General features: G+C 36.6%; 1 protein-coding gene across 1 annotated transcript; it reads left to right on the top strand.

The window, feature by feature from the left end:
• Nucleotides 1–47625: 47625 nt before the first annotated feature.
• On the top strand, nucleotides 47626–47994 carry LOC138348062 (uncharacterized). Its single transcript, XM_069296669.1, has one exon. It carries the CDS (start codon nucleotides 47626–47628, stop codon nucleotides 47992–47994), a length of 369 nt encoding a protein of 122 aa, XP_069152770.1.
• The last annotated feature ends 24095 nt before the right edge of the window (nucleotides 47995–72089 follow it).

Below are 72089 nucleotides of genomic sequence, written 5' to 3'. Positions count from 1 at the left end.
CACTTTTCTATAGGCTCAGATGACTCGATGATAATAATAATTAAAAATTAAAACTAATCCTAAGAAACCAAAAAAAACTACAAGTCAATATAAATACTAAAGACAATTTTTAAGCCATATACTCCGGCAACAGCTCCTTTATTTTATAACGTTCAAATATACTTCTTGAAAAGAAATATAAACGATCGCATGTAATATATTAACCCAACTATGAGTCGGGGTCGATCCCATAGAAAACTATGAAAGAATATTATATATAACAAATATTTAACTTGATAGTCGTTATATTAAAATGGGGAGTTTTAAATTGAAATAAAAATAAAAGAAATAAATATAGTTTTGATCTAAGTATTTATTTATATCCAAATTAATAAAAATAACTAGGAATGTGTTCTCCATAAGCTCATAACGCGGTAATCCTAGTAATAGCAATTCTTCTCTAGTGATATGCATGCAAAGGGATAAGTTATGTACCTCCACAGCGGCTCTTACAAAGATCCAAAGCTAGAAAAAATTTACATTATGTCTTGTATCTTCTTTCTTGGCTTCTTCCAAATAATAATTTTCCATGCCCTATTTATAAATGTAGAAAACCCGAAACAAAATAATTGAGTGAAAAAAATTTAGAATCCAAAACCAAAAAGATTTGGAGTGCGGCCAGGTTCTCACTCAGCTGCTGCACCTCTGGACGGGCCCCATGTAGGAGCGAATTCATTGTTCTCATCCCGAATGAGGCCAATATTCACTGTGCCGGGCGGGGTCTTGATCACATCGAATGTTCCACACGGGCACTCTTGCAGACCTGCATAACTAAAAGACCATGCACTGGAAGGGGTGAGTAGTAGTAGCCTTAAAGGTCCTCTCATGCATCACCGCCTACAAAGCCTACATGAAGTCCACCTCAAACCACGCAACTATGGCAACCATCAGCATTGCACGATCCCAAGTTACAATGTTATCAGCAGTAGTGGGGGAAAGGCATTGTAGGACCAGTAGCCATAAGCATTTGGCTGTGAAGGTGAGGTTAGCCTACTTGATGCTCCCCTTGGGATCCAACACCCAATTAGCAGCCTCACTATCCATGGAGAGGTGTTGTGCTATCCACCGCTTGGTGGTCTCTATTACATCCGGTTCACGCTGGAATTGACCGTCCTTGATCAACTTCCATCGATATTTAAACTCGGCAGTGAGGGGGTCCCTGGTGGAATCAACTTTTGCGCCATAGAGAAACCTGCGAATGAGCGACAAAGAATATCAACCTACTTTTTGCGAACTCAGACGTACTCTAAAGGTGTAGGTTTGGCTAGATTGGACCGCTTGTCCAATGAGACCGGAGAGTCGCCATATAGGAGGCTTACAACTCTCGCACCATTTCTTCTCTATAGAGGCCCACATTCCGAGTTGTCCATTCCAGCCGATGTCTAGTAAATATAGCATGGATGGACGACATAGTAGAAAGACTCCCAGTGAGAACCCGCTGCTTGAGTATCAGCGTCCGGGTCATGACCCCCATGTCGTTGGGAACCTTCATATCAAAATGTAATTGATATTGAACCTCGACACACCACTGGTTGGGTTGATCAGCAACAGGAGCGGGGATGACAGTCTGTGGTGCTGGAGTAGAATTAACACTATAAGCCTAATCAGACAAGGCCGACTAGACTGAAAAGGCTGGAGCATTAGCATTAAGAGAAGCAGAAGCCTCCTCAGACCCAGGAGCTTCTTTATATCCAGACGCTTCCTTAGAGATGGACGCTTCCTCAAAACAGGAAGCTTCCTCTGAGCCAGACGCTACCTCAGAATGTGCAGCCGACCCAAAAGGTATGCTGGTCAGTATGTGCTCCTCTTCATGGGCGTGGCTCTGGTGGTGCGGGAAGCACGGGTAGGAGTGAGGGTGCCTGGTGGCACGTAATCTGGGTCACACTCATCGTCTGAGCCTATGACCACCTGTTTGATGGGGAGACAGACTTAGAACGCCCTGTCGAGTAGACACGGTCATGCTTGGGTGCCATATATACCTAGAAAAAGAAGTTATTAGTACCACAAAAAACTCGTAACACATTCAAAAGCATCAAACATGAGAGTAAAACACAAAATGAAATGGCAGTGTAGAAGTGCAGCACTCCCTGACAGACCCATCGACGGTCCATCGAAGGGACGATAGTCCGTCGAGGGACACTTGGAAGAAATTTTTTTAGCAAATATAAACAAAGGTTCTGATCGTGTTGACGGCTGTGTAGGATAGACCGTAGAAGGGACGAGGGTCCGTAAGTGGGGTCCGTCGAAGGGCACTTAGAATATATTTTTAGAAAATCAGAAACAAAGGTTCTGACAGCATCGATGGTTGTGCAGAACGGACTGTCGAAGGGACGATGGTCCATCAGTGGCGTCAGTCGACGGGCACTTAGACTAAGCAAGGGATGTTGGGGTTGCCGGACACCAACGACGGTCCGTCGAGGGACTGATGGTTCGTCGACGAGGTCTCGTTCTATCCTTTGGGGACAGAATTTTGGCAACCATCTTGTTTCCCCTAATGTACGAATGCTGAGTATCCTTAGAGATCTTAATTGTCCCTAACATTTAATTCAACATTTAATCATTCCTAAGGCATGAATTATCATAGTTTGAACATTCGATTCTACAACCTATCAAAACCCTAGATCAGAAACACAACATGCAAACATCATACATTTTTAACAAAACACCCCATCCCTTTTCAATTTTAGTGTTCTAAGGGACTTAGGACTTTAGGTATAAGTTTTTAGCATGCAAAGGGTCCCAAATTTGAGACCCACAAGGTAATACATCAAGTTAATATGAAAATTAACAATAGTTAATCTAGAAGATCAGAACAACATACATTGAAACTGTAGTGGAGGAAAAGGAGTATGCAATCTTGTAGTTGAACAACAGCAACACCAACCACAACACCGAGACTGAAGAAGATGGAAGATTTGGGAAGAGAATGAATTTTTTTTGAAGTAGGGGAAGTGTGGGAATCTGATGATGGAATGGGAGTTAATGGGTAAGGAAGTGGGGGAAAATGAGAGGAAATAGGGAGGGTAACGGTTATGGGGGTTATGTGAAGAGGTGGGTAACTAAAAAGCTTAAAAACTTTTAATATGTAGCCGGACAAGTCAGGTCGGGTTGGTAGGTGAGGGATCGATGATTCACCATTGACGGACCGTAAGTCGATCGATGGTCCGTCAGTGGGGTCCATCGATTAACACTTAGAAAAAGTTAAAGAACATACCTGGGCACGACTGATCCTACTGACGGTCCGTCGATGGGTGCACCAGACCAATTTTCTATAGATTTCTGGTGATTTGGTCCCTACACATTTAACACCCATTAAGCTAATCTTTTTGTGTTTTCTGGACACTTTTTGGACAAAGACCTTACTCTACGCTCTAGCCAATACTTCTAAACGAAATAAAGGAACATTCAGACGTGATATAAAAGTAAAAATAAAACAACTATGCCTAAAAAATCATGAAAAACCTATAGTTGGCTAGAGGATACATAATGGGTTGCCTCCCAATCAGCGCTTGATTTAATGTCGCGGCACGATGGAGGACTCTTGATTACTCAGACTTCATCAAGATTGTATGCCTCGATCAGTTTATTTGTCGTTTCAGCATGCCCTAGATAGATTTTTATTCGTTGCCCGTTCACCTTGAACCTCACACCCTCCTTGTTCTCCAACTCAACCTCACTATGAGGGAATGATTGGGTGATCAAATACGGACCATTCGATTTAGACTTGAGTTTTCCCGGAAACATGCACATCCTAGAATTGAACAAAAGCACTAAATCCCCAACCAAAAAATAGCGCTGCTCAATCTTTTGGTCATGGTACTTTTTTCATCTTTTCTTTGTAGAGGGCTGAACTTTCATATTCCTTCAAGCGAAATTCATCAACATTATTCAACCTGTTTAACCTCTGTTCCGTAGCCTTTTTCCAATCCATTTTCAACTTCTTTATTGCCTACATGGCCTTATGCTCTAACTGAAATGATAAGTGACAAGCCTTCTCATATAAAAGTTGGTATAGGGACATACGTATGGGAGTCTTCTATGCTATCCGGTAGGCCCAAAGAGAATCATCAAGCCTCCTTGATGAATCCGTTCTACTAGCATTCACCGTTTTTGCAAAAAATTGCTTAATCTCCCTGTTTGACACCTCGACTTGCCCACTGGTTTGAGGATGGTAAGGAGTGACCACATTATGGCGAACCCCATATTTTTCCAATAATCCCTCAAATAGCTTGTTGCTAAAATGGGATCCTCCATCACTGATTATAGCCCTTGAGGTGCCAAATCTTGAAAATATGTTTTTTAAGAGCACGATGACATGCTTCCCTCCATTATTTGAAAGTGCGATAGCTTCTACTCGTTTTGACACATAATCGACTTCCACAAGAATGTAATTCATCCCATAAGAACTCACAAAAGGGCCCATAAAGTCAATGCCCCACACATCAAACAATTGAATCACAAGAATGAGATTTAAAGGGAGCTCCTGCTTTCTCGAAATGCCCCCATCTCTTTGGCATCTATCACATGCCTTGGCGAACTCATGACCATCTTGGTGGATGGTTGTCCAATAGTAGCCACATTGCAAGATCTTGTGAGCAGTCTAGATACCACAATGATGCCCACCTACAGGCAAAGAATTGTATGCCTCCAAAACACTCAACATCTCAACTTCCGGCACACAACGCCGAATAAGTCCATCAATAAAACTCCTATATAAGAATGGATCATCCCAAAAGAAACTTTTAACATCATGAATGAACTTTTTCCTTTGATGAAAGGACAAGTCCAGTGGGACAATATCACTAGGCAGATAATTTGTAAAATTTACGAACCATGGAATCAGGTCATAGGAGGTAACCAATACATGTTCATCATGAAAGTATCATCAATTTCAGCCTTTTCACCTAAATCCATCATTGATTCATAATCTAATCGGGACAAGTGATCAGAAACTTGATTTTCGGTCCCTTTTCTATCTTTAACCTCAAAGTCAAATTATTGCAAAATTAATACCCAACGAATGACCTTTCGGTTTTGTATCCTTCTTTTCCATAAAACATATCAAAGCAGAATGATAAATATGTACTATAACCCTCGTGCAAAGCAAATAGGAGCAAAACTTCTCGAAAACAAAGATTACTGCAAGGAGCTCTTGTTCAGTCACGATGTAGTTCTTTTGGGATTCATTAAGGGATTTACTAGAATAGTAAATGGGATGAAGGATTTTGTCCCTTATTTGTCCCAATAACACACCAAGAGCAACCCCACTCACATCACACATCACCTCAAATGACTTGCTCTAATCTGGAGAAATGATTATAGGTGCAAACACCAACTTTTCCTTCAACTCACCAAATGCCTTGAGACAGGATTCATCAAAATAAACTTACACTCTTTCTCAAGTAACTTACACAAAGGATGTGCAATCTTTGAAAAATCCTTGATGAACCTCCGGTAAAAGCCTGCATGCCCAAGAAAATTTCTCACACCTTTTACAGAGATGGGAGGAGGAAGTCTCTCTATCATATGAACTGTAGCTTGATAAACCGCTATACCATTATCTAAAATTTGATGACCCAATACAATACCTTCTTTCACCATGAAGTGACATTTTTCCCAATTTAGCAAAAGGTTGCATTCTTCACACCTCTTAATAACCTCGAACAAATGACTTACACACTTCACAAAGGAGTCACCAACCACTGAAAAATCATCGATAAATAGCTCAATAGTGTGATCCACCATATCAGAGAATATAAACATCATACATCTCTTAAACGTGGCCGATGCATTACATAACCCAAACAGTATTCTCTTGAATGCGAAGGTTCAATAAGGAAAAGTAAAAGTGGTTTTATCTTGATCTTCCAGTGCATTAGAAATCTAATTATAACCTGAATAAGGATCAAGAAAACAGTACCACCCCTTTCCTGCAAATCTATCCAACATCTGATCCATGAAGGCATAGGAAAATGGTCCTTCTCGGTCCATGCATTTAATTTTTTGTAATCCATACACACCCTCCATCCAGTCACCAGTCTTATTAGGATAAGCTCATTTTTCTCATTGGGGACCACAATCATCCCCCCTTTCTTAGGTACACACTGAATAGAGCATATCCAACTACTATGGCAATTGGATATATCACTCCAGCATCCAACCACATAATCATTTCCTTCTTTACTACCTCTTACATAGGTGGATTTAAACGTCTCTGGTGCTCAATACTTGACTTATGATCAGGCATCAGTTGGATTTTATGTGAATAAATCCCAGGAGAGATCGAGATAATATCCGCAATAGTCCACCCAGTAGCTCTTTTGAATCTTTTTAACACCTCCACCAACCTCTCAACTGGATGCACATTCAAATCTAATGCAATAATTACCTGCAAAGTGTCACCTTTTCCCAAGAATACATACCACATATAAGGTGGTTGATCCTTAAGTTCTACTTTTGGAGCCTTCTCTATAGATGGTTTTGCGGGTGGAGACTCACGATGCTTCATATCTAACTCCAACTTCTTTGGGTTTAACCGAACAACACCTCGATCAAGTTCCGCGACCAATGACCCATACTCTTCAATGTAATCACTGTCAAAATTCATGATCCCTGCCGCTAGTGCTTCTCCACCCTGACGGTCTTCCATTTGTACCTCAGATGACTTTTTAACCCTGTAAGATATAACAGATACCGATTGGATCTCACCACTCTGCCTCATGGATCTACATATGTTGAAAGTCACTTATTTATTATTCAACTAAAATTTCATTTGCCCTTTCTCCATATTAACCAAGGCTCTAATCGTAGCAAGGAATGACCTCCGAAGAATAGTAGGCACCTCAAAATCAACTTCACAATCCATAATCACAAAATCGGCCAAAAATCAGAATGACTCCACTTTTACTAACACATCGTGGAGTATCCCAATGGGCCTCCTTACAGTTCGATCGACTATCAGTATCCGCATCACAGTGGGCTTTGGGACACCCAAACCCAATTTTTTGTAAATATAGAGAGGCATGATATTTATGCTTGCCCAAAGATCACATAATGCTTTCTCAAAGTGTAATCACCCGATTGTACATGGAATAGCGAAGACACCCATATCTTCTTTCTTTTGTACTAGAGACCTTGTAGCAAAAGAACTACAATGCTGCCTTCTATCATAATCCTCAAAATTGACTGATCTTTTCTTCGTAACCATATCTTTCATGAACTTGGCATAAGCAATCTTTTTTTCAAGATCTTCTATCAAAGGGACATTGAAGGAAAGTTGTTTGAGCATAGTGATAAAACGCTGGTATTTACCTTACTCAGTTTTTTTCACTAACCTCTGTGGGAATGGAGGTGGTGTTCCAGGCATGGGGGTCACCTTTTGGGGTACCTCAGCTTCTTTCCCCATTTTGTCTCCTAACTCACCACAAACCTCCACTACCTCATCATTGCCTCTTAAAACATTTTCTACACCAGACACATTGGTGGGTCAATGGTTTGCTTACCACCTTGAGTTGAAACTGCCATACAATGTCCATTATTTTTTGGATTTTGGAAAATATTGCTAGGAATTATGTCTGGTTGGCCTGGCTTCACAGTCGAAGACAATTGGGCCATTTTCCATTCAAGATTATTGATCGAGATTGAATGTGCATCAACTTTTTGCCGAATATTCTCTAAGTCACTCCTCAACTCTTAAGTGTGCTCAGCACTAGCATCAAACCTTCTCATCATTTTCTGCAACATATCTTTAACTCGCGCCATACTACCTCCACCATCCCTAGGAGCAAATTCCCAATTTTTAGGTGGAACATAAGGCCCACTCCTATCATTTTTGTTACCATAGTTACCCCGATTGAAGTTGTTGTCGAGGTTGTAATTCCCATCTTAGACATAATGACCCTCTTAGTTGTAATTACCATAGTTACGACCTTGATTTCCTTGAACTTGGCTCCAATTCTCCAGATTGGAGCCTTGGCATTTTGTTGGAAACCCCCTGTCTAGTCATTTACTGCATAAGAGTCCTCCTCATAGTAATACTCATCAGTCGGAGGTGGTGGTTTAGACAAGTAGTTCACCATATTTACCTTTTCTGTACCTCAGTGACGTGTTTCAATACCAACCCAAGCTCAGTTCTCATTTGAGGCATTTCTTCATAAATCTCATATGTGGTTGGGTTGTGTGTGGATTGCCTTGTGAAAGTGTTTCTCCTAGTATCTGACTTCCTAGTGTTCCAAGCTTTATTATTTTGGGAGACTTTCTCCAACTTCTTAGCGATCTCAGCATAAGGACACTCCCATAAGAATGACCCGCTATCATATCCAGTACTGCTTTATCATTATTATCTTGTCCCTGATAGAAGTACTCTTTCGGTGACTCATCATCGATGCGGTGATTGGGACACTTCTCAAGAATGAGGTGAACCTATACCAAGAACTAGTGACTGATTCTCCCGGTAGTTCCAAAATTTTTTTCACCCTATCTTTGTGGTTTAACTTCTTAGACACTAGGTAGTAACGTGCTAAGAACACATCCCTGAATTGATTCCAAGTATAGATTGAGTTATAGGGGAGCTCGGTAAACCATATAACATCCTCTCCCATAAGTGAGAGAGGGAACATTCTTAACCCAATGACGTTTAGGTTCAAATCAGTCCTCTCCACACAACTATTACACACCAACCACACTTTGGCGATGTGAGCATGTGGGTCCTCAGAAGATAGTCCCGAAAACAAACCTCTAGTTGTGAGCATTTTCATTTGACTACTAGTTACCACAAAAGTATGACCCTGTGGTAGAGGAGGTAGGACAAGTGACCAATTAGAGTCAGTGTTGTTAACATTTTCCCTATAGTACTCTTGAGGGCGTGGGGCGGTAGGTTTCCTCCTCGGATTATCTTTGTAGGGTTATCAACAACCACTTAATTATGAGCATCAACCGGCGGGAGAATTGAGGGTTGATCTCATCATCGATACAAGCACGATTGTTTTGAGTATTCATTCTGTGAAGTGTGCGGTTTAGTTTCGGATCAAGGTGAAGTATTGATTCTCCTCGACTCTGTGTACTTGGCATATACTAAAGCTCGACCAGCGAGAGACAAAAACAAAAAGAAAAATTAAAATTAGGAAATTGTTAACTAAACTTCGGTAATGTGCTTAAAGTTATTCCAAAAGCAACTTTCCCCGGTAGCGGCGCCAAAATTTGGTATGCTCAAATTTACTTCCTGAAAAAGAAGTATAAATGGTCGTATCAACTAAAGAACCCAACTATGAGGTTGGGGTCGATCCCACGAGAAAAATAATTTAGACTTAATTTTTACTGACAATTACTTCATTTAATCAAGTTCTTTCCAAAAACAAGTAATAAAAGGGGGATTTTAAATAACAAATGGAATTAAATATTTTTAAGTAAACAAGTAGCAAGTATGAATCTTTTATACTTATCAAGTGATGAGAATAACTATGGTATAAGTGTTCCCCATAGGTTCATAACTCGGTAATTAACAATCCTTTCCTAGTATCTTGCATTCAAAGTTATAAGTTATGTATCCGTTATTCCTTAGTCTGGCAACTACAGAATTTCACTCTGCACTTTGGTCCGGCTACGTGTGTATTCTTTACTAAACCTTACTTTTACCTCATATTAAGCATCATAATAGATGTATGACTAAGTTGTTACTTTGCACTAATCGAACTAGCCTACAAGATAGTGTATACTAAATCTACGTTGATAATTCTTTTCTTATTATCTACCTCCTTGGTCCATCAAGTAGCAACAAGGTGATTTCTAATGTGTGCACTCATTAAAAAGACTTCTAAACGAAAGAATTATCAATACATGGAAGACACTATTCTAGATTTGTTATTCTAGCTAGTTTTTACCTTGTTATTTACCCATTTTTCCTACAACCCTAGTTATGGATTTAGTTACCCATGTTCATAATTACACAATTCATATTGATTAGACAAGAATTCATGTACTTAATTTGTTGAGATTGAAGATCATTTGAATTCGAGAAAATAATGCAATAAACGATTCCGGGAAAATAAGTATTTTCCAAAACCAAATATTCAACAACCAATATTACAAATCAGAAAAATAACTAAGAGTCTAAACTCAAAATTCAGATTTTTACCAATATTTATAATAAAGAAGTCCTTCCATAAAAGGGAAATTTATTTAAGGAAAATCTGTTCAAACACGCGTCTGAGTCGATGATTGGACCGACGGACCGTCGAGACCATGAAGGACCGTCGAGGCCTCCCGTCGTTCCACACTTAAAATTTTTTTTAGCTGCTTTCTTCTCCAAATCACTGTTACCATCGAAGGACCAAGATGACGGTCCGTTGAGTACACGACGGTCCATTAATGGCTTCTGTTTCTCCACATATAGAATCTTTTCAAGACGTGTACTGGGCTACTCTCTGTTAGCAATGACGAATGTCCAGGACGGTCCGTCGTGGATATGTTGGTCAGTCGATAGCTTCCGTAGTTCTTCGAATATGGAATTCAAAGGGATCAAATAGGAAAGGATACTCTGAATAGAATTCCACGATCTTCCTTTCGAAATATTTTTCTTCAGACGACGGTTGCCAGCTATGGACCGCCTAGGGGTTGACGAACCGTCGATGGCTCCTTAGGTCATCACTTTTTCAATTTCAGCACAGTTCTTCTAGGTTTTTATTTTGGACAGATTTCTTGCAAACAAAGAGAAAAGTACATTAAAACTACTATATAATGTCCTTAGACACACACTTAACTTAACAAAAAGCATTGAAAGTAGTGTGAAACCACTGTACATCAACAACTAATAACCGATAATAAAACCACATGAACTAAATATGGAGTCCAATGTATACGACCCATCGAGAGGACCCAATATACCTTGCAAGAGGTATAAATTCATGCTTTTGTGATCACTGAACTGATGCCTACATAGGGGACTTACAACCTTCTTAACTAGTTGTTCTGGGACTATTGGGTACACTGAACCCTAGTCCAATTCGATATTAATGCTACTCCCAATGAATTATGTAATTAACTAATTATGACTGAGTTTCTATAAATACTGGATATCTTATTATTGAACATGCAAACTGAAAAAGCAACAATTAATACGGTAATTATGTATTTATAACTAAGGCATGCATATCTGAAGTAACTGAAATATCTGACCTAGCATGTGTAAAACAAGAACTAAAGAAATACATACCTAGGATTCTAAAATTCATGCAATAATCAAAGTAATAACATAGTAATCTGATTTTGGAACATATAACTAATTAATCATGAAGTTCTAGAAACCCTAAGTCTAATCATTATATAGGAATTAAGAATCTGACTGAAAACTAGGGACCCAATGGGTGAAAGTTACCCACTAGTGAAATCTCACATACCTGGTGATGAAATATGTGGAGAAATAATTAGATTTTGGGCCTGGAACTGCTTGAACCTTGTTGCGTTCTTGAACTAGAGTTCTTGACCTTTTTCTCCTTTTCTAATTTTTTATTTATGATTTTGACTTAGGTAGATTTTATTTATGATTTTGACTTAGGTAGATTTTATTTATGTTTCTAGGCTTAAACTGACTAATATCTGATTATTTAGGGTAAAACAACGTATCTTAATGTTTAAACAAAGTGGAAAAAGACCAAAAAACCCGTAAGCTATTTTCTATCGGACCAAACAATAACCTGAACTGACGAGCCGTCGTTCAATCGATGGTCTGTCATTTGGGTCATAGATTGGGTCTGTTCGAGAGGCCTTTACTAAAACAGGGATACCTTTTTACTTGGAGGTTAGGTTTTAACAAGGTTGGTGGCTATGGAAAGATAATTCAGTTATCCCTCTTTTGGTAGTTCAAGGGGCACCTAATTAATTTTGTGCTAAGAGTTATGATCATTTGAAGTTGACTAACTGCATTTCCCCCCAAATGCTCTGGTAATTTCCACATATGGTCAGATTTATGGACCGCAGGTTGAACAACGGGCCGTGCTGGTCAATCATAGTTCATGTCAGAGAGTGGGTAAATGAGGTGTTGATCGACGGACACCAACTACGGACCGTAGTCAGACCTACAGACCGTAGGTCCATCCATCTTTTGACACTTAGTAAAATTTTTCTAGGATGAGTTTTTGGGGGTTTGAGACTCAATCGACGGATGTGCATCACATGTTGTGGGTCAGGCTATGGTCCGTCAATGGTCACCGTCGATTGTAGTTGTAGATTTCTAAAAAGGCTGATTTTTGGTCTGTTCTAGATACGGGGTGTTACATTATATCCCCTTTGGGAACATTCATCCTCGAATGAAAACTAAACTAGATGAAATAAAGGGAGAGAGCTGCAATCCCTACTACTAAACTCTGAGAAGTAAGTTTCTTACTAAATTGAGTTTCGACAACATGCAATTACGTTGAAAGTGAAAGTACAAATTGAGGGAACATGATTCTACGAGTGAATTCTTGCATGAATGACTGAAAGACTAAAGAGGAACTATTAACTCATTCTGGAGTGGAATTAGAAGGAAAGAGGTGATGATACTTGGCTTTCATGGCTGCTTCTGCTTCATAAGTAGCTCCCTCTATGGATTGGCTCCTCCACAAAGCCTTGACTGAAGCGACTTCTTTATTTGTACGACCTTCTTACCTGACAGTCAAGAATATAAACAGGTACATCCTCATAAGAAATACTATCTTTCAACTCCACACACTCTAATGGAACTATAGAGGTTGGGTCACCCACACACATCTTCAAGAGCGAGATGTAGAAGACTGGATGGTCTGCTGCTAGTTCTGCTGGCAAATCTAACTCATATGACACCTTGCCAATCCTTTTCAAGATATTGTAAGGGCCTACATATCTAGGACGAAGTTTCCCCTTCTTGCCAAATCTCATCACTCCTTTCATAGGTAAAACTTTCAGGTAAACCCAATAATCATCTTGGAACTGTAGTTCCCTTCTCCTTGCATCTACATAAGATTTCTGATGACTCTGGGCTGTCTTAAGTTTATCTATAATGAGTTGTACTTTGTCCATAGAATAAATGACTGAATCTGGACCTATCAAAGATGCTTCACCTACTTCAAACAAACCAACATGAGATCTATATTTACGCCCATAAAAAAAATTCATAAGGGGCCATCTGAATGCTGGAATGGTAGCTATTGTTGTAGGTTAACTCAAACAGAGGAAGGTGATCATCCCAACTACCCTTGCAATAGATCATAGACGCTCTCAATATATCTTCAAGGGTCTGAATGGCACGCTCTGCCTGTCCATCCGTCTCTGGATGAAATGTTGTACTAAGGTTTAATTGTGTACCAAGACCCTTCTTAAGTGACCTCCAGAAATGAGAGGTAAGCTGAGGTCCTCTATTTGAGATGATAGATAAAGAAACTCCATGCAACCTCACAATTTCATTAATGTAGAGCCTGGCATAGTCTTCTGCCGAGTTTGTAGTCTTGACCGCCAGAAAGCAAGAAAACTTAGTCATCCTATAAACTATCACCCAAATTAAGTCATGCTGTCTAGGAGTACGAGGTAACTGATACGCTCAAACTTACTTCTCAAATAAGAAGTAAAGCGGTCGTGTCAAGTAAATAACCCAACTAGTGAGGTTGGGATCGTTCCCACAAGGAAAATAGTCTAGACTTAACTTCAATCTGTTATTACTTCTCTTCAGTCAATTACTTCCTTTGAAAGTAAAAACAATAAAAGGGGGGTTTCTATTTCTAAATGAATGAAAATAACTAACTAAGTTGAAAGAGAAACTTAACAACTTTGAATGTTGTATTTTAATCAATTAATCAAAGTAACTAGGGTTTACGTGTTTCCCACAGGTTCATAACTCGATAATTCTTACTATAACAATTCTTTCCTAGTATCTTGCATGCAAAGTGATAAGTTATGTATTTCTAAATCCTTGGTCCGGCATCTAGAAAATCTCACTCCGCACCTTGGTCCGGCTACATGTGTTGCTTTCCTAACCCTTATCTTTACCTCATATTAAGCATCGTATTCGATATTTGACTAAGTTATTACCTCGTACCAATCAATACTAGACTATTAGATAGTATATACTAAATCTATGTTGATAACTCTTTTCTTATTATCTACCCCCTTGGTACGACAAGTAGCATTAAGGCGAGTTCTAACGTTGCCTATCCGTTAAAAAGACTTCTAAGCGAAAGAATTATTAATACATGCAAGACACTATTCTAGAATTGTTAGTTTAGTTAGGTTTTATCTCATTATTTGCCTATAGTTCCCACAACCCTAGTTATGGAGTTTAGTTACTCATAGTCATAATCACAATATTCAAATATAATAAATAAGAATTCATGTACTTACTTCAATGAAAAAGAGTAAAATTCAAAAATTTGCTTGATTAATCACCAATAATCACTTGCAACAATCTCAAAATAATCCACAATCTCACAAAAAGTCAAATGATTCTCAAAAGTCTAACACTATAGTGTCTACTAATATGATGTCTAACAATACGGAGTCTAACCTCAAAAACGAGGTTTTTCGAACTAATTATAAAAAATAAAAACCTAATTAAACAAGGACTCTATTTGCTGGAAATCTGCCAAAATGCGGCTGGGTCGACGGACCTCGCGACGGATCGTCGTGGTCAGGACGGACCGTCATGGAATCCGTCATCCCTTACTTGTGCAATTTATTCTGCTGCTCTCTTCATTAACCTCGACGACAAGTATCACGGACCGTCATAGGCACAACATTCCATCGAGGGTCTTCGTTCCAAAATACTTCAACTCTTGGAATATGGGTACTGGTATTACTTCTCTGAACTTCATGACGAACCTGCAGGACAGACCGTCATAGACACAACGGACCGTCACAAGCTTCGTAACCCCACACTTGGTCAGACTTCCCCATCTTCTTTCAGCAGTTGCACAACGCTTCCACCTACGGACCGTCATAAGCACGACGGACCGTCGTAAGCTCCGTAGGTGGTCTCTTCTGCATTTCTTCGCTCAAAATCTCCGCATTAATCTTGAGACAGATTTCCTGCAAAATAAAGAGAAACTTATATAAAATTAGCACAAAAAGGCTTTTGGACACACTAAACTTAGGGAAAAAGTATTCATAATACCGTGAAACCACGATATATCAACACCCTTAACTTAAATTCGTTGTTTGTCCTCAAGCGGCACACTATGACTCAATACAAACTCTTTGTACAATATTATCCATGTTTTATCCTTTGCAATCATTTGGCTATCAATTCTGATTAATCTCATCAAATCTATTCATACTATCACTATTAGGCTTGAATTATGTGGGATCAAAACATGACAAAGACTCACCATCCACTAACACCTATCCTTTTCAATTTCTCACCGAGGTGCTAACAATTCCGGTATTGCAACTAGTGTCCTCACATTAAAACAAAATCCTCATTTTTCACACAATGATTTCAGTTTGAGTATAAGGATTACTTTACAACACTCGCTCTCAGCATAAAGTCACACTCATTAATACCTATTGCCATAAGCTTGCCCTTATTTTCACTGCCTTATGTTCGTTATACAACCCTTAGGATCACGATAGGACTTTCTTAGCTTGTAATATATGCTCAGGGTCAGGTAGGGTATATTTAGGTATACTTTAGTGACTTTTTTCCCACCTTGAAATATCGGCTAAACCTTCCACTTTCTATCATTTTGTCTCGCCCAGTTTCTCATATTCTTTCACCTTGCTATTTTCTCTTCTTTCTTCATTTGTGTAAGTGACTCTCTTATTTTCTTGCTTGTATTTCTTGTATATTTTTCTTTTTCTTTACTTTTCTTTCAACTAATTCTTGAGTCACTTTACTTTTGTTCTTTATCTCTCTTTGTTCTTTCAACCCCACTTTCCCGAGAATTCCTCATAATAGTTACCCTCAACTCATTGCTTTGCCATGAGTCAAGGTACACAATACCCAAAGTTCGGTCAGGGCCATAACGGAGGTTGTTTACTACATTATCCACCCTCAACTTATGATTTTGGAATAAGCTGAGGTGCACATGTCCAAGGAGGGACCAGGGCCAACACATTATTCCCAAAAAAGATCAGTTGGGGTGAAAAAAATGGTCTAGTTTAAGCTCAGATCATTTGGATCAAAGAAGGATGAATTTCATTTGGTTTTCTTATGTTTAGGCTAGAAATGGGCTATATTGAATAAGGGCCTATGATCCTTTCCTAATTGCCTATTATAGCTTACTTTTAGCAGGACTAACCAGCCAAGTTCTAGCTCAGTACAAATAGTGGACTATTCAAATCTTCCTCACACTCACTTGACATCTCATCACTCTACAAGATTATCTGACACCTAGTTCGAATTTCAGACTTAGGGTAATGCAATGGTGTACATTTATGTCATGCTTAGGGCCACACATTTATCAGTTACTATGCCTAGTCATGCATCATTTTCCAATCTATCAGGATATCATTTTAGCCATCATGCTTCAGAATTAGACTATGTACAAAAGATTAAGACATGCTGGTTCAACAGAAAAAGTAATCAGTCTTTTTGGGGAAAAAGAACACAGGCAAGAAAACCCCAAAAGAGGATAGTGAAGGGCTACTCAGACTTCACCCTAACACTCACTTTCCATTTACCCCACCCCCAACAAAAAAAATGCAATTGTCCCTAATGCATAAAAAAATTTAAATGCAAGAGTGGTAGGTGAAGCAAACCTGTGGCGCAAAGTGCCGTCGATCAGCAAACTGGTGGGTTTGGTTCCCCGGAACCCACGTCCTCTGCAATCTGGACACCCTCACTGGTGTCCTCAGCAACAACCGCACTATCAGTAGTGCCTCCTACTACATACACAAGTTCGAGAGCTAGACGCCCCAGCCGCTAACTCTGATGCTCTCATCTGGTGTGTCTCTTCGTCAGCAAGTGAGGATCTCCTTGCAGCCTCCATCTCTCAGCGCTCCTTCTTCCGTGCTCGCGCCTCGTCCTCTGCTCAAACCCTACGCCTCTTGGCATGCTCTCAAGGGGGAGGTGGTGGAATCTCTGAAGTGGCAAATAGGGCCGCCAACACTGTGTCTTCTACAAGCTCAATAGAAGGGGCCGCAGACTCAGGCACCCTAGCCTCTAAGATCGTGTCAATATCTGCGAAGGCTATCTACTGCAGCCTGAAGAGTCGACACGTCCACTGGAGGGGCTGGCCGTGCTAGCACCCTCAACTCAAAGGTGTCCAAGCGCTGGTGAACCTCAGCAATATTCCGCTCTGTATACTGGGCCATTTTCCGCTCTAGGCGCTCTTCTGACTCAGTAATAGACTTCTGCATCCACGATTGGATATGATGCAGAAGTGTAGCCATTTGCGCTTCTAATTTTTGGACCCTTGCAAGTGGAACCAGCGCCGGTAGAGGGGCTGTTGAGAGGATCTCGGGGTAGTGCTACTACCCGGGATAGACTCGACCGGGCTAGTGTCAGTGGACGCCGCCTTCATTGCCGTGCGGGCCTAGGCTACCGTATCAGCAAGATCATCAGCAAGTGGGGGAAGCTCTGGACGGGGCCCTCTGCGTGGAGCCAACTCATTGGCCTCATCTGTGATGATGCCGACGTCAACAGTGCCCTGCGGGGTCTTGAGATGATCTACGTGCCATATAGGCACACCTGCGGACCTGCAGAGAGAAAAGATCATGCACGAGAAAGGGTAAGTAGTAGTGACCTTGAAAGCCCTCTTATGCATGACTGCTTGTAGAAGCCACGCGAAATCCACCTCGAACCCAGCTATCATTGCCGCCATCAACACTGCTTGATCCCATGTAACGATATTATCAGTGGTTGTGGGGGAAAGGCAGTGGCGGACAATTAGCCACAAGAACTTCACCGTGAAAGTGAGGTTGGCCTTCTTGATGGCCCCTTTTGGCTCGATAACCCAGTCGGCACCCTCTCCATCAACTGATAGGTGCAGGGCCATCCACCTCTTGGTGGTCTCTCTTAACGATGGTTCATGCAGGAACTGTCTATCTTTAACAATCTGTCATCGGTAGTCAAACTTGGCAGTGAGAGGGGTTCGAGTAGCATCAACACCCTCTCCGTATAGAAACCGGTGGATGGCAGGCAGGGAAATGTTAACCTGCACGCCCCGTACTGGGACCTGCTCCAATGGGGCCTGTTTGGCGGGGGCAGCCCGCCTATTTATCTATGATCGGAGAGTCGCTACATAGGATGCATAGAACTCTCAAACCATTTCTTCACTATAACGTCCCAACGGACGTGCTGTCCACTCCAGGCGATGCCTGGTGAAGAGATTGTGGATCTCAGGCATCGTCAGGAGACTCCCTGTAAGGATCCTTCGCTCCAAGGTGAGTGTTCGAGTCATCAATCCTTTGTCTGTCAGCAACTTGGCGTCGGAGTAGCCACAAAATTGCCTGTCGACACACCACCGGTTGGGCTAGTCAGTAGCTGGGGTGGGGGCCAGAGCTTGTGAACCTGATGTGGATTCCAAAATGTCAGCCTCATCAGACGAGGCCGATGCTGCAGCGGTGGCGGGTGCGGGAACCTCACTAGATCCAGAGGCTTCCTCCGACCACGATACTCCTAAGGAGACAGACGCTCCTTCTTCATTTGTGGCTGACCAAGAGGGTGTGCCGATCAGTGTGAGCTCCTCATAATACTGGGAGGCAGTGACTACGCCGGACGCTACCTTTTTGGGTGTGGCTCTGGGAGCACGTGCAGCGCGAGAAGGGGTGGAAGTGCCTAGGGGCACGTACTCGGGGTCACGCTCATCATCAGAGCCAATGACCATGCGAGCAGACAGGGCGACAAACTTCGATCGCCCATGTGCATAGATTCGATCTTGCTTGGGTGCCATGGTAGATTGTACCTGTAAAAGATCAATATTAGTATGAGTAGTGGCAAACAAGACAAGCAAAACCATACTAAAAAAATTGAAAATAGTATGTCATTTCTATAGTAACAGTGACACACGACGGGCCTGGTGACGGCTCGTCATGACTATGACGGACCGTCATGAGGTCCGTCGTGTCTTACTTAGACTCTGTATATATGGAGAACCCTGAAGGAGAGTCTCTAACTAGTATGACGGTATGTGCAGGACGGGCCGTCACAGCTACGGCGATTTGTCGTAGGTGTCCGTCAGAGGACCCTTGGAAAAAAAATGAAGACCCTTTGGAGAGAGGTCTCTGACCATTATAACGGTCATGCAGGACGGACCGTCATGATGACGACGGTCCATCACATGTGTCTGTTGAAGGACACTTAGAAAAATTGGAGAGAGACCCTTTGGAGAGGGATCTTTGACTGTCGTAACGGTCATGCAGGATGGACCGTCATGAAGATGACGGTCCGTCACATGTGTCCGTTGGGGGACACTTAGAAAAAAATGAGAGACCCTTAGAAACAGGGTCTCTAACAACCAGAACGGTTGTGAAGGACGGACCGTCGTGAAGACGACAGTCTGTTACATGTGTCCGTTGGGGGACACTTAGAAAAAAATGGGCAGTGAGGTATTAGGGCTTTTGGAATGGACCCTACGATGGTCCATCGTGTGTATGACAGTCCGTCGTCGGGGTCTCGTTCTGTAGGTAAGTGACAGAATGGGGTACCCCATTCATCCCCGATGAACCCAAATCAAACTTGTAGTGTTTTTTACCTACATTTGTCTAACCCAACTACCTAGGACACTAGCAATGCAAAAGCACATATGTCTAGGGTTGTAAACACGACAATTTCAAACATTTTAAACCTAGATTAGACAGAATCTTATATAAAAAAAACGAATATATCACGAACAACTAAGCTAATACTAATTAATAAACAAAAATGCAAGATAAATGAGTAGAAATTAGAGACACATACCTTAGAATTGGAGAAAAACAAGATAAACAAGTACTCGGTGACGAGGAAGACACCCACAACAGCAACTCCGACTAGTAGGTTATAACTTATAGGCCTTTGGAGAATTTTTTTTGGGGGGGGGGGTAATGATCGGTTGATAGAGGGATAAATTGTGGAAGTTGAAAAAAGAGGGAAATGGGAGGAATAATAAAGGAATGGGGGTGAAATGAGGGGTTGGAAAGTTTAAATGGTGAAATTTTATAATAAATTCCAACCGGGTCGGGTCGGGTACACCTCATTAATGACACGATGATTCCCCGATGATGGTCCGTTGCAGTTGTGAAGACCCGTCGTTGGTTCCGTCGTGTGTGCCCTAGTTTGAAAATAACAGAAAGACGTACCTGCAACGACGGAGGCATACGACGGTCCGTCGCGGTGCAACGGTCCATCGATGTATTCGTCAGTGACTGCTGCAGAGTGATTTTCTGCAGAATTTCCTGGTGATGTGCCTACAAATTTAAAAACTCATTAGTAGAAAAATGCTACCATTACTAAAAACACTATAAGTATTGGGTTGACTCCAAACAAGCGCCTGATTTAATGTCGCGGCACGACTGGGAACACTTGATTACTCAGACTTCATCAAGATGATATCACTCTATCACTTCATTCCCCGCTGCTTTATGCCAAAAATAGAGTTTTATTCGATCTCTATTTATCATAAACCACACTCCCTCCTTGGTTTTTAACTCAACTGCTCCATGAGGGAATACTTGGGTAATCAAGAAAGGGCAAGTCAATTTGGACTTGACCTTGCCCGGAAGACAAGGCAACCCAGAACTGTCTACAAGCACCAAATCCCCAACCCTAAACTCTTGTTTTTCGCTTTTTTGTTCATTCTCCTTCTTCATCTTTTCTTTTGTGGGATATGGAGGATGCCGATTGGAGCTCACCACTCTGCCTCATAGTCCTACACACGTTGAAGATCGCTTCTTCATTGTTCAACCAAAATTTCATCTGCCCCTTCTCCATATCAACTAATGCTCTACCTGTAGCAAGGAATGGCCTCCCAAGAATAATAAGAACTTCAAAATCGACTTCGCAATCAAGAATAACAAAATAACCCAGAAATATTAATGACTCCACTTTTACTAGCACATCATGGAGTATCCCTATAGGCCTTTTCGCTGTCCGATCAGCCATTAGTAGCCGCATCACAGTGGGTTTTGGATCTCCCAAACCCAACTTCTTGTAAATTGAGTGGGGCATGAGATTTATGCTTGCCCCCATATCACATAATGCTTTTGAAAAATGTAATGACCCAACTGTACAAGGAATAGTGAACGCACCCGGATCTTCTTTCTTTTGTACGAGGGATCTTGTAGCAATATTACTACAATGTTGCAGTCTATCATCATCCTCAAAAGTGACCGATCTTTTCATGGTGACCAGATCTTTCATAAATTTGGCATAACCGGTCATTTGTTCTAAAGCTTCTACCAAAGGGACATTGATAGAAAGCTGCTTCAACATTGTTATGAAACGCCGATATTTACCATCCTCGGTCTTTTTCACTAATGTCTGAGGGAAATGTGGTGGTGGCCTAGGCATGGGAATTACCTTCATAAGTACTTCTGCATCTTTTCCATTATTTTCCTCTGCTTCACCACTACCCTTTACCATATTATCATTATCCTTTCTCACATTTTCCTCAGTAGATGACATAGGTGGGTCAATGGTTTACTTACCACCTCGAGTAGTTATTGCCATACAGTGCGCATCATTCTTTGGATTTTTGACAATGTTGCTAGGAAGAGTGCCCGGGTGCCGTGTGTTCACTGTCGCAGATAATTGGGCCATTTGCAACTCGATCTGCTTAATCAAAATGGCATGTGTATCAACTTTTTTCCCAATACTAGCTAAATCACAGCTCATTTCTTTAATATGCTCATCACTAGCATCGAACCTACTCATCATTTTGTGCAACATATCCTCAACTCGCCTCATACTATCTCCACCGTCCCTAAGAGTAACTTCACGATTTTGGGGAGGGACATAGGGCCCATTCCTATAATTTCTGTTACCGTAGTTACCCCTGTTGAAGTTGTTGTCGCGGTTGTAGTTACCATCTCGGACATAATGAACCTCACGGTTGTAGTTACCATAGTTCCGACCTTGGTTCCCTTGACCTTGGCGCCAATTATCCTTATTTGAGCCTTGGGCGCTTGGTCGGAAACCCCCATCGTCTACTCATTTACTGCATAAGTGTCCTTCGCATAATAACATTCATCATTAGGAGGTTTCGACAAGTAGTTGTCTGCATTTATCTTTTCTGCACCCCCAGTAACATGTTTTTGTACCAATCGAAGCTCAGTTCTCATCTGAGTCATTTCTTCACGAATCTCATCCGTGGCTGGGTTGTGAGTGGACTGAACTGCGAATGTGTTTCTCCCTGTATCAGACTTCCTAGTACTCTAAGCTGTATTATTCCAGGAGATTTTCTATAATTTTTTGGCAATTTCAGCATAAGGACATTCCCCATAAGATCCACCTGCGATAGTGTCACACACTTGATACTCTCAAACTTACTTCTCAAATAAGAAGTAAAGCGGTCGTGTCAAGTAAATAACCCAACTAGTGAGGTTGGGATTATTCCCACGAGGAAAATAGTCTAGACTTAACTTCAATCTGTTATTACTTTTGTTCAGTCAATTACTTCCTTGGAAAGTAAAAACAATAAAACGGGGGTTTTGATTTCTAATTTAATGAAAATAACTACCTAAGTTGAAAGAGACACTTAACAGCATTGAATGTTGGATATTAATCAATTAATCAAAGTAACTAGGGTTTACGTGTTCCCCACAGGTTCATAACTTGATAATTCTAACTACCACAATTCTTTCTTAGTATCTTGCATGCAAAGTTATAAGTTATGTATTTCTAAATCCTTGGTCCGTCATCTAGAAAATCTCACTTCGCACCTTGGTCCGGCTACGTGTGTTGCTTTCCTAACCCTTATATTTACCTCATATTAAGCATCATATTCGATATTTGACTAAGTTATTACCTCGTACAATTCAATACTAGCCTATTAGGTAGTATATAATAAATCTATGTTGATAATTCTTTTCCTATCATCTACATACTTGGTCCGTCAAGTAGCATTAATGCGAGTTCTAACGTTGGCCATCCGTTAAAAAGACTTCTGAGCGAAAGAATTATTAATACATGCAAGACACTATTCTAGAATCGTTATTTTGGTTAGGTTTTATCTCATTATTTGCCTATGGCTTCCACAACCCTAGTTATGGAGTTTAGTTACTCATAGTCATAATCACAATATTCAAATATATTAAATAAGAATTCATGTACTTACTTCAATGAGAAAGAGTAAAATCCGATAGTTTGTTTGATTAATCACCAATAATAACTTGCAAAAATCTCAAAATAATCAACAATCTCACAAAAAGTCTAATGATTCTCAAAAGTCTAACAATACAGTGTCTACTAATATGATGTCTAACAATATGGAGTCTAACCTCAAAAACGAGGTTTTTCGAACTATTTATAAAAAAATGAAAACCTAATTAAACAAGGACTCTATTTGCTGGAAATCTGCCAAAACGCGGCTGGGTCGATGGACCTCGCAATGGATCTTCGTGGTCATGACGGACCGTCATGGACTTCGTCCTCCCATACTTGTGCAATTTCTTCTGTTGTCTCTTCATTACCCTCGACGGCAAGTATCACGGACTGTCATAGGCACAACGGTCCGTCGAGGGTCTTCGTTCAAAAAACCTTCAACTCTTGGAATATGGGTACTGGGATTACTTCTCTGAACTTCATGATAAACTTGCAGGACGAACCGTCATAGACACGACAGACCGTCACAAGCTTCGTAACCCCACACTTGGTCAGACTTCCCTATCTTCCTTTAGAAGCTGCACTACGCTGCCACCTACGGACCGTAAAAGGCATGACGGACCGTCACAAGCTCCGTAGGTGGTCTCTTCTGCATTTCTTTGCTCAAAATCTCCGCATTCGACTTTGGACAAATTTCCTGCAAAAAAAGAGAAACTTATATAAACATTAGCACTAAAAGGCTTTTGGACACACCAAACTTAAGGAAAAAGTATTAATAATAGCGCGAAACCATGGTATATCAGTAACCCTGTGATGAAATCCATATTGATCACTTCCCACTTCCATGTAGGGATATTGATCTCTTCAGTTATACCTCCTGGTTTCTGATGTTATACCTTGACTTGCTGGCAATTGTGGCACTTAATCACAAACTCTGTTATATCCCTCTTCATGCCATTCCACCAATAGATTTCACGCAAATCGCGGTACATCTTAGTGGCACCTCGATGAATAGAGTATATGTAGTTATGGGCTTCCTCAAGGATGTGCATTCTCAATTCACCCATATCAGGAACACATAATCTACACTTGTAGCGAAGTACACCATCTCCATCTTCGGATATAACCTCCATTCTCTGATTGCGTACTGCACCCTTAAGTTCAACAAAGATTGGATCACTGTCTTGCTTTTCCTTAAACTCCACTACCAAAGAAGATTCGGCCCCATTCTGAACTGTTACACCATTGTCTTAAATGCTCATAAGAAGAACTCCTAAGCGATCAAGCCTGTGCACATCCTTCACTAGCTCCTTCCCTTCTTCCTCAACATGGGCTACACTATCCATAGATAATCTACAAAGAGAATATGCTACTACATTTTCCATACTAGGATGATAATACACACTCATATAATAATCCTTAAGGAACTCAAACCATCTCCTCTTGCAAAGATTCAACTCTTTCTAGGTGAACAAATACTGAGGGCTCTTATGATAAGTCTATGTGAACACCATACAAGTAATGTCTTCATATCTTGAGTGTAAACACCATTGCTTCAAGCTTGAGGTCATGAGTTATATAGTTCTTTTAATGCACCTTAAGATGTATAGAAGCAAAAGCTTTAACCTTATCTCGCTCCATCAACACACAACCTAGGCCAACTCTAGATGCATCACAATAGATCACATAACTATCTGAACCCTCTTGTAGAGTCAAGATAGAAACTGTAGTCAATCTAGTTTTCAACTCTGCAATGCTTTTCTCACAATCATCTAATCATTGGAACTTGACCATCTTCCGAGTAAACCTAGTCAATGGTGAGGCTATCGATGAGAATTATTCCATGAACTTTCTATAAAAAACTTCTAGACCCAAGAAACTTCTTATATCTGTATCAGAGGTAGGTCTGGGTCATTGTTTCACTACTTCGATTTTATTTAAATCCACTTAGATCCTTTCTCTAGATACAATGTTACCAAGGAAAGCAACTAATTGCAACCAGAACTCACATTTTCTAAACTTAGAAAATAAGTGGCGATCCTTGAGATTCCGTAAAATAATTTTCAAACGACTAACATATTTTTCATCATTATTACAGTAAATGAGGATATCATCAATAAAGCTGATAACGAACAAGTCCAAGTATTGTTTGAGCTGCAGGAGCATTGGTTTCTCCAAACGACATAATTACAAATTCATAATGACCATTCCGAGTTTTGAAGGTTGTTTTTTGAATGTCACTATCTCTGACTCTAAGTTGATGATAACCAAATCTGAGGTCTATCTTTAAGAAATGACTAGCACCTTGAAGTTGTTCAAACAAGTCATAAATCTTGGGAATGGATACTTATTCTTGATTGTGACCTTGTTTAACTATCTATAGTCAAAGCACATCCCGAGAGAACCATCTTTCTTCTTTACGAACAACACTGGTGCATCTAATGGTGAAAAACTAGGTCTGATGAAGCCCTTACCTAGAAGGTCTTTCAAGTTCTCATTCAATTCTTTAATCTCTGCTGAAGCCATTTATAAGGAGTAATAAAAATAGGATGGTATCTGGAAGGAGATAAATTCCAAAGTCGATTTCCCTTTGGAGAGGGACTCCGAAAAGATCTCTGGAAATACTTCTGGTAACTCTCTAACTACTGGAATAGAGTCAAAAGTTGCAGTTTAAGAGCTAGAATCCTTAAACCGCACCAGATGATAGAGATAACCCTTGGAGATCATATTTCTGGCCTTAAGGTATGAAATTAATCGACCCATAGGCACTAAGATACCATCCTTCCACTCTAAGATTGGTTCATTTAGAAACTGAAAACGAACAATCCTAGTTCTCAGTCGATTGAGGCATAACATGAATGTAACCAATCCATGCCTAGAATGACACCAAAGTCTACCATTTATAACTTTACAAGATCTGCTGAGGTGACTTTCTAAGATACTGTGGTAGGGAAATTTATGTATACCCATCTAGCTATAACTGGGTCACCGACTAGAGTAGAGACTGAGACAGGTTCTGAGAGAGTATCTGGAATACCAATGAATTGGACTGCTATGTAAGGACTTACAAAACAAAGAGTAGCCCCTGGACTTAACAATGCATAAACATTAAAATCAAAGACTCATAGCGTACCAGTGACTACATTATGAGAACCTTCCTTATCCTAGTAAGACTGAAGAGCATACAACCTGCTCTAGCGCTGACAGTCACCTGTACCAGATGAGTTACCCTGCTGAGTCGAACGACTTTCTGGTGCTGGTGAAGTTGTATACTAAGATCTACCATTTCCACCTTCTTGACCCTGTCTAGAAGGAAAATCTTTCAACCTGTGACCAGACTTACCGCACCCAAAGCATCCTTCTTTTTTTTTCGAGACACTTGCCCAGATGGTTCTTACCACACTTGGGGCAAGTAGGGTAAGTCTTTGTTCCTGAAACACTTTCCTGAGAGTTAGAGCCTGGTGCTTTAACTTTCTGGTCATAGCTGTTCTTGGAGGATGGAACACTAGCTGACGAAGGGGCTAGAGCTGAAAACTTTTGCTGGCTCTGCGAGCGATTTCCACCACCCAATTTCTACTAAGAAAATTCATAGTTGCCATTCCTATCCTTCTTATTCTCCATAACATATTCCCTAAGCTTATCACCCTCAACCAGGTGATCATGAGTCATAAGACTAGAGATTTTTATATCTCCAAGTAACATAGCATTTCTTCACTGAATTTTCACCAAATTTGGCACTCCATAAAAGAACTTATTCATCTGAGCCCTGGAGTCATCAATTATGTGAGAAACATCCTTGGAGAATTGGTTAAAATTGATCCGATACTCTTGGACCGTCATATTTCCCTGCCTTAAGTTCATGAATTCCTGAGCCTTTGCTTCTCTCAACTCTATTGGGAAAAACCTGTCCAAAAAGGTCTCACTAAAGCAATCCCATGTAATAGAAGCTGTATCTGTACCCCTATTTTCCTTCCATTGAGTCTTTCAGATATGAGAAACATGGTTCAACTATTATGATGCAAACTCAACCCGATCATTCCCAGTTACTTACATTACCCCAAACATCTTCTTGACCTCATGCCAGAAATTCTGAGGGTCCTCATTAGGCTGTGATCCTAATAACTCAGGTGGATTCATCCTAACAAAGTCATGAACCCTTGTTGTTGCTGATCTACCATTTGCATTCATAGGAGCATGAACCCCACTATTCTAGTTGGTCATACTCTGAGCCAATATCTATATAAAATTTCTGAACTTAACACTGGAGACTTCCTTATCTGGGACCGGAGGAGTTGTGTTTGCATTCCTTGCATTCACATTCCTTGCATTAGCTCTACGAGGAGACATGATTTGAAATGTAGAAAATCAAGTTAGAGTGGAATAAGATCATACCTTACGCACAATAAGAGTAACAAGAAAGTGAAGTTTCCCTTAAAATCTTTGTAGCCTCGCTCTCCTAACAAGAAAGTGAAGTTTCCCTTAAAATCTTTATAGCATCGCTCTCATTAGATGTGGTACACTTCACACCCATGAAAATGACTCTAGTTAGTGTGGCTTTTTAGACACCCTAGGACTCTTGAGACTAATGCTTTGATACAAGGTTCTGTCACACTCCGAGCTACCCCCGAGACACAGACATGGAATCTAGGACCACAAGTGATCCCAAGATAATTATGCTGGAGTGATCATAAGCATACTAAAGATAATTAACTGAAGGCGGAAGCTAAGTCATAATTTAAACTGAAAAGATGGAAATTATCCATATTCTATAATAGAGATATTTTAAACAATGAGTTTAATACAAAGAAATTATTAACTGAACACTAAGCTAAAACTAACTATGTCCGCAATAAGACTCTAACTGACTAGAAATTTTGGGACAAGCCCCAGCTAAATCTAGCAAAAACTAAAACTAAATGACCAAGAGACTAAAATGAACTCATAAATATTGTCCTCGAAGAATGAGCACTCATTAGTGAATTTGCTGAATTGGAAATCAGGAATTGATCTAAGCGCGGTCTGGTTGCTGAGAACCTGAACCTTCATCATGAGAAGATATAGCACACGTATGTGTCAATACTTGAAGGTAGTGAGCTTGTAGGATAGAGTTAAGCTAAAATAATACATAACTGAACAAGCACAAAAGCAAGTATGTAATCTGAACATGATATAGATTTTGAATGTTGAGATAACTGAATGCAATGACAAATTTATAATATGCTGAAAAGAAGATTGGATATACTGATAAATGCTCAGTGGAAACTGACTAATCTATGCGAGCTACTAATAACCTATAATAAAACCACATGATCTAAATGTGGAGTTTGATCTATACACCCCATCAAGTGAACCCAATAAACCCTGCAAACTGTATAAAGACTTGCTGGTGTGATCACTAAACTGATGCCTACAGAGGGGATTTACAATCTACTTGGCTAGTAGTTCTGCGAGTATTTGGTACGCTGAACCCTAGTCCAACTCGGTATTAATCCTTACAATAAATTATGTAATTAACTGAGTATGACTGAGTTTCTGTAAATACTGGATAACTCAAGATTAAACATGCTAACTAACAATGCAACAACTAATGTAGTAATTATGCATTTATAATTGATGCATGTATATCTGAAGTAACTGAAATATTTGACCTAGCATATGTAATTCAAGAACTAAAGGAATATATAGCTAGGATTCTAAAATTCAAGTAATAATCTGAGTAATAACATGATAATCTAATTTGGAACATATAGCTAATTATTTTATGAAGTTTTGTTGAAGTTTTAGAAACCCAAAGTCTAATCATGATATGGAAATCAAGAATCTGACTGAAAACCAGGGATCCAATGGGTGAAAATTACCCACTAGTAAAATCCCACATAAATGGTGATGAAATCCATGGAGAAATATTTTAATTTCATGACTGGAACTGCTGGAACCTTTTTACGGTCTTGAACTAGGGTTCTTAACCTTTTTCTCCTTTCTTACTTCTAATTTTCTAAGTTTTGATTTGTGATTTTGACTTAGGTAGGTTTTAGTTATGTTTCTAGGCTTAAACTGACTAAAATATGATAATTTAGGGTCAAAACGAAGTATCTTAGTGTTAAATAAAAGTGGGAAAAGACCAAAAGACCCCTGAGTTAATTGTTGTCGGCCAAACGATGAATTGGACTAACGGGCCATCGTTCAATCGACAGTCCGTTGTTTCGGTCCGTAGGTTGGGTCTGTTAGACAGACCTTTACTAAAATGGGCATAACTTCTTACATGGAGGTCTGGTTTTAGCAAGGTCAATTGATATGGAAAGATTATTCAATTATCTAACTTTTGGTAGGTCATGGGATAGCTAATTAATTTTTTGCTAAGAGTTATGATCATTTGAAGTTGACCCAACTGCATTTCCCCCTAATAGTATTCTTATTTCCACCTACAGTTAGACCTACGGACTGTAGGTCGAATGAGAGTCTGTGCTGGTCAATTGTGTTTTAGGTAAGGGGGTGGGTAAATGGGGTGTTTATTGAAGGACACAAACTACAAACCAAAGTTTGACCTACGGAACGTAGGTCCGTCTGTTGTTTGAGACTTAGTCAAATTTTTCTGGGTTGTGTTTTTGGGGGTTTCAGACTCAGTCGACACGGGCCGTGGGTCAGGTTATGTTACTCCAATGGTAACCGTCCATGGCACCTGCAGATTTCTAAAAAGGTTGATTTTTAGTCTTTTCTAGATACGGGGTGTTACAAAAACCCTACAACAATTATTCTGCAATTGGATAAAGCTACAACATTAACTACATAGTTCTTCGAAGGACTGATCAAAGGAGTTCTTCCCAAAGATTGAGTTGAAATGATGAAGTGCTTTCCGCTGATCCCCAACATCAAATACTTCTCTAGGTGGTCAACATTATCTACAACATCAACTACATAGATCTTCGAATTAGTGATTAACGATGTTTTTCCCGGACATGAATTGCAACTATGAAGTGCTTCTCGATGTTCCCGCAGATCAAATACATCTTAAGGAAGTCTACATCATCCTTCATTCGAGAAATACGCTGCTAAAGGCCCTCAAATAACGGGTAAAATTAGGAGCGAATAATCAAGAGAACAAACAGTTGTACTCGTAAAGATTCATAAATAAAACATATTTTCTTTTATTTATTTCGCTTGCAGTTGATTTTCAGCACCTAAGGACATATGTTGCAAACAAATTTGGCTTGCCCAGTGGGACGAGTTCTTCTCCTTATCTATTCCTTCCACAAATAAATAACAAGTTCAACTTTGCAATGTCCTTCAAAAAGATCAATGATGTTTCATGGAAGGACTCTACAGTTGCCACAACAGTTGATTTTGTGATGTTGATTCAATAAACTCGACGCGAGTTCAAGACATGAGTCTTGAATGAATTTGAATTTTTTTACCTCATTAGAGATGCCAAGAAGGGAATATCTCAAATGACACACTAAACTGCAAACTCTAGGGGCAACATTACATCTAAGTTGTTTGATGACTTTTCTCATTTTGGTTTCAACTTTGGTGAACCTAAGAGTTCAACAAATTTATCAATCTCCATGAATGTTTTATGCTTCATGGTTGACATAACTAATCTGAATGAAAATTTCGCAATAATGGAGCAAGCCACTAAAGTGTGGAAGAATTCTATAAATGCCAAAAATCTCAAAATAGCCCAGCTTATGAGTAATTTAGATATCTACAACTATAGAGAGTCACATCACAATCTAAAACTCAAGAAAAAGTTAATATTTATTCTTTCACTAAGTCTAATGACTATCAAAGTGTAAAATAGTCGGCTTCAGTTGCCACTCTAATAGTTCAACACTACAGATATGATCACAAACACTATTAATGCTCAATATAGTGGCCCACCACAAAGTTCCTTAGGATTTTAAAGTTGTATTCTAAGAGAATCTATAATCTACTGATGCTGATTGAATATCAATAACCAAAGTTGCAATAATTTGATGGAAATAACTCCGGGCCTTACCTATGTACGCGCTCGGAGTAACTAGACTTTTGATAATACAATAATCTTTCTGTTAGGAAGAGCAAACTTTCAAATAAAACATGCAAAAAAATCTGTTAGACAAGTCTCATCCCTGAATGATTCTTGTCTGCCTAGCTCGACCAAAGGAGCATTCTCTTCTTCAGTTAGAGGCAAAAAGCTCATATCAGTATTTCTAGAAGGATCATGATTCATCCTTGGTTTTGTACGATTCTTATAAGTCCTTGGAAAAGGCTCTACAAATTTCTTTGCCTTCCTAAACCAAAACTTTTTCCATTATAGAAAGCAGATTTTGTGTTTTGGTAATTTGGTAGAACGCCGAAAACCAGAAGTAGCAGATTCTTGGGAGAAAAGACATACCTTGATCATATACATGTGTCAACTCCTTAGTTGAGGGTATAACTTCATCATTAAAGGAATTATTAACATGGAGACCTCCAATGGTTCTCAAATCCCATAAAGAAATAGATAACTCTTTGACGAAGGTGGAGATCGTATTGGTGGATGGATGTCAATTCTCGTTGTCACAATTGAGGAACACCCCTAGACGTAACATGGAGTACTTGACCTCTCAAAGTTCTTACACAAGCTCATAGTTATCATTCATCGCATTTTCATAGTTAGTTTAGCATAAAATTTAAATTTTTTCATAGCACATCATATGCTAGAAACTTCATTCCATATATATAAAATATCATAATTAAATACTTATAATCTAATCTAATTGTTCTATCCTAGACTCAATATCATAAGAGTACATTAGGGGCACGTTCCTTATAACATAATCATAAGTATATATTTATAAACATAACTTGACATAGGAAATCCTTGAATCTTAAGGATTCCTTTTGCTTGAGCTCGGGAAACACATAACAAGCTCCTCAATATAGAGACATCCTTCTAAGGATCAATAACCTACACTTTGTGTAAAAAGCAGAGAAGAATGAATTTAGTAAATGAATGCACTATGTATGGAAAAATGCAAAAACATGCATTTAAAAGGGACATTTTACTTATCATGTTTCATGCTTTTTTGAGTAATCTTCATAAAACCTTCATACAGTAATTATTATATCATTTAACTAATTCATATAGGCATATTTAATGGTCAAACATAATATAAAATCATACAATGCATTGAAGGAAATTTATAATCATTTTACAATAAGAAATTTCACCTTACAGTGAGCTTATTCATTCTTTACAGTAAGCTTTCTCTCTTTATAGTGAAATCTTTTCTTCTTAGTTCCTTAAATTTCCAAGTAACCTTTTAGTGATACTTGGTGAATGCATCACCTTAAGGCCAAAACTAAATCATACATATATTCTACAAAAGCCAAGATATACCATCATAGAAGTATAGTACACTACAAGACCCATTAAAGTCAAGATCAATGATCTCTATTCACTTTGCACATATACTAATTCACTTCACATAGAATATTATGAGACCTTAAACACAATCCCAATCTAAGTCTATTAGTGCAATGTATATATGAAGTCCCATAACCTTACACATACTTAGTAAATCTATCATTAGACCACAATTCTTAACATCCAATTCATACATCAACATAGTAAGTGAAGACAACTTCATCCAAACTAGGAAAAAACTTCATCATGTAGTCATTAAGATCAACATTATGCATATACAACAAGACCACTTCATATAGGATAATACCATGCATTTCATCACAACAAGTAGACATATACTATAAAGTGATGCATAAGGAACATAAACATAGTAACATGCATTTGAACACATTCCTAGGACTTCCGTCAAGAGCCACTTGTGCAATGTATAAGGGAAGTCCCATACACCCACCTACAATAAGCAACTACCCTTAGGTTATCCTAGTTAGGGTCCTTACTTAACTTTCATTGTCCATTTTACTTTAGGGAACTATAGCCTTAACCGACACTAAGACCATGGGTGCTAAACATGGAATTTGGTGCTGTAGAGCCTTACACTAATGGAAGGTGTTCTTACCTTGCTAAGGTATAACATTAACACATGCTAGCATACTATTTAGATCACTTGCTAGATCCTACTTTGTAAGCATAGTTTATGGAACTACGAGATATACATAACCCTCTACATTCTGATTAGCATTGGAGTCTCATATCATGAGAAACCATGGGTGAATATTCCTCACGGAAAGTTAACACGTCATATATAACCATTGGTGAATGTTCCTCCAATTGAATTCAACACATTATGAGAACCAAATGGTGAATCTTCCTCCAAGGGAAGGCAACACCTCTCATTTTCAAGTTCACTCAGTTCTAAGCGAAGTTTTCTTTTTATTAAAATGTCTTTTATTAACATTTCTTATAAAAACATAGGCTTTAGGTGATTGACTCCTCATATGCTTAGCTCATGAGGAGTCAATCATATGAGGGTTCATCAACCTAAATTCATGTGATAAACCATTTCACATTGACATAGCATATTCAAGAACCTATCTAGTTTAGGTACACTTGAGCACACCTTTCAAGGCCCCTACATGGACTAGATTATCATACATGTGTGTGTGTGTGTATACTTATATGTTAGCACACCTTTCACATAGCACATTAATGTCACACATGTTCATATATCAATCCATAAGTGTATAGGTATAACTATTTAGGTTTTAGGGTTTAGGTTTATGAGCAATCCTTTCATATCAACACTTTAATACACTACGCATATTCATATTTCATCATATCATATATTTAACATCTTAATATATAAGTCATATTCATAACATGTTCATACATTCCTATGCTTGTACTTAGAAGACCAATTTAGGAACTATCCTATCAAGGTACGGATGTGAAATGCATAGACAATGTCCCATACCTTTGACCATACTAGTACACCTATCAAGTCATCCTAGTGAATGATACATCACGTAACATCATAGAATGGTTTGCATAGCACAAGATTAATTTATTTAGGACTTAGAAGGTCATTACAACAAGCTCTAGTCATTATGCACCTATATTAACTTTACTTCACATATAAGATTATAAGGCCTCATCATAGGCAAAAAACGAACATAAACTTAACATAACCATTTACATGCCCATAACATTAGCCATACAACCTAGATCATATCTCAAATAGGATAACTAGGCATATGATTCACATTGGGTGATCATCACCAATGCACATTCATAATGAAATTGCCTTCAAGTCCATGATCAAGTCGCACATACATATTGAAAATAAAGTAAAACACCACCACCATAAGTGGACATTACCACACAATGCCATACATGGCTTCATAAACTACCAATACTATAAGAATGTAAAAGAGATAGGCATTCTTAAAAATTTCTCATTCTTTGATCATCATTGATCAATACTTATTTTTAATCAACAATTAATATAAAGGGAAGTAGATAAATGTACTTTAATCATAAAAGAAACTATGCATAAGCCACTACAAGATCATGCTACTAACAAGTACACTATATCAACAACACATTAGAGAGTAGAGAGATATAGATCACTTACTAGTATTCCTTACTTTGATCATCATAATAAACATTCATAATATGTCAACAATACCAATCTAAGGCAGTATCTAAATATAACATAACCAAGTCTAGTAATGCTTCACCTACCCTAGAACTTAGATCACATCATGCACATAGAATTGTAAATCTATAGGCTAAGAGAATGTCAATCAATTCCTACCAACACTATTTTGTTTTGATCATTAAGGATTCATACCCACAATTTATCAATAACATCAATATAAAAAATATATACAATTATCCCTAAAAAAGCGAATCTCACATTCAGGCATTATAGAGTCAATGTTACAGTGAATGCCATATATTAACAAATTATAGGAAGTAGAGATCAAGTCTTCAAGTATCAACCTACATTGATCCAATATCGCGTAATTCATCATCACATTACAATGCACGCAGTAGGTATAAGCAATTCAACATGCTAGAATCATGATTCGATCAACATCAATTCAAGATCACAAAGAGCATACATAGGCTAAAATGAGTTTGAAGGGAGCATGGGCTCATCAATACATTATAATAAATTTATCATGATTAATCCTTTGAGAACATTTTGAGAAATAACCCATGACTAGATTTAAGAAGGAGAAGTTTGATCATGAACTTGCATTCAAAACATTGTAAGGAACTTTATAGATGGAAGATTAATTAGAGATGAAGGATCACTATAACTTAATGTAGAACAAATCCTCTAAAACATAATGAATAACCCATGGAAATCCATGTTCCAAGATGTTCTTGAGCTTCACCTTCAATGGAGGTTCTAGAGAGAGTTTTGTTTAGGAGGGAAGTCTAAGTTTTGCAAATTCAATTGGGAATAGGGTTGTCACTTTTTTTTATCACTTAAATGCACCCAAAAATAACCAAATAAATGAACTAGGTTCAGGTTGGAACATGGGGGCGAATTTCCCATTCACCCATTTAATGAAATAGTGTGCAGGCTGAAGTTGCAGGGACCATGGACGGGCACAAACGACGCCCAGTAGATCCATTAATGGACTGTATTGGAGGTTGTTGTTTGGGTATGAGGCTTGGCAACAACCTTAAGCCTTCACAAGGATAAGTGTCCATTGAATCCCCACCATCAACAGGGCGTTGGTGGACTGACGACACATTTGGCTCCGTTGATTGACACTGCCAAGGCAGTGCCTCGACAACCTTTGGGTACTCTTTGAGGGTTTCTTGCGAGGCCCTTGGGGAGTCGTACCTGAAGGTTTCAAACTTATATACATAAATTAACATGGCAAGGACCTTCCACAGCAGTTTCACCAAAAAAAATTATACGCAAAACATTCAAAAATGCAAGGCACACTCAAGACACACATGCACGTCTCAACGCCTATCTTTCAAACATCTTGGACGTTGGACTTCCAAATGAATTCAAATCACCCATGAATACTTTAAAACACTTAATTAACATGTTAAAAAGATTATAGGAACATCTTAGTATCTATACCCAACTTGTTTTGGGGGGTTTACACTCGCAAAAGCCCTGAAGAACGTTTTTGTTGTAGCCGTATCTGAACATTGAAACAAAGATAGCATTATAACTGTTGATGTTATTTAAAGTCTCCTTACAGTTGGAAAGCACATCCTATACCCACTCCCAATATCCATACGTATAGCGAACCTCACCAAACCCAGAAGAATGAACATGAAAATAGCTATGATGTTCATCACGATGAAGAGGGATGGCAATAGCATCATTTTGATGAGTGAAAGGCTTCAATAGGATAACTTTTTCAGTTGTGACATTTCCAGAGAAATTTTTTATATCATCCTTTGTTTCTGTTGATGAGCTCTCCGGGATATGATGAGAAATTTCAAACGTCTTTCTTAGAAGTGGGAAGGCGCCGATCAACGAAGGATGAACTTTCAAGGGGAGAACTTTGTCACGCAAATGTTGCTTGTTCTCCTCGATTTTAAGACAAAGGTATGGTGCATCTCGGTCAATAAAGTCCATTTTCACTTGTGTAAATCAAGATTTCACAATTTGGCTCTGAAAAATACAATCGGAGTAATCAAAAGACAAAGAAAGATTTGACCATCAGAATAGAGCTTAACCTTGAAAATTAAAACTATAGCAATTAGCAAGGACTTTGACTACAAAAATGTATATGTCTTATTTCAATGATTCAAGTTTCATAAAAATCAAACGGCTTGACATTTCAATTTTTCTAAAGTATGAAATGAATTTTACATTACAGATGCGCAAATCTATCAATAAAAAATGAGTACAAACTTAAAGATAAAAAATCTAGCAATTGAAAAATAAATTGGCTACAACTATTTTATATATCGTATTTCCAAGTTTGTAGTTTCGGAAAAATCAAATAGCTTGTGATTTTGATTTTTCAACAATTAGAAATGAATTTTATACCACGGACGCGCAAATCTCTCAATCAGAAGCAGGTTCAATATTAAAGATAAAAACTGTAGCTATTGAATAAAATTTTGGCTTCAATCTTACTCTATTATATCACCGTGTTTCTAGTTTTGGAAAAATCAAAAGGCTTGTGATTTTTATTTTACTATACTTGGATATGTATCTTACAGTACAGGCCCATAGAGCTGAACCATCAAGGCGAGCTACTGCTAAACAAGAGTTTAAGGTATCAAATAAAGTAGCAAGGGTATTTTACTTGAAGTTTATTTTGAGATATTATGGAGGCTATGTCTCTTGACTTGATAAAAATAAGCAACATCGTAACTAAACAGTAAACACTCGGATAAGTTGTTTTTTTTTGCAGCGTCTAAAACTTTGTTTGATGAAAATCATTATCCACTGGAGAGGATTATATAGGGATTCTTGTGAAAGATTTCTAATCCTTCCACAATTCATAATAAGGTGGATTTGGAAAACATAAATCTGATTTGGATGGAGATGTTCCTTGTCCATTTTAAAGCACCAATATGGAAAGATGAACCAAAGAGTTAAGGAAAGAAGAATATCTTCATAAACTTGGATAGGAAAGTTGATATTCTTTTATTTGATTCAAAATCCAATCAATATTTTTATTTTTTCCCAAACCTTGCAAGGAAGATAAAAAAAAGTAATGTTACTACTGACAAGACCCGTCTATTTGAAATCAATATAGAGAGTCCATGTGGTTGTTGAGCAATATTGTTTTAATTTTTTTTATTGAGATCACTACAAGAAAATCATCCGCGGTGTCTTAATTGGAATATAACGACAAGAAACAAATACTCTTGAAGGCTTAACAATGCATTCATAAAGACATCAACTCTAGTTGTCAAATTCGGCAAGCCAACACATAGAGAAGTCTTGACAAAATAAATATAGATTCATTAAGAGTTCAACATTCCTCATCAAATTCAACAAAACTACACGTAGAGAGGTCTTGAAAAAACGAATACACATCATGAAGACTTCAACTTTCGTCGTCAAATTTGGCAAGCCTACACGTCAAAAAGTGTCAAAAAATGAAAACACATTCATGAATACTTCAAGTCTTATCACCAAACTTTGGCAATCCTACACGTCAACAAGTCTCAAAGAAAGGGGAATTTGTAGACACATAAATTGTATTGGCTTATATTCATACAAAAATTTAAATTGATTCATGTTCAGTTGGGCTGAATGATTAGTTTGGGATTTACATATAAAAAAGTCCATCTTATTAAGTTAAAATCCAAGGTCCATTTTACCTCGAAGTCTAAACCCATGTTGCGTGTCACAGTGACTAGGAATCCGAAACCAACAAGGTTAGGCCATGTGTCCAATGAGGTGGTAGTCCCAGTCAAATGCAAGAACATTTCACAATGCTCCAAGTGTTAAAATGATATCCTTTGGACAATCACAATCAATATTGTCCACCCCATACAAATATAAATAAGGGATGGACATGACATTCTAAGGAACATCAAGAAAAATTCTACAACAAGCATTTTTCAATTGGAGAAGGTTAACCTATCAACTACATAGATCTTTTAAGAGTGATAAACAGAGTTCTTCCTAGAGATCAACTTAAAACAACGAAGTGATTTTTGACGTACCGGAGATCTACAACATCTCAAAGAAGTCTACATCATCCAACAATCCTATAAGTACTTTACTGAAGGCCCTCGAATCATGGTGACACTTAGGGAGAGAAAATGAAGAGAACAACAAAATTTTACTTGTAACAATTCATTATTAAAATCACATTTTTTCTTTTATTTATTTTTCTTGTAGTCTATTTTCAAAGCTTAAGGTAATTTGAGATTCATTTTATTTGATTAAAAATCCTATCAATCTTCTTGTTGTTTCTCACACTTTGCAAGGAAGATCATAAATACATATGGTTCACGTGGTTGTCAAGCAACAATGTTTTAAAAAAATTGAGATCACTACAAACAAATAATTTGTAGTGACCTACTTAGAATGCAACAACAAGAAACAATACTCTTGATGTTTCAACGATGCATACATAAAGACTTCAATATTTGTCGTCAAAATTCGGCAAGCCTAACGTACATAAGTCTCAGAAAATAAATAAAAATTCATGAAGATGAAATTCTGTCGTCAAATTCAGTAAGCTTGTACGTCGACAAGTCTAAAAAAATGAAAACACATACATGAAGACGTTAACTTTCATCATCAAATTGGGCAAGCCTACACGTCGACAAGCCTCAAAAATGAAAATATATTCATGACTACTTCGAGTCTTGTCACCAAACATTGAATTCTACACGTCGACAAGTCTCGAGGTAAAGGGTATTTGTAGACACTTAAATTATTTTGGATCAAATTCATATAAAATTTGAATTAAACCATATTCATTTGGGATGATGGATTAATTTGGGAATTACAAATAAAGAAGTCCATCTTATTAAATTCAAATCCAAGGTCCATTTAACCATGAATCTTGAACCCATGTCACGTGTCACAATGACTAGGCATCAAAGACCAACAAGGTGATGCCACTTGTCTAAATGAGGCTGTAGTTCCAGTGAAACGCAAGCACCAATCATAACACGCTAAGTGTAAAAATGATAGTATTTGACCAATCACAATCAACATTTTCCACCCCCTACAACTATAAATAAGGGATGAACATGACATTCTATGGGGCATTAAGAAAATTCTTCAAAGACCAATCTTCAATTGGAGAAAGCTACAACATCCACTGCATAACTCTTTGAAGGAGTGATCAATGATGTTTTTTTGTAGATAGACTTGTAATGATGAAGTGATTCCCGACGTTCCCGAATATGAAGTACATGTCAAGGAGGTGTACATAATATACAACATAAACTACATAGATTCGAAGGAGTGATCTACATAGGTCTTGTAACACTTTGAAATCCAAGACAAGTCTTAGATCCTAACATAGGTTACATGGGGGTCTAAGAAATGTTTAAAGAACTATTTTAATAAATATAGGTCATTTATGAAGTGTAAGAACAAAAAATCAAAGAACATCGCACGTTCAGAAACTAGCTCTAAGGGGTACTAGCGAGTCGTAGCCTATTTGACTAGGTTTTAGGAGTCAAAAATACATAAAATTAAGTTGAAGGATGTATAACAAGTGTTAAGGATTATTATTGGTCAAAACTTCACGGTACGACTAAACAAGGACCAACACAGGGCCCCTAAGGAGGACTATATCACTTAGTAGGCAACACAGCCAAAGCAGTGTGCAACTACGAAAAGCCATCAATGGCTCGTGTGTGGATCGATGGGGCATCAATACCCACCCTCGTACCATACTTAGCCAAAATTTTGGAGGCCCTCAGATGCAAAGTATATGAACTCACTAACGGTTGTGAAGCAGGAAAGGCATAATGTCCCTCGACTCATAGACGACCCGTCGCCAGGGTTCCATCTGTAAGGGTTCATTTTTCTGCACAATTTAAGTAAAGTCAAATTAAAATAATTAAGGGGTTTAGGGGTTATATATGTATTAAAGGAATATTAATTAACTTATTTAACCCACCATATAAAGACACCAAACGTCATTAATCTAAACACAACTCACAAAATAAACTCTCCTTTTTCTCTCTTCTTTCTCTCTCGGTTTGGAAGACACCATTGAAGACAAGCTAGGGGGAGATTATGGGTTATTGAAAGGGATTAATTCACCATAAAATATTCATCAAAACTTAAGGTATGTTTTCTAATTCATCTTTGAGACTTTTTCCTCAAAGGGTTCCTTCAAAATGGATTTCAAAAGTTGCGTTTTCACGTGGATTTCATCAACTTACGAAATTGATGTTGTGAACTGAGTTGTTTATGATTTATTTAGGAAATAATGGATATATTAACATTTATTTTAACTATATTATGATAAATTCTGATGGTTTGGTTTTATTTGAAGATTATGATCCTTAACCCTTAACCGTAGGTTACTCTTGAAGTAAATTGGGTTATGATTGATTCAATTATCTTGATTATGGGTTAAATAACTATTAGATGATGTTGTTACACCAATCATTAAAAAATTAGAATGAATTATTGTATTTCATGAAAATATTGAGAAGTGATCTAGGTTATGGAAATCGGCCTGGGTAAACAAGTTTTAAGCATTAAATTAGTATTGAATTATGGTGTAGTGACTCTTCTAGTAATTTTATCATGTTGATTATTGAATTATGATGTTGAACATTTAAATTGTCTTGAATTGAAATTTCTTGACATTGTTTTGAGGTTGATTTAGGTGTATGTGGTATAAGGATAGTGATGACTATCAATTTCCCTTTATATGCCATGAAATGCTAAGGTGTTAACCTCACTTATATTGATGATGATTATTCTAAAAGGGGTATACCCTATGACCTAAACTAAGCTATGACCTATCATTAAATACTTAAAGACATTTCAATAAAGGTACTTAGCTTAGCACCGAGTGAACTCGACAATGGGAGGTGATGACTTTCAAAAGAGGAAGATTCTCCCTATAGTTCTATATGAGATTTTGAATTCCCAAAGAGGAATACTCATCCAATGGATTCCTATGAGAGGAGGCCCCAACTACTAAGTGGTATCAAGAGAGAATATACTATCTCTTAGTTCTTGAACTATGTTGCCCCCATAGGAACACTACCTAGTGGATACACCTACAAAGCTATGTTTATGTTGGTTTTACTTTGGCTGGTAGACCTCCTTTCATCGACTTAAGGTTTTACAACACTGTATTCCACACTTAGATCTATGGTGTATGTTGGTTAATGCAAGTGTTCCCCAAATCAAAATAAAGTAATGAAGTATAAGCTAACTAAGATGACTTGAGAGGTTTAACTTTGCCTAGGTAGGGTATGAGACTCTACTTATGCCTTGCTCTAGTTGACCTTGGTGGAATCTTTAGGACATTGATATTATGTGTTTATATGATAATGATGTATATGTTGATGACATGTTGATGCTACAATATAAATGATATTATATGATGATGGTGATTATCCTCTTGAACATGTAATTGGGTTATACTATTAATGTATGATGTTAGGTGTCATTGAAGGTTATGTTATGTGAAGTTGGACATTGGTTATGGTTTCTTGTTGAGGATACTTGATTTAGTAAGTTTTGTGGCTTTCCTTGGTCATTGCACTAGTTTACTCGATGAGGATTCATGAGTAGTTGTCCTGCTTATTATGATATGATTAACTCTTATTCAACTTTTCATGTTATTCCTTGATTATATAATTGTAGTGGATTATGGGTTCAAGTATGTTGATGTGCATATTTTTGAGTTATTAAGCATGTTTGGTTAATTAGTATTACTTGCTTGATCATGCATGAGACTTTTAAAAGGGAAAATGACATGTTTTTGACTATTTTATCCCTTTTTATCATGTTTTTCTCTTATATGTATACAATCTCATAGTTAGTACATGTGGAGTAGAAACCCTATTTTCTTTCTTTTTTCAAAAAATTTTAGGTTTCGGTCACTGAAAGCTCATTCGAGACTACTTAAAGAAGACTAGGATATTATCTATCATCCAAGTGAGTAGGTCCTCACTTTCCGAGGGCGATACCAATGTCTTGCCTATGAAGTTTCTTTGCTTTTCTAAGACTTTTATGTTCATTCCACTTTCATTGTGTACGAGTTTCATAAGCCTATATGTGGCTTATATACATTTGATGTAGGGGTATGCTAAATTTTATGATCGTTTAGATGGTATGAGATGAGACAATCTTTAAGACTATCTTTCTATCTTACATATATGTATGTGCAATAAAAGTAGAAGGCTATGTAACCTTCATATACAAAGAGTGTATATCCACTTGATACATATATATTATGTGTATGTAAAGGTTTATGTAAACCTCCAAGTATATGTAATGAAAGTTTTAAATTTTCCCGCATTTTTAACGTATGAATGTAATGGCATAAGACTAAGGGGCTAGTCTTAGTCCTCAAAGAGGATAATGACGCCGGTTACGTCGGGGTAAACCCGGATGTAACAAATGTTGTATCAGAGCATGCGACTGAATATTATTAAGTTATGTCTCTCTCTCTACCACGTCAATGTAGGTTTGTATTCATAACTGTGAAATGTGCCACACCTCTAAATAGGAACCTATTTGATGCCTAGGAATCACTGTTTCTTGGAAATCCTAATCGTGCTGTTAGAATATACTTATGGTGTAATTTTGCATCTAATCCTATTTTTGTTCTTATAGGAAGAATGAACACTCGAAGGAATGCGGCTCGATGGATTTAAGAGGAAATTGCAAATGTGGGAGCCCCACCCCATTGTGAGAAAGTTCCTCTACTTAAAGAAGATGCTAATGTTAACCAAGCTTCCGTCAACCCTCCACCCTTGACGATTGGAGATATAAGTTTGTCCTCATTCAATTGGATCAAGGCTCCACTTTTTCAAGCCCAAGCTATGATAGCCCAAGCCAACTGGGAGCTTATATCCCGTCCTCATCAACAAGTCACTACTAAGGCTTCCCGTCTAAGATATTTCACTTGGATGAATTATTTTACTTTGTACGGGTCTAAAGTTGATGAAGACACCCAAGAATTCACTGATGAAGTCTCTAAAATACTGTTAGCTATGGGGTTGACCACAAGTAAGAAGACCGAGTTTGCCACTTATCAACTGAAGGACGTGGCACAAGCATCGTATGTGCTATGGAGGGATAATAGGCCACTGAGGGGTGGTCCGTTAACTTGGGAGATGTTTAAGAAGGCTTTTCTAGATACTTCATTTCATAAGGAGATGAAGGAGGAAAAAGTGGTGGATTTCATCAACCTTCGCCACAGAGGAAGGAGTGTTCATGAAAACTCCTTGGAATTCATTAAATTGTTCAAATATGCTCCTTCTTTGGTTTTCGATCCTAGATACCAAATGAGCTGCTTTGTGATGGGGGTGTCGGAGAACTTACAAGAGAAGTGTCATTCGGCCATGCTATATGAAAACATGATTTTTTCCCATCTTATAGTGCATGCAAGAAGGGTTTAGGAAGCTAAGGCTAAGAGAAATAGTAGAAATTCTAAGAGAGAAAGATCATTTGATGGAGGTTCTTCAAAGAATAGACATGAAAAACAAGACAAGCCTAGATTTATGAAGCGGGTTTATAATCAAGTTCCATTTAAATTCCCTAAGGATTGTGATGGCAAGAGAAATATAACAAGATCTAAAAAGGGAAGGAGTGTAAACTGACCAAATGAGAAGCTTACATGTTCCAACTGTGGAAGGGGTCATCTTGGTGAGTGCTTCGTAGGAACAAGAAATTGCTTTAGTTGTGGCAAGAGTGGTCACAAGATGAGATATTGTCCAAACTTGAATGGTCAAGAGAGGGGTGGTCAAGATCAAGCAGGTGTTTCTAATGATGCTATTAAGAAGAACCACTTCTATACTCTTCGTTGTAGGGGTGAACAAGAGACTACTCCTGACATGGTGACCGATATGTTGAAACACTTTACCATAGATGTCTATGCTTTAGTTGATCCAGGTGCTACCTTGTCATTTTTTACCCCTCTTATAGCTAAAAAGTTTGATATTTTACGTGATATTTTGCATGAACCTTTTATAGTGTCTACTCTGGTGGGTGAGTAGGTTGTTGCCAAAAGGGTGTGTAGAAACTGTCCAATAATGTTGCCCAATTGAGTTTCTTGTGTTGATAGAGTAGAACTAGATATGCTACATTTTTATATTATAATGGGTATGGATTGGTTTCATGCTTGATTTGTTTCTATTGATTGTAGGACAAGGGTAGTGAAGTTTAACGTTCCAAATGGGACAGTTGTAGAGTTGAATGAGGGAAACTCTATTGGTGGAGTTCATATCATCTCTTGTCTAAAAGCGTGTAAAATGATATCTAAAGGTTGTGTATACCATATTGTAAGTCTCCAAGATCTAGACTCCAAAATTCCTCCCATGGAGTTGCTCCCGTAGAGAGTGAATTTACGGAGGTTTTTCCTACTAACCTTCCAGGTATTCCTCGTGAACATAAAATTGATTTTGGCATTGATTTGCTAACGCATACAAGCCCCATTTCAATTCCTCCTTATTGGATGACTCCAGCCGAATTGAAGGAACTGAAGGCTCAACTCAAAGATTTACTAGACAAGGGCTTTATAATACCTAGTATTTCTCCATGGGGTGCTTCGGTTTTGTTTGTTATGAAAAAAGATGGGTCCTTGAGATTTTTTACTAATTACCGCCACACTCAACAAGGTCACTATTAAGAACAAGTATCCTCTACCTCTGATTGACAACTTTTTTGATAAACTCCAAGGGGCGAGACACTTTTCAAAAATTGACTTGAGAACGGGGTATCACCAATTTAGGTTGAGAGGTGAGGATATACCAAAAATGGCATTCCAGACTAGATATGGTCATTATGAGTTATTGGTAATGTCTTTCGGTCTCACCATGCTCCAATGACGTTTATGGACCTAATGAATAGGGTGTTTCAAAATTATCAATATTCATTCGTCATTGTCTTCATTGACGACATCTTTGTATATTTGAAGAATGAGAGTGATCATATGGATTATTTGTGGGTAGTATTGCAAACCATGAAGGAACATCAATTTTTTTCGAAGTATAGTAAGTGTGAGTTTTTGTTTAGTTCGGTGGCATTTTTTGGGCATATCATCTCTAGTGAAGGAGTTGAGGTTGACCTAAGGAAAATGGAGAAAGTGAAAATTTGGCCTAGACGGTTGACTCCAACTGATATTAGGAGTTTCTTGGGCTAAGCTGGTTATTATCGGAGGATCGTGGATAATTTTGCATCCATCACATCTCCCTTGACTACTTTGACCCAAAAGTATAAGAAATTTGAGTTGTCAGAGTCTTGTGAGAGAAGTTTTCAAATGTTAAAAGATAAGCTTATTTCCGCTCCCGTGTTAATATTACCGGGGGGTACAAAGGGTTTTGTTGTGTACTATGATGTATCCTGTGTGGCTCTAGGGTGTGTGCTTATGCAACATGGGAAAGTGATAGCCTATGCCTCTAGGAAACTTAAGGTACATGAGCAAAACTATCCCACAAATGACCTTGAGTTAGCGACTATGGAATTTGCTTTGAAAATCTGGAGGCATTACTTTTATGTGTTCCTATTGATGTTTTCACTTACCATAAGAGTCTACAACATGTTGTTACCCAAAAAGAGTTGAATCTCTGACAAAAAAGGTGGTTAGAATTGTTGAAAGATTATTACATGAATGTCGTCTATAACCCCGACAAGGCAAATATGGTTGCGGATGTCCTAAGTTTTATGACTATGGTAATGTATCTCACATTGATGAAGCGAAGAAAGACCTAGTAAGGGATGTACATAGGTTGGCTCGGTGGGGGATGAGAATAGAATATTCTTCAAATGGTGGAATTATCGTCCATCATAACTCCGACTCAACTTTAGTGGTGGAAGTGAAGTCCAAAAAACACATTAATGAACCATTAATGGAGTTGAAACAATCGGTTCTCGTCAAGTTAAATGAGTCATTCTGCTTAGGGGGAATTGTTTGTTAAGGTACCAATGGATATTGTGTGTTCTTGATGTATATGGGTAGAGGGACCGAATCCTAGAAGAAGACCATGGGTACCTCTATTCAATTCATCCGGGTTAAAAAAAAATGTACCATGACTTTAGAGAGACATATAGGTTTGAAGGAATGATGAAGGACATATCAGAGTTTGTTGCTAAGTGTCCAAATTGCCAATAAGTAAAAGCCGAACATCAAAAGTTAGTTGGCTTACTACAAGAGATCCAAATTTCTACTTGGAAGTGGGAAGACATTAATACGGACTTTGTACTGGGTTTACCTCGAATTTAAAAGTCATATGATTCCATATGGGTGGTTGTTGATAGGTTGACTAAGTCCACTCTCTTTATTCCCGTCAATTCTACTTATATGCCGGAAGATTATGCTAGAATATTTATAGATGAGATTGTGTGTCCCCATGGTATTCCGTTATCCATCATACAGGATCAGGGTGCACAATTCACATCTAGGTTTTGGAGGTCATTCCAAAAAGGGTTGGGTACTAAGTTGAAGTTGAGTCCGGCTTTTCATCCCTACATGAATGGTCAAGTGGAACCCACTATTCAAACCCTTGAGGATATTCTTAGGGCCTGCATTATTGATTTTAAAGGGAATTGGGATAAAAATTTGCCTTTGGTAGAGTTTGCTTATAATGAATAAGTTTTATTCATCCATTTCCATGGCTCCCTATAAAGCCTTGTATGGTATGAGATGTAGGTCTCCTATAGTATGGTTTGAAGCAGGAGAGACTTCGCTTGTTGGTCCTGATTTAATTTATAAGACCTTGGAAAAGTTTCATATCATAAGGAACCAGTTGCAAAATGGCCTATAGTCGGCAAAAGTATTATGTCGATCATAGGTGAAGGGATTTCGAGTTTGAACAAGGTAATAAGGTGTATTTGAAAATTAAAAAAATGAAAGGGATGGTTAGATTTGGCAAGAAAGGAAAGTTAAGTCCTCCTTATGTGATTCCCTATGAAATGTTGCAAAGGGTTGGTAAGGTTGCCTATGAATTTAAACTTCCTAGTGAATTGGCTTTGGTTCATCCGATTTTCCATGTTTATATGTTGAAAGAGTGTATTGGTTATTCTGAGTCCATTCTTCCTATTGAGGGTCTTGGTGTCAAGGATAACCTCTCTTGTGAAGAAGTTCCGGTTCAAATTCTTGATAGGCAAGTCAAGAAGTTAAGGAATAAAGAGGTGGTTTCTGCAAAGGTGTTATGGAAGAATCACCTAGTTGAGAGTGCAACATGGGAGGATGAGGACGACATGAAGTGTCGTTAGCCTCAATTTATGGAAATTAAGGTTAGTCATTATTTTTAATAATATAAATATGACTAGAAATTTAAGTTTCATAATTTTTGGTGAAGTCTTGCAAAAATGTGCATTTGGAAAGTTGCAATAAATTTGATGTCTAAAACATGATTTTTTTGCCTTTTTTGGTTTATTTTAATTATGTTGTACATTTTGATATGGTGAGTCTTAGTGAAAAGTTACATGACCTATTGATAAGTTGAAATTGTGCTAAATTACTCGTGTAATGTATGTTGAGCTCATGTGTGTTGTGAGAAGGAAATAACTCATGATAAAGTGTGTTGAGCCTTATGTGTGATAATTGGAGTTTTAAAATTTCCCTTGCTGAAATGATATGATTTATTGTTTATTTCATATTGTTGATTGGTTGGGCTGTTATTCTTGAGTCATACTTTTTCGATGAATCCTTTTCACAATAGACTAGTGGATTCACTAGGTAGTTCAGGTTTGATAGCTTTTTTCAGGTACAAGATGCTCTAACAGCGTGAGGTAGATCATTGTATCGTCACTACAACTCTTATGTTATGGTTGTATGTTATAGAAACTCCTATAGAAGTTAAATGTATTCATATGTATTCACCAGTTTCGTTGTATTTTACATACATCTTATAGTTAATTGTATCCTTGCATACATACAGAGTTTGCAACATGTTTTCAAAAATCTTTTCTTTATATGGAACTTTCTTTTAAATTGATTTATATTGAAATGAGTTGGTTAAGTTGTTAAGTTTATCCAGGGAAGTTCTTCAGTTTCTTTCACATTCTTTCTAGCCTTTATTGTTTGAAATTTCAAATCGCATACTCATATATTCAATATACTAATGCAAGTTGGCATGTATCGTATTATTATGCAGATACAGGTAACAAGGATCAGCATCCAGCGCAACGTTGATCCAGTTGAGCAGTTTAGAATAAGTTGGTGAGCCTCCTTGAATTCCGAAGGAAATCTTCTTTGTTGCTTTCTAGTTATTTCAATAGGATGGTTTTAGTTTTTTTTACAACATCCGTCTAAGTCATTTTAGAGGCTTCATAGACAGTTAGTAGTTAAGTGGTCTTCGCATTATCATTCTTATATTAAACACATGGATTGCCATTTTAGACAAGTTCAATTCTTTGAATCTTTAAAAACCATCCTATTTGCTTAATAGTTAAATTAAGCTCTTTGGTCATTAAGTTATTGATTATTGTCTTCCGATGAGTTAAGCAAGCTAGGACAAGGGTCCATCCAAGGCCAGCAATGGTCATTCAGTGTCTGCAACGTCCATGGTATTAGCTCAGGGCATGAAAAGAATTAGTAATAGTTCATTTCACTAGTTACACAAACATTTTAGTTTTTCCTATTTGAATGTTGAGAATCTTGTATTTTTTGCAATTTGACTATAATTTATATAATGCATATTTATTACTAGATTGTATATACAATTGGATAGTCTTATTCTTCTATTTTTTATTTTTTTAAAAAAAAAAGATATTTGCAATGCCTATTTATTGTATCAATAAAAAGATGTTTACTCATACATGGCATGAGTCAAAAAGTGACACAAGCCCAAAACACAACCTTTGCCGCTAAACCATAGAAAAAGGTAACAAACAAACACAATGTGAAATCACGTCGGAACAAGAAGCATTTTTTTTAGTAAATTGAAGGACATTTGTTGGAGTTCAAAGTATCCTTCTCTCTTCGATGCAACCATGGAAGATCTGCATTAAACTTGAGTTTCATTAATTTTGGCATCCAAAATTTTCAAGAACATCAGGAAACCAACTTGGTGAAGACTTCTTTAGTTCAACACTCTTGCCAGCATCATTTTTCAAGGTAAGGAACAGTTCCTCTATTGCTTTCTTAATCTATTTTAATTAGAAGAAATACATTAACCCCTCCTTAACTCGTGTAGATTGAGCTTCAAAAAACTAATATCGGTGCATCTGAGTTAAAGAAATCATAAGTATTTTTCAATGTTTTTCGATATGTGTTTGAGCTACAATTGATTGTCATTTATTAAGAGTAGTATTCAAAGTTTTCCCTGCAATACTTCTAGAGAGTAATTTTTCTCTATACCTGTGAATTGTTTAATTTGACCCATGGTTTCTATTTTGACATTTCTTTGTTCTTAGTTTTGATTCTCTTTAATTGTCTTCTGGTATTATTGTCCTTGCTTTTATTGACAACTCTTCATTGACATAAAATTGGGTTATTGCCAATACAAGCGAGGAAAATAAGACAAGAAGACAAGCAATGAAGAACAAAACTCAGAACAAAAAAATGTCAAAAAAGAAACCATGGATCAAGTTAAATGATTTATTCGTACAGAGTAAGAATACTCATTCGAAGGATTGCTGGAATGAAAATGGAACATTCGATCTTATGAAATGGCATTCAACTGTAGAAACATGTATCGAATATATTTTAAAAATACCTAAGATATCTTTAACTGAGATGAAATGTTGTTAGTTTATGGAAAATCAATCTGCCCGAGCTAAGAACAGGTTAGTGTATTTCATCCAATTAAAGTAGATTGAGGAAGAAATAGAGGAATCGGTCCTTACCTTGAAGAATGCAACTGGCAGTAGTGTTTGATGGAACAAGTCTTCACAGAGTTGGATTCATAATTTTCGTGAGAAATTTTTAACACCCAAATGAATACCACTCAAGCTTAATTCAAATATTTCATGCTTTCATAGAAAAGAGAAGGATTTTGGAGTTTTAATACATTTCGTTTAATGTACCGAAAAATATTTATTGTTCCAACATGATTTTACGTTGTGTTTGTAGTTTTGTTTTTTCTCTGCTTTAGCTGTAGAGTTTGTGTTGTGGGCTTCAATCACATACTCAAGACATTTATGATTAAAGTCTTTTTATTGATTCAATAAATGGGCATTGCCCATATTTATTTTTTTGTAAAATGTCCAAAAATGAAAGAAGTAAAACAATATGATAGTAAATATGATCCAGTAATAATTGTGCATTATGTATATTTTAACCAAATAGCTAAAAAATTCAAGATTCTCAATATTTAAAGAGGAAAAATAAAAATATCCGGTGTTAACTCATGAAGTGAACTATTACTAATTCTAATTACAAAAGATGAACCAGAAAAAAAACTAAATTTGAAATATATAAAAGATCAATCATAAATTTTGTAATGACAAACTTTGTTTATAGTTTTTTCTTTTTGAAATTGAACAATATTCCAGTGAACTCCATTGATGAAATTATCAAAAATCATGGATCTTTTAAGAGAAAATACGAAAATAAAAGAAAAGAAATTGGTGTAGAGAATAGTAGACGAAAAGTATAATTGGGAAACCTTCTGCTAGCCGAAGATCTTTAACTAAGATTGAAAGATTTAACTAAAAAAGAGGAAGCTACAAAGGAGAAGTTGTTTATGGAAGAAGAATCTTTTACTTGGGTTGTTCTTGGGTTACTATTGGGTTGTATACAAATAACAATGCCACCCCTATTTATAGTTGTGTAGGGATAATTATAGAAACGATTAATCTAGACTCTTCTATCACTAACTAAAAAAATATCTTCTCTAGAATATCTACAAAATGTTTCTAGTGACCTTATCTTCTAGAAATTTCTCTGGAATAGCTAGTTATTTCATAAAGCTAATTCTTTAGAATATCTAGATATATCTTTATGATAATTATTCTAGGTAGTATACGAGACCTTTGTAGAAACTACACTACAAAAAATTATGACATGCAATAAATCAAAATTATAATTTTTCACACTACCCTTAAAATTGATTTGTTGAAACTACCCCACACTTTTTAAGGAAGAATTTAAATGAAGCTTTGAGATACGTCTTGGTGAAGATCTCAGATATTTCTTTCGGACACCTCTTCCTTGTTTAAGTGATAAAGATATATCACCATTAGTTGATCCATGTAGATTATCTCTTTAATGAGTTCTTATAATCTTACTTTTTCTTAAATTCTCGACAATCAAAACACTATCAATTGTCTATGAAGTTTCAAAACAAACACACGATCCACTGTCGTATTTGCTTATCATCTCCTCCTTAGATATCTTTGAAGCATCATGGGTTTCAAAAAGTATATAGTTTTTCTTTGAGACTTTAAAATCAAGTTCTTCCTTTATTTGATCTCTACTTTCTCCATCTTCATTTAAAAAATTTGGATTCATTAATTAACCTTGATATTGCATATGATTGACCATATACTGCCGATCCAATACATCTCTCTCAATGCTTTCTTTGTAAATTTCACCATTATCATATGTAGTTAGATTGCCTGTTAAAGATCTTCTTCTTTGATTCCTTCAATAGTAGTTTCCTTTTTACCACTGAGCACATCATAATAAATTTCTTGCTTCATGTTGACAACATCAGTTTTTGCTTCTCCACATGATCAACTATATTATATTCTACCTCCTCGATCCAATATCCTTCAAGATTGATGGAGATCATGACATCTGCTGCTCGAGCCTAATCTACTAAACATTTTTCCAATTCTTCTTTTTCTTCAAAAATATTTTTATCCATAATGATCTCTTTGACATGACAATATATTTGCATATGCCCTACTTCACCACAACGATAATAACTTAGAGGCTTCTTACCAAAATAGTTAGAAGACACTCATTTTTTTCTGGCAAACTTTAATCACATGAGAATAGAGAGTGTGACATATATCTTTATTTTCCTTCGATGTTTCTCTTGTCGGATATAAGAGCATCTTCTTCTTCTTATTTGACAAACACACTATCCAACTGTTTATCTAGAATTACTATTAAGACAACAAATTTTCAAATTCCTTTAAGGATGGTTGAAGACAAAATCCTTGAATGGACTTCACAAATGGAATATATTAAGGTTTCAACCCACAAATGACTCTTCTTCTCATTCGTTGATGAGAAATAGCTCTTTTGGATTTAATAGACATATCTTAGAACATAAGTTCTTTAATATTTAAGATGTACCCAATGATACAAATATTACCTTGAGTGGTTTTAACCAATTCATTACCCAATATAGTTAGCCAAACTTCATTCTTCTTGTTGTACAAGTGGTCTAGGGTCTTTCATATTTGATCATGAGCTGATTTACACTTTATAATATAATCAAATGAACCATAGGAGATTGTCCTTTTAAAAATGAACTCTTTGCATTAAACTGCTTTCACTTCTTCTATGCATTGATATTTTTCTGGTCCGTTAGTAGGAGTTGTGTTACACCCAGTTACAATTGTCACATTCGGGGAGCACCCCCTAGACGTAACCGGCGACGTTGTCCTCTTTGTGGACTAAGACTAGCCTCTTAGATTACATCATTACATTCATTGGTAAAAATTAGAGGAAATTCGAAAATTCTCATTATTTCTGCTTTAAGGCTTACATAGACCTCTAGATATGCATAATGTATACATCGAGTATACATAGACCCTTCATATAGAAAGATTACTTAGTCTACTACTTTTATTGCACATAGATATATATATAAAATATAACATAGTCTCAAAAAGTCATCTCATTACAATCTAATAATTGTGTTATAATTTGGGCCTAACCCATAAATCAATACAATAAGACCACATATATGTTATATAATGATTAGTATCCAAATGAAATGGAATGAACATAAGAGTTTTAATACTAAAAAAACTTTATAAGTGTTATAGTGGCATTACCCTCATAAAGTGAGCACCTAACCAACTTGGATGATTAAGAATTCAATGTCTTTCTGAAAGTCATTTCCAAAATCCATTCAATGACCGGAACCTAAAATGTTGTGGAAAAGAAAGAAATGGGGTTAGTTCACCACTTGTACTAAGTATGAGACCATATGTATACATATCATGAAATTATGATAGAATGGAACAATTCATTTAAGTATGCAATTTACTTTGAATAGTTTAATGCACATTAAATAAGGCCATAACAATCATTAAGTCCAAACCACGTATACACCATGATACCAACAATACTAAGTCTAGTCAAGTGAACATGCATATCATATAATTGGACACATAGTCAAGCAACTCTATCTTCAAGTACTAACATCAACAAGCATGAATAAGAGTATATTTTAACATGACTAAATAAAGACAATTACCCATAAACCTGTAATAAGTCAACAAGTTCAATGTCCAAGCAAAGCCTCATAACCTTACTCAATCAAGTAACCCAACAAGAATCATGTCAAACATCCCACTTCACATATAATAGCATTTAAGAGTACATAGAATCATACTTTAACAATTTAGACCAACAGATAGTATAAACAATGTGCAAGTTTATCATATCCATGTCAGGTACCATTATAAGCATATTCATACATAACAACATCCTTATCAGACTTCCCTCAAGGTTAACTAGTGCAATGTTTAGGCAGAGTCCCACACCCCTACCTGGACTAAGATAAATTGCTTACGTTATCCTACTTAGAGTTCATTTCTTTAATTCATTTTACCTTTTTTGAACATCTTGCCTAAATCCACATAGACCACATGATCTAAGGTTGAATCCGGTTTCATAGAACCCTACACCGAAGGAAGAGGGACTACTTGCCAAGGTAGTACAAAATCATGAATATAGAAACTAGGTGAATCCACTAACTTGTATTCCTATGGGGGCAGCATAGTTCAAGAACTAGGAGATATAGTTGGGGCCCTCTTTATGCTACACGCATTATAATCTCCAATCTCAAAAGTACATTAGTGATCTAACCTTCCTTGTGTGGGAAGGGACACTCCTCACTCTAGCTCACTCGGTGCTAATCTAGAGTCCCTTTGGAAATGTCTTTCATACCTTTATTAATCAACATAGCTTAATGTAGGTCACTGGTTCTATCCCTTGTATAACCATCATCATCATATCTCAATAATAATTTCATGAGTATATTCCTCTCATTAAAATTCATATAAGTGAGGTTAGCACATTTACATATAACTTTATTATAAGGCACATTGGTAAATCAATACTATCCTTATAACATTTACATCTTACCCAGCAGCTCACAAACCATAGTCAAGACATTTCAATTCAACATCATACCAAACCTATCAATATTATTACAAGAAATACTCCAATAAAACATCATGACTTAATCACAATTTTTCATAATTGAAGTAAAGAATAGGTGATCACAAGACTTACAAACTCTCTTTCGTAATCGATCATCAAGGACTGACCATCAACCCTTAATTCCGCCCAAATACGGTGTAGTACCATCTTCAAACAATAACCAACATGATAACTAGGCTAATTGAGTAACTATATCACAATCCAACACTAGTTCATAACTTAAGACAAGGGACATAAGTCAAATTCATAATCTAGATTAATTACTCCAAAACTAACATGATAGGACTATAATTCACCCTAATCTATTCATTATTGATACAATAACATCATCTAGTAGTAATTCAACAAAAAACAAAGTCAAATTGAACCAACATTACATAACCTAGGGTTTAGAGAATATGTCATCTTCTACAAACTAGACAAATCCATCAACAAATAACATAATTGAGTTAAAATACATGCTAATTTATTCATAATATCCAAAATAATCATAAACACATCAATTTAGAAGATCAATTTCGAGAGTGGAAATGTCCCACATGAAAACCTAACTTTTGAAATCTGTTTGATGGAACCCTATGAGGAAAGAGGTCTCAAAGGTGAAAAGAATCTCAAACCTTACTAATTGATGAAGATTTATGAACACATTTGACCCTTTGCACCCCTTGAACCCGCCTCTAGCATTTTCTTCAATGGGGTTTCTACGGGAGAGAGCAAGAAGAGAGAAAGAAGAGAGTTTTGGGTTTGGGAATTATAAGAAGCATAGGTTAGTCTAATTATCTTAGGGGATTTATATAGGTGGTTAACTAACTTAATTCCAACTCCCCTAAACCCTAATTAACCTCTTATCTATGAGAAATAATTAATTGACTGATATGAAAATGTGCAGCAAAACAGAAACCTCATTGACTTAAATACAATCGACACTCCGTCGATTGGACCACGAGCCGTCTATGGCATTTGTTGGTGACATTGTACATTGACATCTTCTGCTCACTTTTGCAAGGGTCCTCCTCAAGGGCCCTTAGTTTGTCCTTTGGGAGTCATGCCCAGACGTTTCGGCTACGAACTAACTCAAATACGTGTTACACACTCATCCACAAATTCTCATCATTTTTTTCGAGTCTTGAAAGCTGGTCAAATAGGCTAAGGAACGCTAGTACCTCTTTGAACTAGTTTCCGAACGTCATGGATGTTCTTTGACGTTTTGATATCTAAACTTCCTAAATAACTTATATTCATTGAGATACACCTTAAAACAATGTCTAATACTTTTGATACTCATCTTAGGTTCTAGAACACGTCTTAGATTTTTGAAGTGTTACAAGAACATCCCATTAATTCTTTCCCACAAGATCTGATTTCATACATTATTTCTATAGCTAGCATTGGACTTATTCAGTAACCCCATTCCCATTGCATTAACACGACCGTAAAATCCATATAGACAAACCAGTTATATCTGCCTCTAACCCGATCCTACAAAATCAAATGTGTGAATATGGCTCTAATACCATGTAGAAAATATAAGAATAAAAGTATAGTTGGTAAACATTATACTAGCTCAAGATCGCTAACCAAGATAGGAAGATTCAATTAAGAATAGGAAGATGAAAGGAGAACTTGTTTTTGAAGAAGACTATTTTACTTGGGTTATTCTTGGGTTACTATTGGGTCCACAAATATAATGCCACTCTTATTCATAGTTGTGTAGGGATGATTCTAAATACATATAATCTAGACCAATCTATCATTTACTACAAAAAATATCTTCTTTAGAATAAACTTATCTTCTAGCAATTTCTCAGGAATAAATTAGATATTTCTTCAAGGTCACAAGGTTAGGGATTGCCCTAATATAAAGAGACAAGACAAAAGGAAGCTGTCAAGCTCAAGCTAGTGATTTTAATGTGGATGCTCCATAGAAGAATCACTTTATGAACTTCGCTCAAAAGGCGAACAAGAATGCTCTCCCGATGCGGTGATCGGTATGTTACAACTCTTATCTATTGATGTTTATGCTCTACTTGATCAATTTTCTACATTATGTTTTGTTACTCCTTTGATAGAATAGAAGTTTGATGTTATTCCTGATATCCTAAACAAACCTTTCATAGTAAGTAACCTGGTAGGTGAGTTAGTGGTTGGAAAGAGGGTATATAGAAATTGTCCTATAATGTTTCCCCCAATAGAGTTAGTCATGTAGAAATATTAGAACTTGATATGGTTGATTTTGATGTAATTTTGGAGATTGATTGGTTGCATGATTGTTTTGCTTCCATTTACTGTAGAACAAGAATTGTTAAGTTCAGTTTTTTAAATGAACCTGTTTTAAAGTTGAAGGGGGCAATTCTATTCTTAAAGGTTGTATTATCTCTTTTCTTAAGGCTTGTAAAATGATCTCAAAAAGGTTCTTATACCATATGGTAAGAGTAAAATATTTAGACTCTAAAAATCTTCTTATTGAGTTAGTCCCTGTAGAGAGGGAATTTCTGGAGGTATTTCCTAATGATCTTCCCGTATTCCCTCCCAAATGAGAAATTGATTTTGGTATTGACTTGCTAGCAGATACTTACCCCATTTATATTCCTCCTTATTAGATGGCTCCGGCCAAAGTGAAAGAATTGAAGGCTCAACTCAAGGACTTACTAGATAAAGGCTTCATTAGACCTAGTATTTCTCAATGGGGTGCTCTTATATTGTTTGCGAATAAGTAGAATGTCCCTTAGAGTGTGCATTGATTATGACTAACTCAATAAAGTCACTATTAAGAACAAGTATCCCCTTCCTTGGATTGACTATTTTTTTAATCAACTCCGCTCCTTTGTTGACTTTACCAGAGGTTACCAAGGGCTTCGTTGAATATTATGATGCATCCCGAGTGGGCTTACGGTGTGTCCTTCTGAAACAAGGGAAAGTAGTGTCCTATGATTCTATAAAAGTTACGGTGCATGATAATAATTATTCAACTCATGATCTTGAGTTAGCGGCCACGTATTTGCCTTGAAAATATGGAGGCATTATTTTTATGTTTTCCATGTTGTTGTGTATACCGACCACAAGAGTGTTTAATCTGTGCCTACTAAAAAAGAGTTGAATCTTTGACAAAGAAGGTCGTTGTTATTGTTCAAAGATTACGACATGAGTGTTCTCTACCACCCTTGCAAGGCCATTGTGGTAGTGGATGTTGTAAGTTCTATGACCATGGGTAGTGTGTCTAATTTGGAAGAAGCCAAGAAAGACCTAGTGAAAGATGTTCATAGGTTGGCTCCCTTGGGTATTAGATTAGAAGATTCTCCGAATGGTGGTGGTTTTATGGTCCATCATAACCCTAAATCCTCTATGATGGTTTAAGTGAAGTATAAGAAAACCCTTGATGAACCATTGATGGAGTTAAAGGATTCGATTCTTTGTAAGCTTAATGAGTCATTCTCCTCCCGGGGGGAGTGTGTCTTGAGGTATCAATGAAAGTTGTGTGTGCCCAATATTGATGACTCTTGAGGAATCTCATGGTTCCCGTTATTCCATTAATCCGGGTTCTACAAAGATGTATCATGACATAACAAAATTGTTCTAGGGGGAATGCTTAAAATAGGACATACTCGATTTTGTTGCATAATGTCCAAATAGCTAGCAAGTCAAAGCCGAGAACCAAAAGGCAAGTATTGTTCGAAAAGAAATCCAAGTTCTTACTAAGAAGTGGAAAGATATTATTATGGACATCGTGGTAGGTTTACTCATACACAAAAACAACATGTCTTCATATTGTAGGTTGTGGATAGGTTGACCAAATCCGCTCAATTTATTCCCGTCAAGTCCACATACACGCTGGAGGATTATGCAAGGATTTTCATAGATGATATTTTGTGTCGCCATGATATTCCTTTATTCTTCTTATCGGATAGGGGGTGCACAATTCACATCTAGGTTTTGGAGGTCATTCTAAAAAGGGTTGGGTACCAAGGTGAAGCTAAGAACAACTTTTCACCCCCAAACAAATAGTCAAGCGTAACATAGTATTCAAACCCTTGAGGATATGCTTAAAGCTTGTATAATTACCTTTTAGTGAAATTGGGATAAACACTTGCCTTTGGTTGAATTTTCTTACAACAACAGTTACCATCCGTCTACATTTTTATGGCTTCTTTTGAGGCCTTTTATGGTAAGAGATGTAGGTCTTCAATTGGATAATTTGAAGTAGGAGATTATTTACTTTTTTGTCCCAAATTAATTTATACGACACTGGAGAAAGTTCATAAAGTAATATATCACTCAAAAATAGCCTATATTCGACAAAAGTCTTATGCCGACAATAGGATAAGAGACTTAGAGTTTGACGAAGGTGATAAGGCGTATCTAAAAATTTCACCTACGAAAGGGGTGGTGAGATTTGGTAAAAAGGGAAGTCAATTCCTCGTTATATGGGTCCTCATGAAATTTTACCAGAACGGTTGGAATGGTTGTATATGATTTGAAGTTACCTAGTGAATTGGCTTCGATTCATCCGGTGTTTCATGATTCCATGCTTAAGAATTGTATCGGTGTTCCCGAGTTCAATCTTCCTATTGAGGGTCTAGAAGTTCAAGAAAAACTCCCGTATGAGGAGGTTCTGGTTGAAATTCTTGATAGAATAGTAAAGTAGTTAAGCAGGTGGCTTCCATAAAGGTATTACGGAAGAACCACCTAGTTGAGGTGCAACATGAGAGGCCGATGCCGACAAGAAGTGTTGTTGCCCTCATATATTTGATAACTAAGGTTAGTTTTTCCTATTTATATTAAAAAATAATGAGTTTATTTGAAGTTGCCTTGAGTTTTGGTAAAATATAAAATATATGTTTTGTTACAAAGATTTACAGTAACCTATGAACATAGAAGTGAAAGTTTTCAAAAAAATGCGCTTTCACTTTATTTGAACTTATGTGGTGTAATTTGGTCTGTTGTGCCTTCATGAGTTGTTTTGAGAATGATGATATGTGTTGAAGAGAACTTTGGCATAATTGAATATACATGTAGTGAATGTTAAGATCTTATGAGTTGAAAATCAAGTTTTGAGTTGCATTGTCTAAAAGATCATGTGTTTATGTTAATTTGAGTTGTAAATAATGTTTTGATATGTTGTTGTTTGTTGTCCTGGTAGTCTCGAGTCTTTTTCTTTCTTACAAAGGATTTTAGTGTCATTCAGGGGCGAATGTACCTAAGCGGGGATAATGCAATATTCCGAAAATCTAATGCCTAATATAGAGCTTAACATGAGAGTGTAATAGTTTTAACATTTCAGGTCAGTTATATTTCATATAAGTCATTTAGGATGTATTAGACTCAAAGTGTCAAGAAACGTCCATGACGTCCGAAACTAGTTCAAAAGGTGCTAGTGTGCCTTAGCCTATGTGACAAGATTTTAGGTGGTCGAAATTGATGAAATTTTGTGAAAATATGTCTAACATGTATTAATGTTGGTTTCAGGTTGAAAAGTTAAGGTACGACTCCCCAAGGAAAAACCAAAGGGTCCTTGAGGAGGACCGTTGTTAATGTGGCTAAAAACATTCTTGAGACAGTAGTTATAGATGGTTGCAGGCTACGAGCGTGGCCTGATTGATGAGGCATCGATGGACACCATCCATGGTCACTTTATCAATTTTTTGAAGAGTTAGTTTGGAACGTCTCTTACCAAAATGACAGACTTGTAGGACGGTTGGTCCCAAGGTCCGTCGACTGCCTGCGACCCATAGGTCGGGGTCTTGTAAGTAAGGGTCACTGTTGTGCTGCAATGATTTAATAATTCCAATTAATTAATTTGGTGGTTAGTTAATTATTTAGGGGTTAGGGTATGTCTAATTAAGTTAGTTAATGACTTATATAAAGAACCAAAACCTAATTAACCTAACCCAACTCTCATAATTCCCAAAACTAAATAGCTCTTCCTTCTCTCTTCTTTCTCTCTCCCAAACAAACTACATAGAAGAAAAAGTAAAGGAGGGTTATATGTCATAAATAAGACTAATTTGATCCATCATCTTCATCAATTAACAATGTATATGATTCTTTTTATTTTTGCGATTTTTTACCCAAAGGGTACCTCCAAATTGATTTTCGGAAAATGAGTTTCAAGTGGGTTTTCTTCTATTATGAATTAGATCGTCTAAATTGTATTGTTTATGATATATTTTGATTTTTATTCTTAGATTATGATGTATTATGATTCAATCATTCTAAATCTTGATAAATTAGCCTAGTATATGAAGTTGATTATGAATTTTACCCAAGTCCCTATCCCTAGGTTATGAACTAGTGATGAATTTTGGTGTAGTGATTCAATTGACTTCAGTATTGTGTTTATTACTATTGTGTGATGATATTACACCCATTTTTGGGTTAAATTTAATCGTTGATGGTAAAACCTTGGATGATGGCTTGTGAAGAAGATTGTAGTAAATCTAGTGATCTCAAACCTTTACTTCAATTTTCATTTCTTGTGTTTAGTAATAAAGTTATTTTGAAGTATATCTTATGATAAAATTTATTATGATTGGTATGATATTGAATTGAAATGTCGTGATTTAGGACTTGTGATTTGTTGGATAAGGTCTAACTGTATAAGGTTGGCGATTAATTTGGCTAAGTGCATTCTCATAATGTGATTATATAAATTTTCTAATCTCACATGTGTGAATTCTAATGAAAGTAAAATACAAATTCAATTCCTACTGAACTATGATGATGACTACATAAGGGGTAGATCCTATGACCTAAACTAAGTTATGATTATTAATGAAAGACATTTCAGAAGGGACTCTAGCTTAGCACCGAGTGAACTTGAAGTGAGGAGTGTCCTTCCCACATACGGAAGGTAGGATCACTAATGTATTCATGATATTGGATACTATAATTCATGTAGCATAAAGAGGGTCCCAACTACATATCCTAGTTCTTGAACTATGTTGCCCACATACGAATTCTAGCTAGTGGATCCTCATAGAGCTTTTTTCATGTTTTGGTACTACCTTGGCAGGTACTCCGCCTTCTTTCGGTGTAGGGTTCCATAACACCGGATTCCACATTACCTCATGTGATCTATGTCGGTTAAGGCAAGATGATCTCAAAAGTAAAATAAAGTAACAAGGTTAACTCTAACTAGGATGACCTATTGAGTTTCTCTTAGTGTAGGTAGGGGTATGAGACTCTACTTATACATTGCACTAGTTATCCTTGAAGGAAGTCTTCATAGGATGTTCTTATGTGTTATAAATGTAAACTATATGTATATGTTGATCTTACATGTTAATGACACTATGTGGTATTTGTTTAAATTATGAACATGTGGTTGGTCTCTATTGCTAAAAGATCACGATGTTTACTCTTAATGATATAGCATGTGAAGTGGGCATTGCTTATGGTTCATGTTAGGCTTGGTTGAGTGAGGTTATAGGGAATTAGTTAGCCATTGCACCATTGGACTTTATGGGCGTTCATTAGTGGTTGTATTACTTAGGTTATGATGTTATGAACACTTATTCATGCTTGTTGATACGATAAGTTGATGATAGATTTGTCTAGAATACAAGTTAGTGGATATGCATGTTGACTTAGCTAGACTTGGCCTTGTGATTTACATTGTCTTGACTTACGAAATATGTGCTTATTGATTGATATTGGTTCCTAAAGGTGCATAAGGTGTTTTCAAAGTAAATTAGCATGCTTTAGTGAAATATCCATTTTAGCATCATTTTTGTGTTGTATGTGCATATGATTCCATACTTAGTACAAGTGATGTGCCAACCTCATTTCTACCTTTTCACCCAACATTTTTGGTTCCAATCGTTAAAGGTTTGTGACCACTTTGAAGGAAGTCTTGGATCATTTCTCCAACTGCGGATATGTCCTCAAGTCCGAGGATGATGCCTTGTTATAACACTAGCTATGGTTCTTTGTTATAGTCTAAAGATAATCATTTCATTCATGTTTATTCAAGATATTGTTGTAAGCCCTAAGTGGAATTCCTACAATTGTTTAAGGGCTTTTGACCATGCTGATTTGACTCTTTTTTGATGGTTAATATGAGACATTTCCTTTTAAGACTTTGTTATGTATGTTCTCTATATGTGGTATAAAAGTAGAAGACTATGTAATCTTCTTATACGAAGGGCCTATGTATACTGTATGTGAATATATTATGTGTAAGCGAGAGGCCAAAGTAAACCTCACGAAGTCGTTTAGATGAAAAGTTTTAAGTTTTCTGCATTTTTAACCTATGAATGTAATGACGAATGCTAAAAGGCTAGGCAGGCCACTCTCCAAGGACGCCGACGCCGATTACGTCTTGTGGATATTCCCGGACGTGACAGTATGAATGTTCACCATGGTGACGTTAAGGTGATACTTTGGTATGGATTGTGGAATGGGACACTATTCATTCATTGCACTTAGTATTACTTAAGGGTTTATTTAGGTAAAGGAGTTATGTTAAAAAGGAAAGGCAATGTATTGGCGATAATAAATGTTCCTTACTGTAATACATGGCTTTATGAATGGTTGTGAATGGTATCCATGTCAATATTATGTGTGGAACTATATTGTTCTTATTGTATCAAATTCATATGAAGTTTCTAAAAAACACATGATGCGTGGTTTCTAACTAAATGTCCTCTTTAAAGCATGTATTTGCATGATTATCATACGTAGTGCATTCTTGTACTAATACCATTCTTCTTCATCTTTTTACACCGGTGTAGGTGGTGATGGATAAAGGATCTTTTCTAGAATGAAGAGCTTTGATTATTATTCTCAAGTTCAAGAGTGTCCTTAATGATTCAAGGACATTCACTTCAAGAGTTAAAATAAAGTTCATGCAATAGTATATAAATATTATTTTGTATTGTTAAATGGTCGTGTACCTATTCTATTGGAATTATGTCTAAGAGGGAAAGACGAGACTTAGTGTCCTAACTATGTACTAATGGTTTTCAAATAAAGTGACATTATAGTTGTATTGTGGTATGAAATGTTTTAAAATTTTCCGCTATTTTTTGTCAATGGCATGAAAGATATATATGGGCTTGTAGTAGACCTCTGAGAGGTTATGTACGTTGTGTTACTTATAAGGGGTATTCTCCTGTCATGACAAAGTAGGAAATAATTAATATGGATTTCATCACAGGTTTTCCGAGATCTCCCAAGCAACATGATTCTATTTGGGTGATTGTCGATATAATGAAAATATCAACTCAATTTTTGCTGGTAAAGACTAGTCTTCTGCCAGAGGATTATTCTATGTTGTACGTTCAAGAGGTGGGACTTCATGGGGTTCTGATCTCCATTATTTTATATAGAAGTGCAAAATTTACAATGTAATTCTGGAAATCTTTTCAGAAAGGTTTGGGTTCAAAGTTAAAATTAAGTACTACCTTTCATCCTCAAACTGATGGGCAAGGAGAACATACAATTAAGACATTATATGATGTGTTGAGGTTTGCGTGATCAATTTCAAAGTTATTTTGGATGATTACCTAACTCTCATTGAGTTGCCTTACAACAATAGTTATCACTCTAGCATCCAACTGGATCCTTATAAAGCTCTTTCTGGGAAAAGATGAAGATCTCCTATTGAATGGTTTGAAGTTGGTGAATTAGGGTTGATAGGGAAAAATTTAGTTCACCAAGCCATGGAGAAGGTAAGGTGATTACAGAGAGATTGAAAATGGCACAAACCCATCAAAAATCGTACATTGATGTAAGGAGAAGACCGTTAGAGTTCGAAGTAGATGATTGTCTATATCTAAAATTAATACCCATGAAAGGTGTTATGAGGTTTTTTAAGAGGTGAAAGTTCAGGTCGTGTATATTGAGCCTTTTCTCATAGATAAGAGGATAGACAATGAATCTTATGAGTTAGATCTACGCCAAGAGTTATCAACTATTCATTTGGTGTTTAAAATCTCTATGTTGAAGAAGTTCATGGGAGATACTTCATTTATCATTCCAACTAAAAATATTGGGATCAAGGATAGTCTATCTTAAGAAGAGATTTCGGTTTAGATCTTAGATTTCCAAGGCATCAGTATAGGTCCTCTTGAGGAACCAATTTGATGAAGAAGCTACTTGGGAAGATGAAGAGAATATAAAGAAGAGACATCCATATCTCTTCGACTCCAAAGAAAATGCAGACCAAGGTACTAATTTTTTTCTCATTACTCTTTGAGTTATGAGTAAGAATTTATATTGCAGTTGCTTGTTGGGTGTTTGAACTTGATGTTACTACTATTAGTATAAAAGGAATATCGTCATTGGTGGACGTTTGTTCCTAAAGAGGAGATATTGTCAAATCTCGCAAGTTGAAAGAACTAGAAACGAGTTTAAAATCTGGAAATACTTGTTTTTTTTAAAGTTTAATGAAATCTTGAAATTTTAAGATAGTCAAAAGTGAATTTTTGGTGAACTCCAAATGGACAAAGATCAAGGCTTGGAATGAGTTTGGAATAGTTAAAAACATGATTAGGAAGCTCTAAGAAATCTTTCCAATGTCGCCAAGTTTGAGCAATTTTGACTTTGTATGTGTGAGTTATTCCCTTTGGAAGTTGCGCTGTTAATCTATATCCATTTTTAAATCCGTCAATCTCGTATTTTTAAATGTTATGTTATTATTTTCACTACCATTTTAATTGATAACCATTTTTAAGTGTTTAACAAGGGTCAAATTAGAAATTAGTCATTTTTGTAAGTTGGGAATTTTCATGCCAAGGCTAAGGAGAAAAGAGAAGAAGAAGAAAATGGGCAAGATTCGCCAAGATCATCAAATTAACTTGTGGATTTTATCGAGCATGATCCCTAAAAAGGTAAATGGGTCTATCTGAGTATTGGTCTCATTTATTCATGTGCCAAACATGATTGATTCAACGTTGTTTCATTCTAAATGTATTGGATTTTGAATGTTCTTGAATATGGTTTCTTGAATTTCTTTCGTTCTTGAATATAAGTTGAGATTTAGGAGTTCCTTGATAAGATAAGTGTTTTTTTGAATTCATTGGGTTAGATCCTTGCATATATGATGTGTGCACCTGAAATATAACTGAATTTGAGAAAAGAAATCTTAAAAGAATAATTTAAGGTCGAAAAACAAGTAGAAAAATTTGGCAGGCGTCATCTGAGCAGGGCCAGGCATGGCGCCCCATATCTGTGCAAAAGGACCTGGGGCGGCGCACCTGCAGTGCGTGAAAAAGAGGCCTCTGAGCTTGGGGTCGCGCCCAATTAGCACCTGAATCGGCATTTTTCACCTTGTCTTCATAAATCAATCTAATTAAGACTTTTTAAAGTGTTTTAACACTTCCTAATGATTATAACTACAATTAATGACTTCTAATCATATAAAATCATCTAGAAACATGAATTACAACCTTGAATCCATAACTTAAATTATAAGAAAGTTAAGAGACAAGTCTTCAAACTTCTTAGAGTTATTTCAAGAATTCATTTACAAATGAGTTTAGAGTTTTTTTTAATACTAAAGATTAGGTTAAGTAAATAGTAAAGATAAGAAGATGAAGTTCATTTCAGGTTTCATAAGTAAAAATCTTTTTAAATGTCGTTTTAAGACTTAAGTTTTAGTTCAGAGTAAAGTGAAGTCTTTTTTTCAAAGTAGTCTATAAGTATTACCAAAGAAATATAAAAAAAATCACATTTAAAAAGAATGGAAACTCATATTTCCAAAGAGACTTCGTGCTAGTTTTTAGTGAAAGAGTAATAGCTTTCTAAATGAAGCAAACAGGGAAACTGAGATTTGGAAGATAACCTTTGAGATATGTTTTTAGCACTAATCTCAAATCACAGAAGAAGTATATTTTTAAAACATTAGAGCAAATATATTTTAGGAGTAGTATTGAGCAACGATATGGGTGAGAGTTTAGAAAACTCACAGCCCCCATAAACCATTTAGCCATTAGGGTTAGCAAAATGTTTATACTTTTTATATGAATCCTTTCACAGTAGACTAGTGGATTCATTAGGTAGTTCATTTCTAATATTTTTTGTCCGGTATAGGATGCATTAGACGCATGAGGTAGATCGTTGTATCATCACTATAGCTCTTATGTGTTGGTTGTATGTTAGAGAAACTCCCACAGAAGTTACATGTATTTATATTTATACACCCATTTATCTGTATATTACATACATCTTAGAGTTAGTTGTATCCTTACATACATACAGAGTTTACAACATGTTTTCATAAATCTTGTATTTATATTGAAACGAATCGGTTAGGTTGAGTCAAGTTTAGCTAGGTATTTCTTCAGTTTCTTTCACATTCTTTCTAGCCTATGTTGTTTAGCATTCAAAATCGCATACTCATATGTTCAATGTACTAATGCAGTTTGCATGTATCGTATTATTATGCAAACATAGGTAACAAGGATCAACATGTAGTGCACTATTGATCAAGTTGAGCAGTTCAGAATCAGTTGGTGAGCTTCCTTGAATTCCGGAGGATATCTTCTTTATTGCGTTCTAGTTAGTTCGATAGGATGTTGTGTGTTTTGTTACAACATTCGTGTAGGTCATTTTAGAGGCTTCATAGACAATTATTAGTTAAGTGGTCTTTGGATTATCTTTCTTATGTTAAAGAGTTGGGTTTCAATTTTGGCCAAGTTAAATGTTTTGAATCTTTAAAAAAAATCCTTGTTGTTTTATTATTCAATTAAGTTCTTTGGTCATTAAGTCATTGATTATTGTCTTCCACTAAGTTCAGCAAGCAAGGACAAGGGTCCGCTCATGGCCAACAATCGTCACTGAGTGCCTGCCACGTCCCAGGTATGGGCTCACGTCGTGATGGGAATTACTAATAGTTCACTTCATGAGTTAACACCAAGATTTAAATTTTTCCTCTTTGAATGTTCAGAATCCTGTATTTTTCACAATTTGACATCAATTTATATATTGCATATTTATTACTAGATCATATTTACAATAGGATAGTTTTAATTTGTCTATTTTTGAATTTTTTTTAAAAAAAATTATTGCTTATGCCCATTTATTGAATAAAAAAATATGTTTACTCAAAAATGGCTTGAGTCCAAAAGATACACAATCCCAAAACACAACATTTTGCCGCTAGACAATAGAAAAAGGTATAAAAAGAAACACAATGTGAAATCATGTCGGAACAAGAAGCATTTTTCAGTTAATTGAAGGATGTTTTTTTGATATCCAAATATCCTTCTCTCTTCGACGCAACCATGGAAGATCATCTTTAAAAATTCTCAAGGACAACATGAATCCAACTTGGTGAAGACTTTTCTCGGTTCAACACTGTTGCTAGCTTCATTCTTCAATGTAAGGACCAGTTCCATTACTGCTTCCATGAATCTACATTAATCGGAAGAAATACATTAACCCATCCATAACTCGTGTAGGCTAAGCTCCAAGAAACTAATGTCGCTACATATGAGTTAAAGATATCATAGGCACTTTACAATTTTATCCGATAGGTGTTTGAGATACAATTGATTCCCATTTTGTAAAATTAGTATTCCATGTTTTCTTTGTAATCATTTTGGAGAGTATTTTTCCTCTATGCCTATGAATTGTTTAACATCATCCATGTTTTCTATTTTGACATTTCTTTGTTCTGAGTTTTCGCCCCGTTAATTGTCTTCTTGTATTATAGTCCTGGATTTTATTGACAACTCTTCATTGACATAAAATTGGGTTATTGCCAATACAAGAAAGGACAGTAATACCAAAACACAAGCAATGAATAACAAATTTCTGAACAAAGAAATATCAAAAAAGAAACCATGGAACAAATTAAATGATTTATTGGTACAGAGTAAAAATACTCTTTAGAAGGATTGCAGGGATGAAAATGGAACATTCAATCTTACAAAATGGAATTCAACTTTAGCTCGAACATGTATCTAATAAAACTTAAAGTACCTTAGATTTTTTTAAACTCAGATGCAGTGTTATCAGTTGTTGGGAGGTCAATATGCCCGAGTTAAAAAGGGGTTAGTGTATTTCATCCAATCAAAGTAGATTGAGGAAGCAATAGAGGAATTGGTCCTTACCTTGGAGAATATAGCTGACAACAGTGTTGAACAGAAGAAGTCTTCACTGAGTTGGATTCATAGTGTTGGTGAGATTTTCAACACCCAAATGAATACCACTCAAGTTTAATGCAAATATTTCATGGTTACGTAGAATAAAGGAGGATTGTGGAGTTCTAATAGATTTCCTTTGTGTACTGGAAAAATGTTTCTTTCTTAAGATAATTTCACGTTGTTTTTATAGTTTTCTTTTTTCTCCGGTTTAGTGGTAGAGGCTTCGTTTTGGGCTTCAGTCACATAATATGTGCATAATTAATTTTTTTCTAAAAAGTCCAAAAATAGAACAAGAAAAACTACATGATAGTAAATATGATCCAGTAATAATTGTGCGTTATATATTTTTTAACCAAAGAGGTAAAAATTTCAAGATTATCAAGATATAAAGAGGAAAAATCAAAATATTGTTGTTAACTCATGAAGTGAACTATCACTAGTTTTAATTACCAAAGATGAACCCGAAAAGAAACTAACTTTGAAATATAGAAAAGATCAATCATTTGCTGATGACAAACTTGGTTTGTAGTTTTTAGTTTTTTAAATGGAACAATTATGCCAGTGAACTCCACTGATGAAATTATAAAAAATCATGGTTCTTTTAAGAGAAAATATGAAAAGAAAAGAAAAGAAATTGGTGGAGAGAATTGTAGAAGAGAATTATAACTGGGTAACCTTCTGCTAGCCCAAGATCGTTAATTAAGATTAGAATAATTAACTAAGAAAGAGGAAGCTACAAAGGAGCAGTTGTTTATGGAAGAAGACTCTTTTACTTGGGTTGTTCTTGGGTTACTGTTTTGTTGTATTCAAATGACAATGCCACCCCTATTTATAGTTGTGTAAGGATGATTCTAGAAACAAGTAGTCTAGATCTTCTATCATTCACTACAAAAATATCTTCTCTAAAATATATAAAAGATGATTCTGGTGAACTTATCTTCTAGCAATTTCTCTGGAGTAACTAGATATTTCTTCAAGGTAATTCTCTAGAGTATATAGATGTTTCCTTATGATAATTATTCAAGGTACTAGACTAGACCATTGTAGAAACTATATTAGAAAAATTTATGATATTCAACAAATCCACTTTATCATTTTTCACACTCCCTCAAAACTTATATGTTGAAACTATCCACACTTGTTGTGGAAGAGCTTAAACGAAGCTCTGAGACACGTCTTGGTGAAGATCTCAGCAATTTCATTCGGACACCTCTTATTTCATAAAATGATAAATATTTTTCACCATCAGTTGATCCATGTAGATTATCACCTTGTTGAGTTATGAAACTCTTTCTTTCTCTTAACTTCTCAACAATTAACACACTATTAATTGTCTGTGAAATTTCCAAACCAACAAAGGATCCACTATCAAATTCTGTTATCATCTCGTCCTTAGATGTCTTGGCAGCTTCAGAGGTTCCAAAAAGTATATTGTTTGCCTTTGAGACTTTTATATTAACTTCTTCCTATATTTTATCTCTACTTTCTCCATCTTCTTTCAAAAAATTTTGAGTCATTATTAACCTTGATATTGCATATGATTGACCATATACTGCCGATCCAATACATCTCCCTCAATGCTTTCTTTGTAAAGTTTGCCACAATCATATGTAGTTTTTCAGATATTGCCTATTTAAGATCTTTAGTTTTTTATTCCTTCAATAGTAGCTTCCTTGTGACAATTGAGAACATCCTTATAAATTTCTAGCTTCATGTCGACAACGTCAGTTTCTTGCTTCTCTACATGATCGAGTATATTATATTATAGCTCCTCGATCCAATATCCTTCTGGATTGATGGAGATCATGGCATCTATTGCTCGATCCTAATCTACTAAACATTGTTTCCATTCTTCTTCTTTTTCAAAAACTTTTTAATCCATATTGATCTGTTTAACTTGATAATATATTTGTATATTCTCCACTTCACCATAACGTTAATATCTTAGCGCCTTCTTACAAGAATAGTTTGAAGACTCTTCCTTTATTCAGGAGAGCTTGAATCACATGAGGATAGAGAGAGTGTCATATATTTATATATTCCTTGGGAGTTTCTATTGTCGGATATAAGAGCATGTCCTTCTCCTTCTTTGTCAAACACTATCAAACTGTTTGGCTAGTAATTCGTGTGAAGACAACAAATTTTCAAATTACTCCAAGGATGGTTGATGAGACAATGCTCAAATCAACGTCACAAATGGAATTTATTATGTTTTCAACCCACAAATGACTCTTCTTCTCATGCGTGCATCAGAAATATCTCTTTTTGATTTAATAAACATATCTCAAAACATAAGTTCTTAATATTGAAAACATACCCAACGATAGAAATATTACCTTGAGTGGTGTTAACCAATTCATTCTCCAATATCTGCAGCCGAACTTCATTCTTCTTGTTGAACAACAGATCTAAGGTCTTCCATATTTCATCACAAAATGATTTACACTTTATAATATGATCAATAAAACCATAAGAGATTGTCCTCTTAAAAATGAACTCTCCCTTTGCATTAATCAACTTTCACTATTTGTATGAATTGACATTTTCTGGTCCTTCAGTAGGAGAGACATGTGTTACACCCATTCCCAACTGTCACATTTGGGGAGAACCCCCTAGACGCAACCCTCTTCGTCGTCTTATTTGACGACTAAGATGAGCCTCTTAGGTTACATCGTTACATTCATAGGTCAAACTTAGCGGAAATTTAATAAATTTCATTACTTGTACATTGAGGTTTACATACACCTATACATACACATAATGTATACATCGAGCATACATAGACCCTTCGTATAGGAATATTACTTACTATTCTACTTTTATTGCACATAGATATATTTAAAATATAACATAGTCTCAAAGAGTCGTTTCATCTCATAACCATCTAACAAGAGTGTAATAATTTGGGCCTAGCCCATAGATCAATA

The sequence above is a fragment of the Solanum lycopersicum genome, chromosome 4 (assembly GCF_036512215.1).
Source record: "Solanum lycopersicum chromosome 4, SLM_r2.1".
In the NCBI taxonomy this organism is placed as follows: domain Eukaryota; kingdom Viridiplantae; phylum Streptophyta; class Magnoliopsida; order Solanales; family Solanaceae; genus Solanum; species Solanum lycopersicum.
This window is presented reverse-complemented; position numbering and strand designations above follow the sequence as displayed.

Bases quoted from the DNA above. Each gene is read 5' to 3' on its own strand.
- LOC138348062 (XM_069296669.1), top strand. From the start codon at position 47,626: ATGAAAGGGATGGTTAGATTTGGCAAGAAAGGAAAGTTAAGTCCTCCT.